At 40.5% G+C, this 70,543-nt stretch overlaps 6 protein-coding genes and 1 pseudogene across 7 annotated transcripts in view; 4 read left to right on the forward strand and 3 right to left on the reverse strand.

The window, feature by feature from the left end:
* LOC125015685 (metaxin-1-like) overlaps positions 1–10,590 on the reverse strand; it is a 15,163-nt gene extending 4,573 nt beyond the window's left edge. Inside the window, exons 1-5 of the mRNA XM_047597590.1 lie at positions 10,471–10,590; positions 6,898–6,967; positions 6,361–6,440; positions 1,027–1,119; positions 12–194 (exon numbers count right to left, since the gene is read on the reverse strand). Of these exons, the coding sequence (XP_047453546.1) occupies positions 12–194; positions 1,027–1,119; positions 6,361–6,440; positions 6,898–6,967; positions 10,471–10,551 (507 nt within the window). The 5' untranslated portion in view covers positions 10,552–10,590. The remainder of the gene's footprint in view (positions 1–11; positions 195–1,026; positions 1,120–6,360; positions 6,441–6,897; positions 6,968–10,470) is intronic.
* Positions 10,591–12,954: 2,364 nt separating this feature from the next.
* On the reverse strand, positions 12,955–21,549 carry LOC125015864. Its single transcript, XM_047597883.1, has 9 exons — positions 21,423–21,549; positions 18,092–18,487; positions 17,736–18,020; positions 17,151–17,235; positions 15,968–16,022; positions 14,894–15,009; positions 13,937–13,967; positions 13,705–13,811; positions 12,955–13,569 (listed from the first exon to the last, which is right to left on the reverse strand). The coding sequence occupies exons 1-9, from the start codon at positions 21,472–21,474 to the stop codon at positions 13,521–13,523; spliced, it is 1,176 nt and encodes a 391-aa protein (XP_047453839.1). The 5' UTR covers positions 21,475–21,549; the 3' UTR covers positions 12,955–13,520.
* A 3,362-nt stretch (positions 21,550–24,911) lies between these two features.
* Positions 24,912–28,908, forward strand: LOC125016559 (annotated as a pseudogene).
* A 600-nt stretch (positions 28,909–29,508) lies between these two features.
* Positions 29,509–31,983, reverse strand: LOC125016560 (methyltransferase-like protein 27). Its single transcript, XM_047599109.1, has 5 exons — positions 31,868–31,983; positions 31,138–31,266; positions 30,342–30,477; positions 30,154–30,246; positions 29,509–30,077 (listed from the first exon to the last, which is right to left on the reverse strand). The coding sequence occupies exons 1-5, from the start codon at positions 31,952–31,954 to the stop codon at positions 29,860–29,862; spliced, it is 663 nt and encodes a 220-aa protein (XP_047455065.1). The 5' UTR covers positions 31,955–31,983; the 3' UTR covers positions 29,509–29,859.
* Positions 31,984–36,912: 4,929 nt separating this feature from the next.
* On the forward strand, positions 36,913–41,202 carry LOC125016543 (methyltransferase-like protein 27). Of its 2 annotated transcripts, none has more exons than XM_047599082.1 (6): positions 36,913–37,062; positions 37,762–37,910; positions 38,059–38,187; positions 38,720–38,855; positions 38,936–39,028; positions 40,896–41,202. In XM_047599082.1, exons 2-6 carry the CDS (start codon positions 37,791–37,793, stop codon positions 41,126–41,128), a joined length of 711 nt encoding a protein of 236 aa, XP_047455038.1. In that variant the 5' UTR covers positions 36,913–37,062; positions 37,762–37,790; the 3' UTR covers positions 41,129–41,202. The 2 variants fall into 2 exon arrangements, with proteins under 2 accessions (XP_047455038.1, XP_047455039.1); XM_047599083.1 differs by lacking the exon at positions 36,913–37,062 and adding an exon at positions 37,585–37,718.
* Positions 41,203–42,927: 1,725 nt separating this feature from the next.
* LOC125015736 (synaptotagmin-11-like) lies at positions 42,928–52,188 on the forward strand. The gene is made up of 4 exons (XM_047597665.1): positions 42,928–43,215; positions 46,378–47,312; positions 48,092–48,212; positions 49,216–52,188. The coding sequence occupies exons 1-4, from the start codon at positions 43,182–43,184 to the stop codon at positions 49,524–49,526; spliced, it is 1,401 nt and encodes a 466-aa protein (XP_047453621.1). The 5' UTR covers positions 42,928–43,181; the 3' UTR covers positions 49,527–52,188.
* Positions 52,189–55,507: 3,319 nt separating this feature from the next.
* Positions 55,508–70,105, forward strand: plin6 (perilipin 6). Its single transcript, XM_047597664.1, has 8 exons — positions 55,508–55,826; positions 57,069–57,108; positions 58,817–59,015; positions 59,090–59,172; positions 60,184–60,421; positions 61,884–62,065; positions 66,952–67,218; positions 67,809–70,105. Exons 1-8 carry the CDS (start codon positions 55,822–55,824, stop codon positions 68,196–68,198), a joined length of 1,404 nt encoding a protein of 467 aa, XP_047453620.1. The 5' UTR covers positions 55,508–55,821; the 3' UTR covers positions 68,199–70,105.
* The last annotated feature ends 438 nt before the right edge of the window (positions 70,106–70,543 follow it).

Here is a 70,543-nt window from a genome sequence, read left to right on the forward strand (position 1 = left end):
CGAGTCCTCACCTCCTTCTCCAGCTCCTCTCCGGCCTCCAGACTCTCGTCTCCTCGCAGCAGTCGCAGCTTTTCCAGCTGGCGTCCTTGCATCCGTCCGGGCATGAAGAAGTTCAGAGGGAACGGCATGTGCTCGGCGTACCAGCGCCGGGTCACGTCCACATAGTTCTTAGGCTCGATCCAGAACGTGTAGATCTGCAGGGGTCAGAGGTCAGGACAGGGATTCAGAGACAGATTCAGGAACAGGTTTGGTAAAAGAAACAGAAACTGATATTGATTCAGGAACAGAATCGAATTCAGATTTAGATTTAGGAACAGAAACACAAACAGATTCAGAAGCAGGACAAGAAGAGATTCAAGAACAGATTTAAGAACCGATTCAGGGAAAGATACAGGAACAGATTTAGATTCAGATTAAGAAACAGAACCAGATTCAGATTTAGATTCAGGAACAAAAACTAACTCAGGAACAGGTTCTGGAACAGAATCAGAAACAGGAGCAGAAATTAATTCTGATTCCGATTTAGATTCTGGAACAGAAACACAAACAGGTACAGAAGCAGAAACAAATTCGAGAAACAAATTCAGATGTTGATTCAGATTTAGATTTTTAAACAGAATCAGAATCAAAAACAGATTCGGATGTTGATTTTTCAGATTTAGATTTTGAAACAGAAACAGAATAAGAATCAGAAACAGATTCGGGAAGAAAAACTGATTCAGGAACAGATTCAGGAAATGAAGCAGGAACAGATTAAGATTCAGTTTCAGATTCAGATTTAGATTCACGAACAGAAACAGATTCAGAAGCAGAGACAGATACGGGGACAGATTTAGATTGAGATTCAGATGTAAATTTAGAAACAGAATCAGAAACAGATTAAGGAACAAAAACTGATTAAGAAACAAATTCAGGAACAGATTCAGGAAAAGAAACGGGAACAGATTTAGATTCATGAACAGAAACGGATCAAAGAACAGATCCAGGAACATTTCTAGAGAAAGTGGAGTCAGAATAAAGTCTCACCAGAGCCGGCATGAGTTTCTCCTCCATCAGAGAGATGAAGGCCAGACTGTCGGCTCCTTCCTTAGCAGAGAGGTCGTAGTCTGCATTGAATTTCTGGAAAAGTAAGACAATAAGATAAGTCTTGTTGAGACGTGATCGACTTCAGTGAAGACCTGCTGTAGTTTTTGTTGTATAAGTCCTTCTGCTGCCGTTTCTAAATGTTTCATGTCGTACGGAAACAAAGTGAAGCTGGAGGTGTGTGTTTGTGTGTTGGTGTGTGTTGAGGGTTTATGGCCTGTTTACATGTTCCTGACAGCAGCTGTACAGAGAACTGAGGAACCTACTGAAGGAACACGGCGTGGAAGGAAAATATAAGAGGCCTCTGGCTCAGAATGAACAGAGCAGAGAGAAAATTACATCAATGAGGAAAAAGGCGTCAAGAAAGACACTCAGAATGTCTGGAAATAAGCCTAAAATATTTAGAAAAATACTGAAAATGTCCACAAGAAGACTAATACAGACCACAAAGGGACGTAAAAGACACTTAAGTGTCCACAAAAAAACAATAATCTCCACTAAGAGACTCACAATGTCTATAAAGACACCAATAATGTCCACAAAGAGACTCAAAATGCCCACAAATAGACCAATAATGTCCACAAAGAGACATAACCGACCACAAATGTCCAGAAATAGACATAATAAACTCAAAATGTCCACAAGACTCAAGTGATGCAACAACAACAACAGAGGCTTTTAAACCAAGGATGAAAAAGAGGAAGTGAAATTTTCAAAGAGACACAAAACAACCACAAATAAACAACGAGGAGACAAATTACAGAACAAAACTCACAGTGGACATGAAATGGATGCAGGACAGTTGTGAGTCAAAGAGACAAAGAGACTCACAATGACTGTGGAGGAGACAGGAAGTGATTATACAACATGAAGACGACGTTGGCGGGAGTTTGACTGAAGGAGCTGAATGTGAATGAAGGTGAAGCGTGAAGCAGTTTCTCTTCAGAGCTTCTTCAGCAGCTCTCCTGTCCAACCTACCGCAGAGACTAATGTCTTCCAGCTGCTCAGTGACGTCACTGGAGAAGAAGAATATGGGTCAGGAGAGACTAAACCATCTAGTGTCCACACACTGAGTCCTACCAACCAAAACGGGACAGAAAGACTCGAAATGACTTCACACAGAGGTTCACAAGACCTGCACAGAGACACAAAATGTCCACAAATAGATCAAAGCAAACAATAAGAAACTTAAGACTCAACATGTCCTGAAAGACTTGAAATGAGCAGAAACTCAAAATAAATCTCAGAGGATCCCAATGCCTGCAAAACAAACTCAAAATGTCCAGAAAGGGACTCAAAAAGAACAATAAGGAACCTGGAGACCGAGGGACTGAGGGAAACTCAAAATGTCCACAAATGAACAAATGAGACACTAAATGTCAAAAAAGAGACTCAAAATGTCCACAAATGGACATAAAAGAGACTGAACATGTCCACACAGACTCAAAATGAGCTCAGAGACTCACAATAACTGCAAAGAGACTCAAAGTGAACAACAAGGGACTGACAGACCGAGAGATGTCCCGCGGGAACCTTGAAATGTCCAAAAATCGACATAAAAGAGACTCAAAATGTCCAGCTACAGCATAGGTACAGATGTAGTAAGATGGACAGTTTCTACGAACAGAAACAATCACATTTTAGCCTGAAAACCGTTTTAAATCTTTATTTAATATTTTCTTCTTCTTCTTTCAGAGTCAGAAACATTTGTAAAAACTCTGGACGATGTTCAGTATATATTCAGTATATTTGTTTTCTGGAGTCTGACTGAACAGATTAGAGGTTTCTAGTCTTGAGTCTAGAAGCTTCACATTTAAATTCTTCCTCAGATGGTCTGAAGAAAAAGCCGGATCCTGGATCCAGATCCTGAGATCGGTATCAGACAATAGAGCTTCCTGCAAAAATACTGATGGAAGCACATGTGTTCTTTACATTCGTGTGATTGCTCCTTTTGTTTGTAGATTATCATCAAGAAACTATTTTTGTATTAAAGTGTTGAGTTTGTTTACATCGTCTACAGGAACATGTGGATTTGTGTTGAATAGAATGACGTGTCACTGCGTTTCCTGAAAAGCTAAATAGTTTCATCCTGCAGGGAGATGAAACTGCTCGTATAGACCAATAAAACTAAACCAGGGAGGTTACCATGAACGTTCTGCTCCAACTGGCTGTTAGCAACCTTTAGCAACCTTTAGCAGAGGTTAGCATCACAGCATAAAGGTTCAATGGACTCAAAATGTCCACAAAGGGACTGGAACCAAGACACTCATAATAAAACTCACCAAATCCCAAAAAAAGAAGACACAGTAGTTGGATTTGGCCACGATGCTAATGGAGATGCTAACACCTATGCTAATGACTAGAAATAAGGACAGAGACTCAAAATAGGGACCAGAAACGACAGCAGAGACTAAATCTGACAAAAATAAAACAAAGTAGTTTGATGCTACAATCTGGCCATGATGCTAATGGAGATGCTAACACCTATGCTAATGACTAGAAATAACCACAAAGACACAAAAAATGTCCCAAAAGGGACATAAAGAAGACTCAATGACCACAATGACACGCATGGTGGTAAATAAAGTTGAATTGGACAAAGAGACTGAGAATAAAAACTGACTAAATCCCAAAAGAAGACAACAAAGTAGTGGGATGCTTCCTACAACGCGCAGTGCTAATGGGTATTGCCAGGTAGACTTCCAAGTGGGTGTTAGCAACCTTTAGCAGGGGTTAGCATCACAGCATGAAGGTTCAAAGAGACTCAAAATGTCCATAAAGGGACTAGAAAAGACAGCAAAGAGGCTCATTATAAAAACTGATTAAATCTAAAAAGAAGAACAATAAGAAGTTGGACACTTCCTAAAATTTGCCCACAATGCTAATGGTAATGCTAATGGTAATGCTAATGGTAGTGCCATGGTTGTTGGTTCTAAACTGCTGGGTTCTTTCTACGTTGAGTTTCCTGCTGTGTTTCCTCTCACACAGACACAACTGTTAGCTTTGTGTTAGCATAACTCTAGACTCTCTACAGGACGACACACACGACTTTACCATCACAATTAAATCAGACTCCTGATGCTAATTAAAATAGAAACATCTTTACTTCACACACTGAGTAAATCTGAACTCATGTCACCTTCAGATACGAGAGACACTTATTTATTTATCCCTCGTATGGTAAATGTCCTTAGCGCTGCATGAGACAATAATATGTACAAAAAAAACGCAAATAACAAATGTGAAAGAACTAACAAAATTATACAGAGGAAAATAGAAATACAAAGACATTCTGTATATGCATTGTGGAGTGGAAGCTAAAACTGCTAAAAATGGCAAATATAATATAACTGCTAAGATTATAAAATCTAGACAGTGAGTTAGTAGTTTGTGCAGGATAAGGCAAAAAAAAACAAATCAAAACAAATACTGTAAAAAACAAAACAAAGCCAAGTTATCATTGACTCGGGCTGATTTCAGTCCATTTGTCCAGAGGCTCTAAATCAGCAGTTATTTGTGAAGATGTAAATCCGGTCTCTCTGTCTCTCACCCAGTTTTCTTTCTGCTGCTGGGTTTTATGAGAATTATCAGCTCCGGTGGAATGTGTCTGCAGCTTCCTGTTGTTTAATGAGTTTTTCCAGTCGGCTGGAGCCTTGAACACAGGTCCAGTACCACGCTGTTCTGACACACGGCTCAGAGAAACTCTTTTCCTCCAGGCTCGGTCGGATCAGAGTCCAACGCTACTACTGAACGTTTGAGTTCATTTACTCTGCACAGTGTTTTTGGTGCATGGACAGAAAACGGGAAGTTCGCACCGGCTTCCAGACTAATCTACTTATTCCACTTTGATTTTTATTCACCAGGTGACAGGATGTGACTTCTTCCACGAAGCGAACATGTTTAGTCACGTGATTTCACTTCTTGGATCTTCAGCAGCTTTTAAACCAACCGCCATTAAAATAGAAGGAGGTGACGTTCTGATGCTACAGGGACGTGGTTTTGTTTTTTAGCAGACTTACAACACGTGAATAATAGGTCTTTATGTGTTTGTTTTTATTTAAATCAATCTTGATTTGAAGGATCGTCTGCAAAGTCCTGCATCCTATCAACAGAAATCTCAGGAGACTGCGCAACGACAGAAGTTAAAGAGCTAACGCTAGTGATTAATGTTAGCTTAGCTTAACTTCTTTTAAAAACTATGACGACAGACAAGAGCTGGACTAAAGACTAAAGATGGAGGAAATCTCTGAAAACAAAGTCTCTTTCAAAACCAAGAAAAACTAATTCAAAACCTGAATGAATTAGTATTGAATCGAATCAGGAAATATAAATATGGACTAAACACGTCTCCTCCATAGACCGTATATAAATATGGACTAAACACGTCTCCATAGACTGTATATAAATATGGACTAAACACGTCTCCTCCATAGACTGTATATAAATATGGACTAAACACGTCTCCTCCATAGACTGTATATAAATATGGACTAAACACGTCTCCATAGACTGTATATAAATATGGACTAAACACGTTCCTCAATAGACCGTATATAAATATGGACTAAACACGTCTCCTCCATAGACCGTATATAAATATGGACTAAACACGTCTCCTCCATAGACTGTATATAAATATGGACTAAACACGTCTCCTCCATAGACTGTATATAAATATGGACTAAACACGTCTCCTCCATAGACTGTATATAAATATGGACTAAACACGTCTCCTCCATAGACTGTATATAAATATGGACGCCACGTCTCCACATAAATCATATATAGAATCGTAAATATGGACGTCTGATCAGTACAACGTCACGTCTCCCTTCCTCTCATTGACCAAACTGACGCTATTTACGCAGCAATACGGTCGGCACCATCTCTTGGAGCGAAATTGGAGTTTGATCAATACATCCGAGGGCGGAGCAGCGATATCGATGCCCCGCCCACACCTCCTCCAGACTCACTGACGTTTTTGTTTAATAACGAATTTTTTTCACAACTATGTATTTAAGTGTTTTTGTTTGACCCAAGTCCCGCCCACTTACATGGAGAGGGTGGAGCTTGTGACTTATACTGCACCCGGCCACCAGGGGGAGCTCTACTAACGTCGCCTTCACTTTAGTTGAGCTGTGCCTTCGTGTTTACACCATTTACGGTCTGAACCAAACGTGAGTTTCATCCTTGAAACCAAAAACTGGTTTTTAATCATTTCTTTGTCATTTGTAGCTCAGTCGCCCAGAACCTGCTGTGGAAGGGGGCGGAGCTTACCTGTTTTCTTAGGTGGATGATGATGTCAGAGGGCCGGGACAGAGTCTCCTTCTGATTGGTCTTCAGAGAGGGAAGAGAACCTATGAAGGGAGAAGATATTAGATTAGATTACATTCAACTTTATTGTCATTGCAAATGTGCAGGTACAGAGCAACTACAGGGAGTTTAGCATCTAACCAGAAGTGATGTGGTATAAATAGTGTGGGATGTAAGAGGTACGGGACAGGCTGGTTTTAGAGCATACGGACAATATTAACAGATGGAAACCCATGTACAGGTGAGACCATATATACAGGTGAGTGACATATACACAGTGAATGACTGAGCTACTAGGAACATATTATACAGATGGATTTAGACTATAAACAGGAACTATATCATCGTTTATACTAGAGGAAACAGGCAGATGATAACGTGAGCATTAAACGGAGCTAAGCTACTGTCACTAAGCTAGAGCAATATTTGGTTCATACAGATTATTTAAAGTGTGAAGAACAGTCGAGTTGTGCGGCGGTGATGGTGTCTGAGGTGTCTCACCGCTGGGACTCCTCCAGGGGTTTGAGATCTTCCTGAGTTTGAGAGGAGCTCCCGCGAACTGAGCGTAGGCCTGAAGAGTGAAACAAAACAGGTTATAGATGAATAGATGAAACACAGACGGACTCTTTAAAAGACGTCACGTTAACGGCAGATAAGACGTCTCAGGTTATGAAACACGGAATCAGTGTTTCAGGCTGGACGCTCTTACAGTAAAAGTTGGAGATGACTCAGTTCTTCTGGAAATAATAAAAAAAATAAAAATAAAAGCAGAGGGCCTCGTTCAACTTTTACAACCAGAAAAAATGAGGAGGAATTTCCTCATAAATGTGCAGCCGTGAAGTCAGAGTTTAAAGAAACGTGAAGACGTTTGTTCCACTCGGAGAAAACCGACTCACAGCTGGATCAGTTTGACCAGAGTCTGACGACCTCATCGCAGTTTAGCTGCTAAACCGCTAACGTCCAGATAGAGGGTGAACACAAACAAAATAAAATGACAACGCGTAAACCAAGTGGGACCAAGTGTTAGTGAAAAACAGCTGAAAAAGTCAGAGGTTAGCTGGGAGGCTAAGAAGAGCTACTATTAGCTGGGAGGCTAGGAAGAGTTATTATTAGCTAGGAGGCTAGGAGGAGCTACTATTAGCTGGGAGGCTAAGAAGAGCTACTATTAGCTGGGAGGCTAGGAAGAGCTACTATTAGCTGAGAGGCTAGGAAAAGCTACTATTAGCTGGGAGGCTAGGAAGAGCTACTATTAGCTGGGAGGCTAGGAAGAGTTGATATTAGCTGAGAGGCTAGGAAAAGCTACTATTAGCTGGGAGGCTAGGAAGAGCTACTATTAGCTGAGAGGCTAGGAAAAGCTACTATTAGCTGGGAGGCTAGGAAAAGCTACTATTAGCTGGGAGGCTAGGAAAACTTATTATTAGCTAGGAGGCTAGGAAGAGCTACTATTAGCTGGGAGGCTAAGAAGAGCTACTATTAGCTGGGAGGCTAGGAGGAGCTACTATTAGCTGGGAGGCTAGGAAGAGCTACTATTAGCTTTGAGGCTATGAATGCTACTATTAGCTGGGAGGCTAGGAAGTCCTATAAAATTTAATAATACTACTACTTCTGCTACTTCAATGAAAGTTTGACCCTCAGGAACTCTGGGTCAGCAGTGGCACCACATCTTCTCCGTGACAACAGCAGCCAGGACTCATGGGTATTGTAGTATTCACACCCGTCTGCCAAACGCCAAAAACATGATCTCTCAGAAACAAGGAAACTGAGCTCTAAAGATTCCTGAGGCCCAAGAAAAACACGAAACGGATTCATAATCACAGAACTGATCATGAATAAACACTGACGCCGTCCTTTAAGAATTAATCTGGCTCTTTGGGGAAAAATGGTTCACGGTCCGCAGACACAAACCTGCTGTAAAACGCTTCTTTAAAACAGAAAGCTGCTGTTACGTAACGTTTACAGGCGGTCGGTCATTACAGCGTCCGTCCAGCTGTGAGCTCCTCAGTAAAAACCTCCTATAATGACCGAGAGACACGTCCCCATTAAAAGAGAAGCACCAGTTATAACAAGGTCACTTTCACTTCACCTGTCTGCACACCTGAAGCCCCGCCCCCTGTTCTGTCCCCTATAATCTCACCTCTACAGCTGATATTTATATTTCGGTTTAACTCGTGTTCCTTCAGAGGCTTTTGGAAAACCAGCAGCAGCAGCAGCGACACGTTTCTTGTTTTTCCAACCACTGCTCTGCTGTCTGATCTCAGTCCAACACAAACACGTTTAAGTCAGGTTTAATCGCTCAGAGGTCTCAGAGGCAGGATCCACGGCGTCACCAGACACTCCAGGAGTCATGGAAACCGGTCTGTGTGCAGCCACAAAGCATTCTGGGTGGTCCCCTGGTTTAAAAATCACTGCGTGTCCATTGGATAAAGAAGCGCCTCCTCAAACATCAGACATTTACACCATCAATTAACCTGTTCATTTATTGCTACTGTTAGCGGTAAGGCTAGGAGGAGCTGCTAATATCTGAGAAGAGCTACTATTAGCTGGAAGGCTAAGTAAACTACTATCAGATGAGAGGCTAGGAGGAACTACTGTTATCTGAGAAGACCTACTATTAGCGAAGACACTAGGATGAGCTACTATTAGCTGAGAAGCTAGGAGGAGCTACAGTTAGCCAAGATGAGCTGGTATTAGCTGGGAGGCTACATCATACATTAACCTGTTTATTTGTTTCCCAATTAGTTTTTCATTTTCTTTTGTTGAATAATCTTCTAATCACAGCTCAGAGGAGTTTAAAGCGACTCTGCTTCCATCTGGTGGTGGGATGAAGAATTACTCACCATTCATTAATTTAACCAGAAAAATACTCAACTATTATTTTTTCTCTTGTTTTCTGCTTCACTAATAAATAAAAGCAGAACATAAAACAATAGTGGCGAAAGAAAATGTTTTAATTTACTTCAACTGCCAAAACATTAGGTCCATACTGAATGTATTCTCATCTAAATCCTCCTGTGACTATTCTTATGTTGAGTTTATGTAGAAACATCATCAGAAATGTTTTAATTTAACTTGTTGATCATTGAGGAGGACGTAGTTTGAGTTAAAATGTTAAACTAGATTGAGTTTTCAGGAGATGAAACATGTTTTGGAACAAGTGTCTCTCACTGAACACGCAAGTGTTTAATTAATTAATTCAGTTCACAGTTAATTATTTTCATTAACATGTGCCTGGTTTATAACCTGGCCCACAGACTGTGAGTTAAATAGGACTAATAACGAATACACGTACACATACATGCTTAATGAACAGCTCTCTCAGAAAAACTCCTTAGAAACTAACACAGCAGTGTTCCTAATGAAGTGGCCAGCATGAATTAATGTAATGCACAGGAAGCTGTTCAACAGATGTTTGTGGTGAAGTGAGAACAGGTCAGAAACAGTGATTTCATTTCAAATCACAACTCAAACCACATCTGTTTACTTCTATTGTTCATTATTTGATCATTTATTTCTAATTTGTTTAAATGTTTAATGATTCTTTATACTGTGTCCTTCAGTTCCGAGAAAAGTGAACATTCGTAAAATATATTTATGGGGCAAGAAACCATATGGTCACTTTGGCACTATTAAAAAATAAATAAATAAATAAATCACAAAAGTAAAACATATTTCTAGTACTCCTACGAAATTTTAAATTTCCAAGTATTTTAATGAGTGCCCATGGGTTAAAATAATTAATTCAGAATTAATGTAAATACAACTTAAATTCAAGCAGCAATTAATCGACTAAATAATTACTGAAGGTTGTTTATTTACTCCTGTTTTTCTGTGAAGTTACAATGACATGTTCAGTGATTATTACTTTAAATACACATATATATAATCTTTATTTGTAATTTATTTAATAGTTTCTCTGTCTTCAGTCCAACTGTCAAACCGTCGTCCATTGAGCTGTTAGCATGCTAATGCTAAGAGCAGCTCCCCTCGGACCCTTTTACCCGCATCTCCGCGTCTGAGAGGCCGCCTGAGGGCAGCCGGTGGGCCGGTCCGGTATCGGCGTGAACGGACACTCACCAGAACCACCAGACTGTCGGTGTCGATGGACGGTAAGCCCCAGTCTCCTTCCCAGCAAAACAACTCGTTGGGCGCCGCCATCTTTAGCCAGGAACGGTGACCTCTGACACAGGAAGTGGAAACCCCATTGTTCCGGAAATACTGGCGCCGCCATTTTGTGAGTTTACAACCGAGATATCGATAAACCGTAACTCCAGACTCGCGTTTTCGTTTAATTGATACTACGCCCAGTACTTTACCTCCAGTAGCTACAAAGAAATGTTGCATTATATATTGAATTTATTTATAAAAAATAGTTTTTATAACTCTCAAGGTCCCACGAGACCGCTTTATGAAGCGGTTGGCATGGCAACTGGTGGTTGCCGTTACGTCACATCGTGTTTGCACATGGTGTTTACATAGCACCAAATAACGAACTAAAACGAAACTTATCCATAAAACTGACACTTGAATATTCAGCAACATTATATTAACAACTCAAAGTGACAGAAACCATCCTTGAAAGCACACATGTACACACGTTATTATTCATTATGTGCAACAAATCCTTCGTGGATCCTTAAAGTCTGTCTAGAATTAGACACTAAAGTGCTTCTGTTATTGAGGCCACTGACCAAGATGTCATAATAACAATCTACAGCTGTTAATTAATAATGATGTTGAAAACCAGAACCATCATAAGGACAAGATGTACTGCAGAGATATTAGAATGATTTCACCACAACTGTACCTAATAAAGTGGCCAGTGAATGTACGCTTCACTGCTTCCAAGTCTCAAACAGACACATGTTAAAATAAGCTCCTACTTCCCTCTTTTCGACCTCAACTCATTTCAAGTCACTTCTACAGTCTGAGCTCACTTCCTCAAACTCCTTCTATACATATGACTTTTAAATAAACTATTAAAATTCAAATTTCTGTCCGTCAGTGGTTATTTTCTGAGTTTGGTTTCGTTGACTGGAAACATTCACATAAATTCATTTGAATGGTCATTTCATTTGGTAAATTATGTTTAGAAATGTTATTTTTTACAGATTTACAAATCGCTTCACTCATTTTCCACACTCACTTTTCAGTCCATATTCAGCACCACCTTAAATAATGTAGTACTGATAATGGAGATGTCGTTGTCTAGTTTTTGTTCCTTTTTGTCTAATTGTGTGTTTGTTATATGTAAGTGAGAACATTTGTGTGTATGAAGAACGGCCGATACTGTTGCTAATGATAAAAGATAAAAACATCAGTGTGTTCACATCAGTCATTAGGCAACTGTCCGTAGAAAAACGAGACACACTTTACGACAAGATCAGAAATAAGACGACAGGTGAGAAAACGCGATGGCAAAAGGAAACAAAAAGACGACAGATGAGACAAAAAACAAATCAAATAAACGACAAATGAGACAAAAAGACGAGATAAACCTTACAACAAGGCGACAAATGAGACAAACTTTACAACAAGATCAGAAATGAGATAAAAAAAGACGACAAATAAGACAAAGACATGACAAATCAGACAAAAAGCCAAAACAAAACAACAAAAAAGACAAGATGAGACAACAAGACTTTAAATGAGACAAAAAACAAATGAGACAAGACAATGAAAAACGAGACAAACTTTACAACAAAAGGACAAATGAGAAAAGACGACGATAACGGGGGACAAAAAGACGACAAATGAGACAAAAAGAGGACAGGTGAGACAAACCAACAACCTCCAGGGCCGAACAATGAAGCCAAAAAGCTGCAGTTCCTCCGACGTCCACAGGAGGCTCCACGTTTGAGTTTGATTGACAGGTTGCTAGCTTGTTGAACTAGCTGGGCGTCAGGTGGAGTCGGGCCAAGATGGCCGCCACACCGGGCTCCTCAAGAAACAAACGAGGCTTCATCCATCTTTAGATCCAGGCTGAAGAGATGAATCTATAAACGTCTTGTTTTGTCTGAACTTCAGTCAAAAACTGAAAAATACCAAAGGTTTGGTTTTAATACATGTCAGATGTGGAGAGACGGACGGTTTGACCCTGAGGACCAGAAAACATTTCATCCACAGACGACGTCCTGCATGCAAATAATATGTATGAGCAAATAAACTAAAATGAAAATAGAAAAATAAATAAATAAATAAAGTAGATTTCTAACTTCACTTTCACTTCCCAGAAGCTGAGGCTGTTAAACTCTGGTGGAGCTGTGTGATTGCGCAACAACTTGCACATTTATTTCCCTGAAAATTCAATCCATGCTGCTTGTTGCTGTTTTACTTTTATGTAAATATATTTTTTAGCTTATTTATCTTGTTTAGACACTGTTTTACTTGTCTCTATATATTAGTTACTCAGTATCTATATATTATAGTTACTGTAGGACCTGAAGGCATCATTTCGTTCCATCTCACACTTCTGTTTGGCTGCGAGTGACAAATAAAAATCCTTGAATCTGTCAGGATGTAGGTTTAAAGAAGGACCCAAAGGCAGGACAAAAAAGGAGATGAGGCGAGACTCCGGTATTTAATAAAGAAAAGAAAAACAGCGGGCGCTGCAGAGGGCAGGTACATCCAAAACACAAAAGATTCAAAAACACGGCAAAAGGCCAAAAATCACAGGAACATGGGGACGAATGAAAGTAACACAACCACGCAACAGGGAACAAAGGGAAGGCAGCGCAATAAATACACAGGAGGGCACAGGTGAGACAGATCCAACCAATCACACGAGGAGAAACCAATAAACAGGAAATCAAGACATGTAGCAAAATAAAACAGGAAACTCAAAACACGTTGATTAAATAAAAGAGACACAGAAACATGACAGAATCCTTGAACACGTCTGAAAAGGATGCAACTTATATACTAACACCCCTTCTCCACAAATATCACAAATATTAAGAACTGTTTATCTCCATCTGCCTTTTACATCAGTAAAAGGATATATATATGTATATATATTCAAACATACTAGTATACTTAAAATGTCTGAATGGAAATAAATCGGTTTATCGTGTTTATTGTGTTTCAGTTCATCGGCTTGTGAACTTTAACATTCGGAGAATTCAGCCTCAAGTCACGACTCCAGCGTAGACGACGGCATCTCCCTCCTCCTCCCGTCTGACAAAAGCAAAACGAAACGACGTGAGTCAGTGGACGAGTCATCAGAGAACTACACTTTACTCTACTATACTTTTGCTCCAAATCTTTTTTCTTTTTTCTTTTTTTTTTTAGTTCTTCTAAACTTCTTCCTACCTTCCCCTTTTCTTCTTGTTTTTGAACTCAACCGATGCATAGCTGACGTCACTGCTTTCCTTTTGCTCATTTCCTGTTTGGACACTACTGTAGATGTAATCAGGACACTGAAAACAGACAGAGACGAAATGAGGAACTTCACAAACTTCAAATATCAAACATGTGATGATTAAAATCTATTAGAAAAAGAAATGAAGCAGCAGAAGAATTCCCTGAGTTCCTTCTGACTCACTTGTCTTTGATCCACAGCTGACCCCCCCTTCCTGCAACAACACACAATAACAAAAAGAGGAAACAGATTTTTTTTAAAAAAGCCATAAATAAAGAGATCAGACAAGAATGAGGAAAGAGAAGTGGACTAAGGAACTTTAGAGCTACTCTCTCCTTTAGCAACTTTCAACACTTTCTAAATTTCTCCATCAAAATCACTCAAAGTGACACAGTCAAACACGTGGATCAGAAATATCGTACTTATGTGTATGTTTGTTCACGAATAATCCTCATTTGTTCATTTATTTATTTCCCGGTTTACGGTAAACTGCTGACCAGTGTCTACAGCAGCTCGGAGGAATCTGAGATGTTGGTGGTTTCCTCTCATCAGCTGATGCTCCAACATTTCTACTGGATGAAGTTCAGGACTTTGACTTGTTCCTAAACATTCATCTGGTTCTTCTGGAGAACCACTGGTGTTCTTGGGCTCCTTGTCTTCCTCCATGACCCAGTTTCTCTTCACATTCAGCTCATGGACTCATGTCCTGACATTTTCTTTCAGAGTTCACTGGTAGAATTCACAGTTCATTGGTCCATCAATGATGAGCAGATGCAGCAGAACAGGCCCAAACCAGGACATTAGCGCCCCCATGTGTCATGGAGGGATGAGGTTCTGATGCTGGAATGCAGTGTTGGTTCATCTCCAAACATTTAAACCAAACTATTCTACTCTGGTCTCATCTGTCCACTAAACACTGTCCCAATAATCTTCTGACTCGTCCACATGATGTTGATCAGAATCACTGATTTGTAATATTGACTCATTTTCATAGAGGTATGTTCAGGTGTTTGATTGTGTCATATACTTTTGAACCCACTGATGGTGTTTCTTGAGTCATTTTTATGCAGAGACATTTAAACTTGTCACAGATTATTAATGATGAGTTAATGAAGCTGAGCTTCATTCATTGTTTCATACCTGCCCTGTTCCCGGTATGTGAACTGGACAGAGGCGTAGTTGACGTCCTCCACAGCTCCACCGGTTTCATATTCATGATCTTCTGTTTGGACCCCGCTGACGATATTATCAGGAGCCTGAAGAAGAAGAAGAAGACAGTTTGAAGAACTGACCAGTTAATTATGGTTTGACACGTTTTCAGTCATATAAGTGATATTATTATTATTATATCAACATTATATTTTCTATTTAGCGCTGGTCCTAGAACCAAACTCCTGAAGATGAGCTGGACTCTCTCCTTTTTTTCCAGAGTTGCCCACAGTGAATGGATGGGCGGCTTCATGCAACGTGTTGTATAAAAGACTCTCAGTACGTTTACAGACACATGAAAAAAAAAAAAATTTATCGCCTTAATCCAACTTTAACTAGACAACACATGCTCCACAACCGATGCACTGGTGTATGACCTCGGAACAAAAACATCCAAGAAAGCCGGTCTCGTGAGAAGAAGAAGGTAAACAGAGACGTATTAGAACCACCTGAGGGATAGCGCCATCTATCTGCATCATAAGTAGCAGCACATTACGTACGAGACTAAAAAGAACTGAACTATTATCCATCTGGTTGTTGTTTGAAATGCTGATCTGTGACATAACAAGTCAACCAGAAAGGGGGCCGTATGACGGGGTGAAAAGACACATATCGCCCCCTAGTGTTGAGGAGGAGGACATGCTCCCGTCAGCTATTGGATTTTCTCTGTTGCACCAAACAAAGTGACCTTCTGTTTGGAGTCTTGGGGTGGAGGCTTGGAAGGGGGTCCGTCTGAGACTCCATCAACAGTGGAGAGATCGTGGGGGTGAGATTGGGGTGAATGATCTGACAACTGCGAGCAAAAAACGAATTAACCTGGAGCTGTCGTGTCCCAGGATCCCAGAATAGTCGGGACAAGCAAAATGTAAATGGTTTGACAGGATTCCCAAAGATCCCGTCTTTCAGGGACAGAGTCCAGCATTTTCCAAGCGTAACGTCTTGTTTCTTTAGCATTTTTTTTTTTTTTAACACTTGTTAGCCTTAGGGATAAGCTGAGTTACTCACCTTGTGCTTCATCTCTCCTCCTAAAGTTCTCTGACCTGCAGCCGCTGCCCATTTCCTGCAGTGAGACGTTAATTACAACAGGAACCAGATGCTCATTATATAATTCATTCAGTAGCAAAAGTTCAAGTCTTTTAGTATTTATTGAATTATTATTTAACATGTTTCATATAATTTTGGTCGGTGTATAACCTTTTTGGAATTAATGTGTGTATTTACAAATCCCTTCACTCATTCTCCACATTCACATTTCAGTCCATATTCAGCACCATCTTAAATAATGTAACGTTGTGTAGTTTTTGGTTTGTTACATCTAAGTGAGAACGTTTGTGTGCATGAGGAACAGATGATACTGTTGCTAATGATAAAAGATAAAAACATCAGTGTGTTAACGTCAGTTATTAGGCAACTGTCCTTGTATTACCACTGTGAAACTGTGACTTCTAGGAATAAAAGTGCAATAAGCAGATGTCAAAAGTTTGGTTACAGAGACGTTTGAACATAGCAAAGTCCATGTGGTTGGTTTTATATATCGTAGGACACCACAGCGCTGCCAAAGAGCTTAAAGTATTAACAGAAGTGGTCACAACTTCCCACTTTGGTGACGTTTTTTAAGCTGCTGATGTTTTAAGAAGTGTCATGTGTAAATGGGGTGTTGATAAAAAGTTATTTATGTGTCATTACTAACAGAGTTTTAACTTCATGAGGAGACGCAGCTACGTTACTGTTGGGATCAAACATAATGTGGAATAAAACTCTTTATGATTAAATTACAAGTTATTAACTTCCACATACAACATTTCTGAAAATGTTAAAAGAGTGTTCATAGTTTGCTGCGTTTTCTTAGAATATATAAAAAGTATGTTTGTCGAGTCCAGTCCATTAATGTTTGATGCTGAATACCAATAATATATAATATTATTAACTTAACTTTCACATACAACATTTCTAAAAACACACACCGACCACAGAGTCGCCACTTTTAGCTTTTTTTTTTTTTTTTGTGGAGTTGTGGTTAACCAGATCGAGTTTGTTCTGTACTTTCTTTCTGGGAGACTGAGCACCACATTACTTATTCTCTTCTCTGGAGTCCATCAGAGAATAGCTTTTAGTAAGTTTTTATTCCTCCTCTTGTTTTCCTTCTTGTTAACGTGTGAATTATTTGTAGTTTGTGAGATGAAGAAACCTTTTGACGATGAAGACGAAGAGGCCGACGGTGATGACGGTCAGCAGGACCCCGAACACCACGGCCAGTGTTTGGCCCCTAGAGCCTGAAAAACACAGTTTAGTGGTTTAATAAAAGGAAAAAAAGATGGATGTGAACTGTTGGAGGAAGGAAGGAAGTAAAAGCAAAGAGATACTCTGTCAAAGTCAGATAAGATAAAATAACACGTCGGCTGTAGAAGGAGAAGTGTGTCCTGATAAGATCCTTTAAAAATCTGAGCCTTTACTGAGCCTTTTAGCCTCTTTTAGGTTTAAGTTTTGTTTTCCACAGATTTCACATTTTTATTTACTTATATTTTCTTCCCTTCTGTATTTCTGTATCAATATGTTAATTAGGTGGGCGGGCCCAACACACAGTCTGGAGCCTGATTGGTCATTTGGACTAATCAACCAATCATGACACGAGCTAGCTATGCTAACCTTCTATTAGCTGCATACAGGTTTTGTTTAAACTTGAAACTCTTAGAAAAAGAAATAGAAATCTGTGAATAAGTCTCAGCAGAAAACTAAAAGAAGAAACATCTTAATGAACTAAGAGTGAACCAACCTTCCCCTGGTTCCTCTGGTTCCCCTGGTTCCACCTGCAGGCTGCGCTGCAGAGACTGTGTTTTCATATTCTTCTTCAGAGCACAGGTGTAGTTCCCAGAATCCTTTGCAGTCATGGAGGTGAGATGGAGGGTGGGGCCAGACTGTGAGAGGGCGTGTCCATCTTTGAACCAGGTGACCTCCAGCTGGTGGAAAGTGCAGCGTGTAGTACACTGCAGTGAGACTGATTCACCTCTAGTGAATGTGTTGTTGTTGCTGGAGCTCTGTATCATCATCTGAATCCCATCTAAAATAAAAGACTTCATTAGTTTCATTTAACATCCATTAATATTTGAGTCACAATCATGATGTTCTTACCAACAACAAAGACTCTCACTCCTGTTCTGTTAGTAAAATGTCCTGCTCCATTATCAGCTTCCATCCTGAATCTGAAGGTTGCGTCGTCTTCCTTCTGAATATCTCTGATCTGTAAAGTGCAGTTTCTCTTCTTGTCTCCCAGGTATTGATAGCGAGGGTCGTTGTTTGTTGAATTACTGTCGTACACAGACGGGGTTTCACGCTGACAGATCGGATGGTTCTGACACCAGAGGACTCTGACGATCTTCAGTTTCTCATCTTTTCTTTTTATCCTGACAGACGTTGCTGGTGTGAAGGTGCAGGGGAGGGTGACAGTCGATCCTTCTACAGCACAAGTACTTCTAAAAGGATAAACTATAGATGGTTCAGGACTCACAGGTGGTGGCATCTGAGCATCTGAAAGAACACATGAAGATCAGATGAGACACAAACAGATGAATCCAGTTTGTTTTCACGTCAGGAATTTTTTATTTTATTTCTTATTTCTATACATAGTCCAACTGTAAGTGCACTGTTTGTGTGATGATGAATGTTTCCGTTTCTCCAAAGTCTTATCTTATCTTATCTTATCTTATCTTATCTTATCTTATCTTATCTTATCTTGTCTTGTCTTATCTTAAACATGTCATTCATGTTAAAGCACATTAACTTCTGTCTCTATTTCTTGTATATTTATGTAAATTTAATTTAATTTAATTTAATTTAATTTAATTTAATTTAATTTAATTTAATTTAATTTACTAACTAACATAAGTGAACTTAAGTTATTTTATTTTATTTCATTTTATTTTGCTAGATTTTAATTTAATTGAATTAATTTAACTTTAAAATTCAAAATTAAATTCTTTTTTTTTTCTTTCTTTTTTACATTGTCAATGAGCTACTGTGACCTAAAAATAGAGTGGCTCAAATCACACAAAATAAATAATAAAAAACACATCAAAGTGTTCGGTGAAGCTAAAATATATTAGAGCAACATGTTCAGCTAATGATCATTCTACACTTTTAACTTTGTTCGTTTTTAAAGGGTTTTTGTTGTTGGAGCCGCGTTATATTTTCAGCTTGTTGTTAATCCAGTGACCATTCTTCAGATTTGGTAATGTGATGGTAGCACTGGGTGCTCTGATGGTGGCGCTGTAGTTCGTACCAAAGACATTTATGTTTGTGCTTGTCAGTGATTCTAGGTGTAAAACATAGAGTTCATTGGATTTGGAACATTTTAAACATTTCTCTGAGTTTGGTTTTATTTTTACCTCTAACAACATCTTTTTTTTATGACTCTTTTGCCTTTTTGATAGAAAATAAAATCAGTTTCTAATATATCAGGGAACGACCGTGTCTCTATATTGTTAAATATATACTCACTGGCCACTTTATTAGGTACATCTGTTCAATTGCTTGTTCACATAAATATCTTATCAGCCAATCACATGGCTGCAGTTCAATGCATTTATTCATGTAGAGGTGATCAAGTTCAAACTGAGCATCAGAATGAAGAAGAAAGAGGATTTAAGGGACTTTGAACGTGGTCTGGTTGTTGGTCTGAACATGTCCATCCCTTTATGACCACAGTGGACCATCTTATGACGGCTACTTCCAGCAGGATAATGCACCATGTCACAAAGCTCATATCATCTCAAACTTGTTTCTGGAACATGATAATGAGTTCACTGTTCTCCAACGGCCTCCACAGTCACCAGATCTCAGTCCAATAGAGGAACCTTTGAGATGTGGTGGAACGGAAGATTCTCATCATAGATGTGATCAGATATCAACTGTGTGATGTTATTATGTCAATATGGACCAAAACCTCTGAGGAATGTTTCCAACACCTTGTTGAAAGTATGACACCAAGAATTAAGGCAGTTCTGAAGGAAAAGGTCCCAACCTTTTACTAGCAAGGTGTACCTAATAAAGTGGCCGGTGAGTGTATAATCCATTGGTTTTGATGGACATTTAATTTTGCTATTGTAAAAAATAAATAAATAAAATGAGGATGAGTTACAATTATAAATATCTAAAAATTCTACAAATGTGGAATAAATGAACACATGCATCATAAATAATCACTTTAGTTAAATAAAAAATAAATAAATAAGAAAATGTTTAAAATGGCCACATACAGATATATACATATCGGCAGTATCAATGTGAACCAAACATAAAGCTAAAGAAAAAGGAAGTTGTGCAAAGAAACCAATAAATTATGTCATTAACCTCTAACTCTAACCCACCAACACCAACACCAACACCAACACCAACACTAACTCTAACTCTAACACTAACCCACCAACACCAACACCAACAACAACACCAACACCAACTCTAACTCTAACACTAACACTAACTCTAACACCAACACTAACTCTAACACTAACTCTAACACCAACACTAACTCTAACATTAACACTAACACTAACACTAACACTAACACTAACTCTAACACTAACTCTAACACTAACACACCAACACCACAACAACACCAACACCAACTCTAACCCTAACTCTAACCCACCAACACCAACACCAACACCAACACTAAACTCAACCAACCCAACCTAACCTAACCTACTCTAACACTAACACTAACTCTAACACCACTAACCTAACACTAACTCTAACATAACCCAACCACACTAACATACACTAACACTACACTAACTACACTCATACCTAACCCCAACTTACATAACACTAACACCAACAACAACACCAACACCAACACTAACTCTAACACTTACTCTAACACCAACACTAACACTAACTCTAACATTAACACTAACACTAACACTAACACTAACACCAACAACAACACCAACACCAACACTAACTCTAACACTTACTCTAACACCAACTAACCTAACTCAACATTACAACACACACTAACTCTACATAACCTTACTAACTCTAACCGAGTAAGTTTGATCAACAGAAATATTTTTGACTTGTTCAGGTCGGTTACTGACTGTGAGTATTTCAGCGTTTGTTGTTTTGGAGTAGGAGCTTTACTAAAAAACCAAAGCGATGTATTTAAATGGAAGTTAAGAAGTCGGTTATGCAGAATTTTAAAACACAAAGAGAATTAAAAACAGGAAAGAGATCCGAGAGAAAAACGAAGTCATTAAAAAGAAGAAACAACAAAGCCTTTAAGATGCTACAACGTGTTTTCTGTCACTTGTTGGAGTCGAATGTTACAATCGGTCGTTTCGTCTTCTGCTCTCATTCAGTTTTTCTCTTTCATGTTCCAGCTCTTCTCTGATGCTACGGAGCTCTGATCTCAGATCATATTTTAAATGTTGAAGTTTGGATGCTCGTGTTGCTCTGGTTTTACCTGCCAGGAGGAACAAGAGGCTCCAGAAGACGGTTTTACCCCAAACTGCCATCCTGGGGTTTCTGCTGCGTCCCGTCTCCGTTTGAACTGAGCGAGAACTCAGACAAACTGAGAAGTGGTGTCCCGTGGTTACTTTCTGACTTCCTTCTTTATTGCTTCATTTTTTTTTGTGTGTGTGTGTCAAGAAAAGCAGCTTCTGTTCTTTTAAAGTAACATCAACCAGTCAGAGCCACGGCCACGACGATACAAGGACATCGCTCAGGATTCAGATTCAGGGCTTTGAGATTCCATAACAGAGGTTGTTGCTGTAGTGTTCAGAAACGTGCAAAGATGAAGGAAACGCAATTCAAAAAGCGAAAAAAAAGATGCAGAAAAACGTTGGGATAGTGAACAACCCATGTTCTTGTTTCTAGGCTCCAGGGGTCAGACTCAGGATTAACGGGTTAGGGGATATTTATAACTATTGATAACACCTGTGCTCATTGTCACCAACAGTTCAGTTGAATCTGAGAGTTTCCAACATATTACAGGTGTGCAGAACATCCAGTATTTTTATTTGTATTTGTGGAAGGAAAAAAGTATTTGTGTTCAAATAAAATTCAAAATCGGTGTAAAAATCCATTTTTGTAGCGGCACTTCTAATTTATGATATGTAAGTGTATAAATGAGTATTGTTCAATGATCATTGTAATGATTGTGGATGTATGTGCAGTATTGAGGGTCATAACCCACATTTATAACCACATTTATACTGATAATGTACATTAACTCATGTTCACTTTATTTTCATATACTTACTTATTGACTCTGGACTCACTATGTGCAATAATTTCCCACTGTGCAATACTCCAAATTTAATGTTATGATAGAGCAACAACTCGGAACACAGGTTCACTCATACTGCTTATATTTTTACATTGATGTGTGTATTCTCACTATAATTGTCTCCTTACTCTTATTTATTCTTATTGCCTACATTGGGATCAATAAAGTTATTCTGATTCTGATAATCTGAAAAATAAGTATCTGTAAAAAAAAAAAACACTGTTGTTATTATATGTTAATACACGTTAATAGAGCCTGATACATATTTCCAGTCTTTTTTTTTCAGTGTGTTGTGTTGATGTCTGTGTGTGTGTGAGAGTGTGTGTGTGTGTGTGTGTGTGTGTGTGTAAACTACAGGACACTCAAACTTTTTAAATTTCAAGTATTTTTCTATTCTATTCTATTCTATTCTATTCTATTCTATTCTATTCTATTCTATTCTATTCAATATAATAACACTCCCATACTTTTTGAAACGACGACTGAATTAATATTAAGACTCAGTAAATGTCAGTTTTTCTGCTTCACATGTTCTTGATTTATGAACGAGAGTCTGGTCGAGTCGAAATGAGAAAACGCAGAGACCCTGACATTGTGCCACGTTTTAATGTTTTGTGAGAAACTAGATGAACAGGAAGTGTTTGTGTTTTAGAAGAGACGACAAACAAGCCAATCAGCTTCCAGCAGCTCAACTCTTCCTCCCAAGCAGCCTCCCCATCATCCATCATTTCCTTCTCCACCTGGACTCCCTCACACAGGTATTTACAAACTGCTTCATTTCTCCCAGTTTTGTTACTTGAAAAAATAATTAGTTTCCTCTCCCAGCCAATGACAGAGCCAACCTTCCTCAGCACTTTATTCAGTGTGTTTCGGTTCCTCCAGCAGACCACGGCAGAGAAAAGGGTTCTGGCCACGACAGACTCCCTCAGCTTGTCCTGCAGTTGGTGCTGTACCCTCCTTACCTCCTCCCTGTCTCCAGACATGAAGGCGAGAGTCTTCATGGTCGCTGGTGATCCACGGCTTATTGTTGTGAAACTGCGCTGCATCCGCCTTAATTATTAAAAAGTATCAGTATCAGCATCAGTGATGATGACCCTGTTTATACTTCATACTGACCAATATGCCTTTAACTTTTCATTTTACACCAATTAAATATGAATGTGTGTTTATAAATAAAATATGTATTTCTTTTAGCCTCAGAGTTTTTTGGGTGTGTGTGAAAGAAAGAGAAAAAAGCGAAAAACAAAAGAGAGTAGACATAGAACTATGCACCTGACCCGAAGGCAAACCAATCCTAACCAGTTTATTTCAGTACTCTACTGAGCCAAGCCTTAACAGGAGGGCTGATAGCTATGATGAACAGAGTTTTTACTGCAGTTGGATTCTAAAACTACTCTAAGACGCCACGACAGTTGCTAAAGCATTAGTAAAAGAGATATTCCCAAGACATGGCATCCCTGAAAGAACCTACAGTGACAATGAGACTCATTTTGTTAACATCATAACATTTAATGTGCATATTACACCAGTATCATCAGGACTGACACCATTTCAAATGATGTATGGCAGACCGTACCAAATTCCTCAGATAAAATCATTGAAGAAATGAGAAAAGAAAGATAACATTATGTCAAGTTGGGGATGTCGAGGTGAGGACCCAGGTGTAGGACAATACGAATGAGGAGGCAAGGAATCCAGGGAAAAAGTTTTTTTTTAATAATTAGCAAAAAATCGCAGCGCAAATACAAGATACAAAAATCAAAAGAATCATGACATGGCATGAAAAAACAAGAAATGAGGACATGGAAACACGGCATGGAGACATTAACGACGCAACAAAGAACAAAGGGAAAGCGGGCGATAAAAACACAAGAGGGCTCAGGGCTGACAAGACAGAGTGAAACACACGATGACAATCAACACAGGTGAAACCAATGAACAATCAATTGTAAAAACCACAAGGAAACACGACAGAAAACTAAGAAACTTTGCAAAATAAAACAGGAAACACAAAACATGATAAAAACATCACAAACCATGACACATTAACTGAAAACATAGCACAGAGATTCCTTCAGTTGATTCCGTTCCAGATACCCTAAGGCCTGAGGATCCAGATGCTAAGCTAAGCCTGGAGACTGGATGCTGATCAAAAGTCATGAAGAGAACATCCATGCAGAACAGGTTCTACTGACCCTCCAGGTTTATTTAGCAGAAACCATCATTGTGTTAACATGAACCCCACCTGTGCAGCAGTTTCTTTATCTTTATCTTTATCAGACCAACTAGGAAAGACAAAGAGAAGGTTTAACTCCACAGAATGTATGAATGGTCTGAAACACTGTCTGGAGGTGGAGACCAAAGGTTGAAGAATGATGAGGATTCTCAGGTTCTTGGTTTAATCTGATGAAGCGTAAACAAAGACATAAACCATGAACATCCATTCAGAACAGGTTCTACTGACCCTCCTGGTTTATTTAGCTTAAACCAGTTGACCATATATAGGGATCATTGTGTTGTTAACATGAACCCCACCCGTGCAGCAGTTTCTGTCTGTTCTCCTCTTCCTCCCCCCTCTCCTTCTCTTATATCAATCATGACCTGTCCAAGTAGTTTCCATCAGCCAATCAGCTTCCAGCAGCTCAACTCTTCCTCCCAAGCAGCTTCCCTCACATTGGTCATTTCCTTCTCCACCTGGACTCCCTCACACAGGTATTTACGAACTGCTTCATTTCTCCCAGTTTAAAAGACGTTTGCACCGACATTGATTTGACTGAACATCTGGAAGGAGGAAGCTCCTAAAGCTCCTTGAACCAGATGTTGTGAAACTTTGCGTCCAGTAGTTTGTTGTTTGCTGGAGTATTTCCTCTCCGTTCATTAAATACCTGCAGCAGTTTCATGCACCAACAGGATCTGTGTGTAAAGACAGACACGTCCTGACTTCTACCACTGCTGCTTTAGTTTACTGCTCCTTAAATTCTCTAAAAGTGTGTTTCCATAAATACAGTCCATCAGGGACGTTAGCTCTATAATTTAAATAACTACGGCAACAATGACAGCAAATATATCTGGTAGATTATAACACAGTATTGATCTGGGGTTCAGCTGTCATGAATCCTAGGAATTGTTGGCAAAATGGTGAATGTGAATTTAGTTTATCATCAAAAACACAACCTGGAAACCAAGAGCAAGATTTCCCACAAAATGTTTGTGGTTTAAGCTTATGTGAAGTTTCACTATTGGGAACTGATCCGGATCCAGCAAAGGTTGTTTGGGGAGTGGCTGAATGTGATTAATGACAGAATGTCACCTGGAGCTGAAATAGTTTCCTGCTACATGTCTCTATGACTACACATGAAGTCCATGACTCTGATTCTGATCAGAACGGCGTCTAGCAAGAATAGAATGTCCTTTATTGTCATCATATAGTGTATAATCAGTTAGGAGAGCTTCTCCTTATCAGTGCAGACACAAAATTTATACAAGATAGTGCAAGAGGTTCAATTTACAGAGATGTCAGTTCAAGAGATTTCTGTCTTTATTTTGATGAGACGTCAAACAACAAACCAGCATCCACAGGTTTCTACCGTTATAACCTCGTCTATCGATATAACCGAGTCTATTAACAGCTGCTCTTGTTCTGTCTCCAGGTCTGAAGTCGTCTCTTCATCATGTCAGACTGCAGGAAAACCGTGGACGATATGAAGACCATACTTCAAACCTGCAGAGGCTTCGATATACAACAGAGGATGAACTTCTACAACAGCTGGGCTGAGACGTACGAACAGGTCAGTCAATACAATCCCAACTTATTCTCTAATATTTATGATTTCTTTTAAATATTTTAGTATTTCTTGAGTGTGAATGTGTTTCCAAAGACATGTCTGAAGTATTAGCGACACACAACAACACATCATCTGCATATAAGTATTTTTCTCCCTCTTGGACAAAATAAACCACAATTATTAGTGTTCAAAAATAATAACAAACTTATTTTGGAAGTTAATATGTTTCCACATAAATGCCTGTAAGCACAAGATGACTGGGCGGAGCGTTACCAACATATAAAAACACATCATCTGCATATGAGGATTTACCAAAGTTCAGCAGCAAGAAAAAAACAAATGTTGTGGAACCAGTTTTATAAAGTGTCATTATGCATGGACAGAACTGGCTTTAATAGTAGACACCGATTTAAACCTGCTGGATTCAAGATTTAATCATATTATTGTTTGTGTCCAATTTATCAAGTGAATTTACATGTGAAACATATAACAATGAATCATCTGCATATAAGGATTATTTTCCCCTTTTGTTTAATAATGAACACAAATGTTTAGTGTTCAATAACGATCATCAGGATCTGAAAGTGTTTTGTTGTTAACAGGATGTGGAAGTGTTGAGCTACAGAGCTCCACAACTGGCTGTAGATTTCCTGGATGCTAACTTCTGTGGGATTCGTGAGGAGGTTCAGGTTCTGGATGTCGCCTGTGGCTCAGGATTGGTTGCTAAACTGGTGAGCTGAGTGTTTCTGTTAAACAATCCTAGAAAACTCAGACTAGACCTGGACCAAGATATTCCAAAAACACCACAGAGCTCACATGTTCTCCAAAGGTTCTAGTGAAACAGAACCAGGTCCAGTCTCCATCTGGACATTAGGATCAAACCAAAGAACCCAAAGTTCCTCCATGTTGGGTTCTATCTCTTAAAGTGAATCTGGCTCCAAAATGCTACTGATTCACTACAGGAGGCAACGTACACACAATTCAAGCTTTGGACATTTTATTTCTCCTGGACGTCATCACATTCTACCATTGAGCTCATTCTACGATCCAGAAGAAGATGGAGATTTACACATGGAACTCCCCAGGACCCCAGCCACCAAGGCTACATGCTACATAGCAATGCTAAGCTACCAGCCACCAAGGCTACATGCTACATAGCAATGTTAAGGTACGAGCCACCAAGGCTGCATGCTACATAGCAATGCTAAGCTAACAGCCACCAAGGCTACATGCTACATAGCAATGCTAAGCTAACAGCCACCAGAAGAGTTATTTCATATATACCAGCTGATCACTGGCCGTAGTCTTTGTGGTGTATTCCAGTGCAAAGTTTTGGTTCAGACTTTAGAGACGTGAGGCCCCAGAGTCCACGACCAGTCGAGACCTGTAAACCTCGTCTTATTACAGATGTCTGAACTGGGATTCAAACACTTTGTGGGAGTGGACGGCAGTAAAGGCATGCTGGACCAAACTGAAAAGACCGGCCTCTATCGGGACCTCAAACTGGCTCTACTGGGACCAGAACCACTGCCTGCACAGAGCGGTACGCTACGCAAACTTTTATTATATCCCAAATGATTTTGGTTTTTCATTGACAAGGTGGTGAATTAAATATGAGCGTTGGACCAGTGCAATCTTTAACATCTCCTCCTCTGTTTTAGGTGCCTTTGATGTGGTGATAATTGTTGGAGCTTTGCGTCACGGCTTTGTGCCTGTCAGCGTCATCAGGGAGCTCTGCAACGCTGCCAAACCAGGTAACCAACACATGAGAACCAGGAAGGAAACTAAACCAACTACCCTGAAATTCAATCACAAGGGATTTCTGTGCTCATGTAACATTTGTGTTACTGCTTTTTTTTTTTTTTCTCTGTAATCTGTAATTCTCACTAAACCATGTTTTAACAGTCACATAATTCAGAATGAGTGCCCTTCAAATCATCATTTGAGGCTTCAATCCTCAGGTGGAGGTCGGGGTGGATGGAGGACCCGCAAAGCGTACACCCAGACTCCCCTTTGTGGTTTAGACAGCACAAGATGAGACACAAGTGGTGGTTTGGTTCATTGTTATCAAACACTATGTGCCTTATTTTTTGTGTGTTAGTTATATTTATAAATCAACTTTATTTTTTTTTAGTCTTGAGATATTTCATCAGATCCAAAAATGAGATATAGTCGGATATAAAATGGTATTTTTGAGTCTATCCACATGATTCTCCATGAACCATCCTGATAGAATCTGATCCCTGTGTCTCAGTTTGTTTCCATCTAGATAGCGCTAATATGTAATATGTCATGAAGACAATATTACATAATATTCTGTTCAGTATTCTCATAGATTCTCTAATGTGCACATTGGTAGAATTTGATCATGTAGAGGCTAAATAAAATGGGCAAAATGTGTTGTTTTTGTTTTTTTAGGTGAGTTTAATCTTCCAGAACCCCAAATCTCTCAAACACCACAGATAATCTTAAGAGACTAAAAAAGAGTAAAACTGATTCATGTCTCCCTGTTTCCTGCAGGAGGATACGTCTGCATGTCCAGAGTGGACCTGAAGTCTGAGTCCGGAGAAAAATAGCAAGTGTCTATGGAGCGAGAGCTGCAGCTGATGGAGGAGGAGGGTCTGTGGACTCAGGTGGACACTAGAGACATGAATAAATACATTTTAGACGTTTACAAGAACTATATTAAAGAGGAGGAGGAGCAGCAGTACCTGCATGGAACCGTCTACCTGTACAAGAAGTCGCTTCAGTAGAAGCTTTGAAAGAGGTTTCAGGGAGAAAGAGATTTGAACGGAAAGTGTAACCAGTCATTTGTAATAAACACAGAGTAGAAATCACTTTGTGTGTGCGTAGTTTCTTATGCTTTTCTGCTGCTGCTGCATCTCTTTTTGCGTGATGTTTTGAGTTAATTTTGCATTAGTTTTGCATTAATTTTGTGTCTCTTTGAGATATTCATTAATACACAAGCTACATATGGTGCAGTCAAAGGCTTAGGAAAGCATTGGCTACTGCCACAATGAGGTTTTAACCCACTGTAGCCCCAGTGGGGACTATTCCCTCCTGTCAGCTGTTTTTCCATGCTGTCACTAAGTCTTTCCCTAGTCACCAGCTGCACTGTTCACAGCAGTCACTAGCCTAAGCTAGCTTTTATATTCATTAATACACAAACCTCTCTCTCATTGGCTGATGTTAAGGTTGATGAATCCACTCAACAACCACCAACATCTCACAACTGAAGCAATGGGATCATATTCCTCCAGGCTGCTGTAGACACTGATCAGCAGTTTACCGTAAACCGAGAAGGATTTAATTACTTTTGCATAGAACGTAGGATGAATTTTCTGGGATACATAAATACACCATGTAATATTTCTATTTGATCAGATTCTTGTTGTCCACTTTGAGGATATTTTGAGTTATTTTTATGAAAAAATGTAAAAACAAAATTCTGAAGGATGAAAACAAAAAAATTTAAGCAGCACTTTGTGTGATTTATTGATATTCTGACACACTGAAGAAGAAAAAAAAAAAACATTTTACATTTTACACCTTCCATCTGGAGGCTCTGTTTTCTGTTTAAACCTCTGTATTTAGAATGTAATTACCCCCAAATCAGGGACTTTGTCTTTTACAGGATGGGATCTATTTTATTATCATATTTACAATTTGCTTGCAATGCACTGCAGAAACAAAGAGTAGAGCAAAAAAATTATTTTAACATTTGAACACATTTATACAAAAATCACATAGAAAACCATATGGTCTTTAACAGTGTAAGATTTTCCTTAACTTTCTGTTGCATGCTGCAATACTTTCAGAAATGGGAGTTATTCAGCGGATTTCTTGTAGAGATAAACATTCCCACCGACGTACTTCTCCTCAGAGTGTGCGGTCACATCCATCATGTATCTTTCCTCCTGTTTGATTCCTACTGGACTCCACAGTCCTTCCTCCTCCATCAGCTGCAGTTCTCTCTCCAGATCCTGCTTGTATTCTTCTGACTTTTTTCCCACATGGTTTTTTCTTGACATGCAGATGAAACCTCCTGCACACAGCGAACAAGTTAAAACTTTACACAAAGACTTTATGTTCCTCCCGCAGCTCATAAATGCTTCAGTTACCTGGTTTGGAGGCGCTGCAGAGCTCCCTGACAACACTGACTGGAGCATAATCAACATCTAGAGCACCGACCAGGATCACCACATCAAACGCACCTGAAACCAGGAGAAGAAGAAGAAGACAAACAGTCGGCTTCAGTTTCCACAAAACATCCCGAATGGCTGCAAATGTGGCTTCGCATATAGAATACCCCTCTGTGCAGGCAGTGGTTCTGGTCCCAGTAGAGCCAGTTTGAGGTCCCGATAGAGGCCGTTCTTTTCAGCTTGGTCCAGCATGCCTTTACTGCCGTCCACTCCCACAAAGTGTTTGAATCCCAATTCAGACATCTGTAATAAGACGAGGTTTAAAGGTCTGGGCTCATTGAACTGACTCCATTTGTCAATAACCGTTGAATGTGACGTTGCCTCATGTCTGCTGAGTCTGGACCAAAACTTTGCCCTGGAATACACCACAAAGTCTACACTAGTGATCATCTGGTATAAATGAAATAACAGCAGGCAGCCTCCATATAATGGGCATATGGCAGGCATTTTTATACTCAAACAGAGCTTTACATTGATATGTAGCATGTAGCCTTAGTGGCTGTTAGCTTAGCATTGCTATGTAGCATGTAGCCTTGGTGGCTGGGGTCCTGGGGAGTTCCAGGTGTAAATCTCCATCTTCTTCTGGATCGTATAATGAGCTCAATGGTAGAATGTGATGACGTCCAGGAGAAATAAAATGTCCAAAGCTTGAATTGTGTGTACGTTGCCTCCTGTAGTGAATCAGTAGCATTTTGGAGCCAGATTCACTTTAAGAGGTAAAAACCCAACGTGGAGGAACTTTGGGTTCTTTGGTTTGATCCTAATGTCCAGATGGAGACTGGACCTGGTTCTGTTTCACTAGAACCTTTGGAGAACATGTGAGCTCTGTGGTGTTTTTGGAATATCTTGGTCCAGGTCTAGTCTGAATTTTCTAGGATTGTTTAACAGAAACACTCAGCTCACCAGTTTAGCAACCAATCCTGAGCCACAGGCAACATCCAGAACCTGAACCTCCTCACGAATCCCACAGAAGTTAGCATCCAGGAAATCTACGGCCAGTTGTGGAGCTCTGTAGCTCAACACTTCCACATCCTGTTAACAACAAAACACTTTCAGATCCTGATGATCGTTATTGAACACTAAACATTTGTGTTCATTATTAAACAAAAGGGGAAAATAAATCCTTATATGCAGATGATTCATTGTTATATGTTTCACATGTAAATTCACTTGATAAATTGGACACAAACAATAATATGATTAAATCTTGAATCCAGCAGGTTTAAATCGGTGTCTACTATTGAAGCCAGTTCTGTCCATGCATAATGACACTTTATAAAACTGGTTCCACAACATTTGTTTTTTTCTTGCTGCTGAACTTTGGTAAATCCTCATATGCAGATGATGTGTTTTTATATGTTGGTAACGCTCCGCCCAGTCATCTTGTGCTTACAGGCATTTATGTGGAAACATATTCACATCCAAAATAAGTTTGTTATTATTTTTGAACACTAATAATTGTGGTTTATTTTTGTCCAAGAGGGAGAAAAATACTTATATGCAGATGATGTGTTGTTGTATGTCGCTAATACTTCAGACATGTCTTTGGAAACACATTCACACTCAAGAAATACTAAAATATTTAAAAGAAATCATAAATACTAGAGAATAAATTGGGATTGTATTGACTGACCTGTTCGTACGTCTCGGCCCAGCTGTCGTAGAAGTTCATCCAGGCTTGTATATCGAAGCCTCTGCAGGTTTGAAGTATGGTCTTCATATCATCCACGGTTTTCCTGCAGTCTGACATGATGAAGAGACGACTTCAGACCTGGAGACAGAACAAGAGCAGCTGTTAATAGACTCGGTTATATTGATAGACGAGGTTATAACGGTAGAAACCTGTGGATGCTGGTGTGTTGTTTGACATCTCATCAAAATAAAGACAGAAATCTCTTGAACTGACATCTCTGTAAATTTAATCTTTTGCACTATCTTGTATAAACGTTGTGTCTGCACTGATAAGGAGAAGCTCTCCTAACTGATTATACACTATATGATGACAATAAAGGACATTCTATTCTTGCTAGACGCCGTTCTGATCAGAATCAGAGTCATGGACTTCATGTGTAGTCATAGAGACGTGTAGCAGGAAACTATTTCAGCTCCAGGTGACATTCTGTCATTAACCGCATTCAGCCACTCCCCAAACAACCTTTGCTGGATCCGGATCAGTTCCCAATAGTGAAACTTCACATAAGCTTAAACCACAAACATTTTGTGGGAAATCTTGGTCTTGGTTTCCAGGTTGTGTTTTTGATGATAAACTAAATTCACATTCACCATTTTGCCAACAATTCCTAGGATTCATGACAGCTGAACCCCAGATCAATACTGTGTTATAATCTACCAGATATATTTGCTGTCATTGTTGCCGTAGTTATTTAAATTATAGAGCTAACGTCCCTGATGGACTGTATTTATGGAAACACACTTTTAGAGAATTTAAGGAGCAGTAAACTAAAATCAGCAGTGGTAGAAGTCAGGACGTGTCTGTCTTTACACACAGATCCTGTTGGTGCATGAAACTGCTGCAGGTATTTAATGAACGGAGAGGAAATACTCCAGCAAACAACAAACTACTGGACGCAAAGCTTCACCACCAACATCTGGTTCAAGGAGCTTTAGGAGCTTCCTCCTTCCAGATGTTCAGTCAAATCAATGTCGGTGCGAACGTCTTTTAAACTGGGAGAAATGAAGCAGTTTGTAAATACCTGTGTGAGGGAGTCCAGGTGGAGAATGAAATGACTAATGTGAGGGAAGCTGCTTGGGAGGAAGAGTTGAGCTGCTGGAAGCTGATTGGCTGATGGAAACTACTTGAACAGGTCATGATTGATATAAGAGAAGGAGAGGGGGGAGGAAGAGGAGAACAGACAGAAACTGCTGCACGGGTGGGGTTCATGTTAACAACACAATGATCCCTATATATGGTCAACTGGTTTATGCTAAATAAACCAGGAGGGTCAGTAGAACCTGTTCTGAATGGATGTTTTGTGTCTTTGTGTCTTTGTTTACGCTTCATCAGATTAAACCAAGAACCTGAGAATCCTCATCATTCTTCAACCTTTGGTCTCCACCTCCAGACAGTGTTTCAGACCATTCATACATACATGGAGTTAAACTTTCTCTTTGTCTTTTCTAGTTGGTCTGATAAAGCTGCTGTCGGAGGAAGAGTGTAATGATGAGACTTCTCTTGATAATTGGGATTTTATTAAATATGCAGAAATCTAATTATTCATATACATCTCAAAAAATTTGAATATCGGGAAAAAGATCACTTCAGAAAGTAAAACTCATGTATTATGTAGATTCATTACACATAGAGTGAAATATTTCAAACCTTTATTTCTTGTAATTTTCATAGTTATGACTTAGAGATAATGAAACTCAGCATCTCAAAAAATTAGGATATTACATAAGTAATATCAATCAATAAAATATTTAAAATATCATTTTAAACACATATGTCAGGCTTCTGAAAAGTATGTTCATTTTTATGCATTCAGTACTTGGTTGTTTCTCCTTTTGCATGAATTGCTGCATCAGTGCAGGGTGGTGATCATCCTGAGGCTCTGCTGAGGTCTAATGGAAGTCCAGGTCTCTGCATCCTAGGGTCTGGTGTCTCTAAAGTTCCTCTTGACAGTAGCCCATAGATTCTCTACAGGGTTCAGGTCAGGCGAGTTTGCTGGCCAGCCAAGGATAGTAACACCAGGGTCCCCGAACCAGCTTCTGGTACCTTTGGAAATGTGGACCGGTTCTAAGTCTTGCTGGAAAATGAAATCAGCTTCTCCATGAAGACCGTGGACCAACACCAGCAGATGACACAGTGCCACAAATCATCACAGACTTTGGAAACTCTCCACTCCTCCTCCAGACTCTGGGACCTTGATTTCCAAATGACATGAATATTTACTTTCATCTGAGAAGAGGACGTTGGGCCACAGAGAAACAGTCCAGTTCTTCTTCTCCTCAGCAGGTAAGATGCTCCTGACGTTGTCTGGTTCAGGAGTGGTTGGACTTGAGGAATGTGACATTTGTAGCCCACAGGATTCATCTGAGCATCTCCAACAAACTCATGAATGGATTTTGCTTTACAATGCTCTGAAGGCTGTGGTTGTCCCTGTTTCTGACTTTTAGCAATGACTTTTTGTGACTTTCTGTCCTTATGGAGCATGTTAATGACCTTCTGGGCATCAGCCTCCACCATGATTGTGTAGCCGACTGACCCAGACTGAGAGAACATTTAAAGCCTCAGGAACCTTCCTGGTGTTTTGAGTTAATTCACTGACTGGATGTGATGTCAGGAGTTTCCAATATTGAACTTTTCTATAGTATTCAAATGTTTTGAGACACTGAGTTTTGGTTTTTTGTTATCTTCAAGTCATAAACATGAAAATTACAAGAAACAAAGGCTTGAAATATTTCAGTCTATGTGTGATGAATCTAGATAATACATGAGTTTAACTTTCTGAAGTTACTGACAAGAAATATTGAATTTTTTCCCGATATGCGCATTTTTTGAGCTGTACCTGTGCTAGTAACAGTTGTGGTAATTGTGAATGAAAAACTTCAGTATTATATTTTGACCTTGTCTTGTCTGTGTTCCTTCCATATATAAAACAAGGTGTACGAGTTTGAAGAGACTGGCCGCTGCCATAGATGGTGATAATTTCATGTCTTATATTCCTCCTGGTCAGAATGGTTCTGGCTGGACACAACAACTCATTAATAAAACGTGGTTGTTGGAAAATCCAAAGATGGTGGAACAAAACTGGATTGATTTCAATATTATCAAGTTTTTCACATGTCAGGTTTAATAATAGAATGAGTGCGATGTAATTTGACACTACAGAGAGTTCATGATGCATTCGAAGCCTCGGGACCTTTGATGTTTGAGTTAAATGTGTTATTTGTTGAGTGATTGAATGAATCATGGCTAATCATTAGTCCACATTAACAGCAGATACAAACTCACCAGAAGAACCAAAAACACAGAAGGAAGTGATTAGAGCACCTGTTGGTAACGTACCTGACTCAGCACCTACATCTAATGCAAATACTCCAGAATCTAAAGATTTTCTAGAACTTTTTGCTCCACAACCACGGGCAGGAGAAACCGGACGTGCCAGAGGGTGGTTTTATGTGCATCCTTTTACAGACTTGATGACCGTGTGGACAAAAGATAAAATGCCTTGTCTGGTTCTTTTGAAGCTGAAAAAACTGTTTTTCTTCTTTTCTTGTTTTACAGGCGGAGCTGAACCTGAATACGACGTCGGAAAGGCACTAATAACAGTTTGGTTTATTGTATCTTTTACAAATACTTATTTCTAACAAACAGTTTTCAAATGATTTGTATTGGAGAGGAAGACGAACATCCGATCAGAAAGCTGCCTTTCCTCATGTGACCTCAGTGAATATCTGAGTGACGTTCAGGAGTCAGGACATGACTTAAATGGTAAGTTCAGTTCATTTCAGTTTTATTTATATAGAGCCAATAACAATAAAATATGTCTCAAGATGCTTCACAGAAACCAGCCTGAAACCTTCAGATCAGCCTGAGTGAAAAAACGCCTTTTAACAGGAAGAAACCTGGAGCAGAACCAGCTTCAAACAGAGAAGAAGAACAGGAGGAACAAGATAAACTAACGTCTGTCACAGATACAAACATCAGGCCGAAGGCAGAGACGGTCCGTATAACAATAAAAAAGAAAGGCAAAAATCACAATAATAATAAACAAAACAGAAATAAAAAGGCATCCAGTATGTCGGCTAAAACGCCAGCACTTCCAGAGCCTTGAGGTGAGCCTGACCGTACTCATGGACAAAGTACAGCAGGACATGTGGACACAGCAACACTGGCACCGTCCCTCTTGGCACATGAAGCAGCTTCCTCAGTCCATCATTATGTGCCACCTTGAGTCTCTGAATACTGCTGCTTTTATGGTGGCGCCACAAGAGGGCAGTATACAACGAGCACATACAGAATTTCGTTTCAACATGTTGGCCTGTGCGTACTTCATACAGCATTGTCTTTGAATGTCCCTAGCATCAGGCAGGTCATCAGTCAAATGATGTCCTAAGTATTTGACCTCATCAGCAAATCATAATATTGCTCTTTTTACCACTGTATTAAACACCAAAGTCAGAGTCGCACTGTGAACATACTGTGAGTAAAAGCTGGAGATCAGCACTATATGGACACAGGATAACCAGATCATCCGCACACGTCAGATGGTTTACAGGGATGTCACCAACCGTACATCCTGTTCTGCAGATGTTTAGCTGGTTGCAGAGCTCGTCCATGTAAATATTAAGAAGGCCTAACTCTACTGCACACTTTAAAAGGAGCAGATGTGAAATCATCCCATTTCACGTACATTTACTGATGTAAATAGCTTCGGAGAGTCTGACGGTGTTTTCAGCTGCAGCACGACATGATTTGCTTTTTGCTTTTTGCTTTTTTTCTCATCTTTGTTGATGTGTTAAAGTCTGTGTGGTCATTTTTGTGTCTTGAGCCAGTTTGACAGTATTTTATAGCACTTTGTTTCTTCTTTGTGTGCTTTGTTTGAACGGAACAACCAAGAGGTCTTTAAAAATGCTACGTTGTGGTGACAGTAACAGGTGAGTCCAGGATGCCTGCAGGGTGTCAAACCCTTTGTTCTATGTTTGGAATTCCTTGAATTTACACATGTCCAAACAACTTCTGTCATTAACGTCGTCTGCTCAAACCAGCTTAAAAATCCACATGCAGTGATGGAACCACCTCCTTCAACTTAAAAGCCTGCCTCCTCTCCACTCACTGCTGTTTCCAGATCACAACGCTCTCAGGTGAGTTCGCTCTCTTTATTTGTCTCCTGTTATTGCTGCTGCTGCTGCAATTAACATCTAACGTAGCAATTAATGAGCCAGATGATCAGCTTGTTTATCGAACTTTAAGCCAAGTAAAATCAAGCGGTATTTCTAGAGGTAATAACGTGTTTATTTCATTATGTGGTAAGAAGTCTCCTTACTTGTCTAAACCGGCCAAACTGGTCTCTCCCTCATTTGTTCGTTCATCCGATCATCATCCTAATCTGACGGACTGGCATCGGCTCTCGTTGCCACCTATTCTCACACATATTTGAACTGAGCTGCAGGAAACCAGTGTTTGACTTGTTAATAGGTTCTTTGAACATATTAACACATGTTAAATCTACTGTTACTAACATATTCCAGCACCTGAAGGACGGATCTAAGGCAGATATTTGAAAAAAAAAAAAAAAAAAAGTTCGGGCCAGGCGGAAATGACCAGAAATAAACTTCTCAAATCCTTGATTTTACCAACTTTTTAAAATTTGACTTTACCAGATGTGTGAAATCAGACATAGTTCCCAGTACATTTCCCCTTTAAAAGGGGTCACACAGAAAACTCACTGTTCTGCTGCATCTGCTGTGAATTCTACCAGTGAACTCAAAAAGAAAATTATCGTAAACCTGATGTCCAGGTAAAAGTTGTCCTTAATTGTCTTGTTCTGACTTTATTTTCAGGATTGGTTCCTTCTTTTAAAGTCACCACGATGTCTTCGAACTCCGTCAGAACTCCAGAAGATGCCAGGGCCACGTTTCAGACATGTAAAAGCACTGATCCAAAAGAACGTGTCCAGTTCTACGACACCTGGGCAGAAACCTACGAGAAGGTGCGTTTAAAGACACACAGGCAGTTTTTTTTTTTTTTTTTGATGAAACCTGTATCAGCTTCAGAGTTCAATTTCTGAACATCAACAATAAGACACGTTTATGAGTCCGCTGACTTTTTGACTCTTTGGTTCGTTTGACGTCCGACAGGATCACACCATGATGAACTACAGAGCTCCGAACCTGGCCGTGAAATTCCTGTCTGACCACTTCCTGGGGAATCCTGAGGAAGCTCAGGTTCTGGATGTAGCCTGTGGGTCCGGATGGGTCGCCAAACTGGTAAATCTACTCAAAGAATCTACATCATAGTAAACATTTACATGTTCTCATTCTACGGATAGAAGCATCACATACCTGGAGCTAACCAGCTAGCCTCAGCTAACAGACAAAACACACAGTCATCATGTCAGAGTTACTTCCTGTGTCTCAATGTTTCTTCAGATATAAAAACAACTTGTTCTGATTATCTTCCGTGGTCCTTTAGAATTAGAATTAGAAAACATTTAGTTGTCCCACAATGAGGAGAAAGAAGTTTAGAGACTATCACATGATTCTACATCAACTATGAACCACATGGTGACTGGACCGATACAATCTGAACCTTGTTCCTCGCTGTTATACATTGGTGCAGCCATATTGCATTTAAGGTTTTCTAATAAAGCATGAAGCTTTTGTGTGAACAACATGGAGGAAATGGACGTTATGTTACTGATGTTATGTCACTGACTCTGGGAATCTGTTCCCTGAAGTCTGAACATTCAGATTGAATTCAGAATTTCACCAGTTAAAAAATCGTCTCGTCTTGTTACAGATGTCTGAACTGGGCTTCAAACACTTTGTGGGAGTGGACGGCAGTAAAGGCATGCTGGACCAAGCTGAAAAGAATGGCCTCTATCGGGACCTCAAACTGGCTGTTCTGGGACCAGAACCACTGCCTGCACAGAGCGGTACGCTACGCAAATAAACCTATTAAACCTATTATTATATTGGACCAGTGTGATCTTTAACATCTCCTCCTCTGCTTTAGGTTCATTTGACGTGGTGATAATTGTTGGAGCTTTGCGTCACGGCTTTGTGCCCGTCAGCGTCATCAGGGAGCTCTGCAACGCTGCCAAACCAGGTAACCAACACATGAGAACCAGGAAGGAAACTGAATCAGCCGCCCTGAAATTCAATCACTTTCATTCCCCTGTAATTATCATTAAGCTCCTGAGACCTGAGTTTTGTTTGCGATGCATTTTTAATTCCTCCAAGATATTTGGGACTAGTAGAAAACAAGAAGAATAAAAAGTAACCGTCACCTTTGAACAGGAAGTAGTTTTTGATATAAATGTGATGTCTTACAGTAACCCTCTAATACCTGGATAGCAAACAATGAAATCCCAACGCCCTCAAACGAGTACTTGCTAATTAGTGACATTGTAGCTCGTTACTGTTGATGGAATTAGATAAATGTCAAATCTGATGAGGTTATTTCTCCCTCGTCCATTTATGTCCCAGCTTTAGAATGAAAAACTTAATGTCCCCATATGAGGACGTCTTCAAATCGTTGTTTGAGGCCTCAGTACCGATGGAGTCACTATTAGTGGCCTCTGAGCTGCAAGACGAAGTGTCTGGTTAAAGTATTATGTTGTCAGTCTACAGTTCATGCAAAGAATTTATTTTGAAACATGCCTGAACAAATCAAGACAGGGACATGAAAGGGGGCGGAGACACACAGGACGTAACACGAGACAACAAACGCCACCACTCAGAAGACACCGGACTCATACTCTGTTAACGAGTTTGAGTTTGGCTCCATTCAGCATCAGTGTGTTTTTAGAATCACAGAAATCGTCAATTTTACTTTCCCTTCAAAATTATTTTAGTTGCTGTAATTTAATTGTAGAAGAAGTATTTTATTTCTTATGTATTCGTATATATTTATATGCAGACGATTCACTTTTATACTGTGATGGTAACTCTCTAGATTCAAATTGAAACTGCAGGTGTGAGGAATATTTATAAATCAACATCAAATACTTACATTTATTTTTATGGATTTTATAAAGCACAATGTCACGATATTTCCTCACATTCAAAAACAATCGATATAAAACGATTCTCCATCAACTATCCACCACATGTTGACTTTCCTGATAGAATCTCATCCCTGTGTCTCATACATGGTCACATGTTTCCATCTAGAAAGCACTAATATGTAATGAAGCATGAAGACTTGTTTCTCTAGGGAGTTACATGGGTGCACAGCAATATTCAATATACTCAATATTCTCATAGATTCTATAATGTGCACAATGGTCCGATTTCATAATGTAGAGGCTAAATAAAATCTAATTTTTCTAATGTCTAAATTCATTCATCAAGTCTTAACACTTCTTTTTATCACCCTTTTGTTTTATTTTTGATACTTAGATTTTATTGTTCTTTTTTTTCCAATTTCAAACAGAGAAATTAACATAAAAAAGGAAAACAAACAAAAAAAAAGCACAGTGCATGAACATCGTCACCAGTCCAATAAACAGTTGCTATGGAGACCACATACAAAAACATACAGAATACACAGCGAAGAAAAGAAATAAACTGTACCAATCCCGGTAATGCAGAAAGCTCCTGTGCATGTCACTCTGTTCCCCAACAAACAACCTTGTTGGTCATTTAACTGGTCACAGTTGACTTGTCTGACAGAATCTAATCCCAACGCTTCAATCGCCTCCATCTAGTGGTCATGTGGTGGAAATACAGATAATAAACGATGACCTTTGTAAGAATATGCCTCTGAGAGTTACATGCACGAACAACAGACAAATGGAGGAAATCTCAATATTCTTATAGATTCTATAATGTGCACAGTGGTTTGATGATGTAGAGTCTGAATAAAATCCTGATTTATTTTTGTCTTGTTACGTAGGGCTTCGTCCCAGAACCCTAAATCTTAAGAGACTAAAGAAGAGTGAAACTGATTCATGTCTCCCTGTTTCCTGCAGGAGGATACGTCTGCATGTCCAGAGTGGACCCGAAGTCAGAGTCCGGAGAAAAATACAAAGCGTCTATGGAGCGAGAGCTGCAGCTGATGGAGGAGGAGGGTCTGTGGACTCAGGTGGACACAAGAGACATGAATAAATACATTTTAGACGTTTACAATAACTATAGTAAAGAGGAGGAGGAGCAGCAGTACCTGCATGGAACCGTCTACCTGTACAAGAAGTCGCTTCAGTAGAAGCTTTGAAAGAGGTTTCAGGTTCGAAGGGAACGTGTAACCAGTCGTATGAAATAAACACAGAGTAGAAATCACTTTGGTCTGTGGATGATTTGTTTTCTCATGACTTTTTCTGCTGGAAAATACTTTAAAAATGACTTTATGTCCTGAACATGTGTTTAACTACCAATGAAACCAATGAAGCTCTGTCTTTGAGGACATTTTGAATGTTATTTATTTATTTTTAAACATCTTGTGTCTTTCTGTCACATATTGTGTCTCTTTTAAGACATTATGTTTCCTTCATGATATCGTGAATATCTTTGAGACATTTTAGTCTCTTTTAAGATGTCAACTGTCTCCTTGTGAATGTTTTGACGTCTCTCTGAGGACACGTGAGCCTCTTTTAGGACTTCTCTTCTCTCTTTGTGGACTTTTTGAGGACATTATGACTATTTTTCTGATATTTGAGTCTTTCCAAAGACATTCTGAGTGTCTTTTATGATGTCCCGTGTCTCTCTGAGGACATTTTCAGTCTCCTTTAAGACGTCTCCTTTCTCTTTGTTGGACGTTTATGTCTCTTGGAGGACATTATGACTACATGTATTTTTGAGACATGTGAATCTCTTCACAGACATTTTGAGTCTCTTTAAAGTTGTCAAGTGTCTCGGGGGTGTTTGCCGTCCCTCTGAGGACACCCTGAGCTTCTCTTAAGACGTCTCCTTTCAGTTTGTGGACGTTTTGTGTCATTATTCAGATTTAAATTCAGACTCAATGTTAAAAACAATATAAGGTGAATAAAATGTGGTGCAGCTGAATATAACTGGGTCAGAACTCAGAGGAGCAGATAACCTGTGCGTGTGTGATGTCTAAAGCCTGTTCCTGGACATATAAGTCCACTTCCTGTTTATTACCTAATGCTGCTGTGGTGACGGAGTCGAGGGGCGGAGCCTCCAGTCCTGAAAGGACCAGACCAGTGAGAAGGATGATGCAGAGATGTCTCACTCCGTTCATGTTTCTGCGAACCACAAACGTCAAACAGCCAGAAATGAGTCATGTTCTGGTTGAGTTTTAATGATGTTAGAGTTTCTCCTTCATCTGATCATTTAACACCTTTTAACTTTAACTGGTGCATCTTTACTGGAATCAATCTGCATCTGCAGGTGTTTAAATTTACAAACTACGCATATATTTGCAGATTTCTAGATCGATGTCACATCAGCGAAACATTTGAAAAACTACTGGTACTTTTTATTGAAAGCAGCAGGAAACACTGGCTTCATGACGAGCTGAGCTCTGTGGACGTTTTCATTTTCTTTGTGAATGTTGTTTAGTATCTGTGGACTTTTTCTCTGTCTTTATGGAAATGTTGTGTCTCTGAGTTTGTTTGTGGATGTTTTAGTGTCTATTTGGACGCTTTATGTGTATCTGCACCTGCATTTTAAATGAGTTTATGGATGTTTGAGTGGATGTTGACATGTCTTGAGTCTGTTTCAGTTTGTTTTTGGATGTTGTGAGAGTATTCTGGGATGTTTTCAGTCTGTTTGCGTTTTCTGTCTTTTTGGAGGTTTGTGGTTTTGTTTCTCTTTGTATTTTTTATTCATTGTGAGAGACTTTTTTTTGTCTGTCTGTGGAGATGTTGTCTTGTAAATCAGAAATACATATTCAAATTCAGACTTAGTTTTAAAAGTTAACGAGTCAGATGAATATTGTGTTTCCGGCTCCAGAGAAAAGCCGATAACCTGCTCAGTCACTTTCAGCCGCTAAACGCAGCAGAGGATCGAGGAGGGAGTGACTCATCATCCCGCACAGAACATCTCGGTGCAGCCTCCCTGCATCCGAGCGCGAGCATCTTTACGCACCGACAGAGACACCGACGCACCGAGCGGACGACGGCTCCATCAGCGGACACATGAAGCTCCTTCCCCGGGATTAACGGACGCTTTTCGGTGGTTCCTCCTCCTCTATGGATGTGAAGTAAAGCGGTGGTCGCTCAGTCGGTGTCCCGCTCCATCTCCATCTCTGCGCTCTTCTTCCAGCCCGGTCAGGACCGCATCCTGCCCCGAACCACAAAATGGCGGACATCATCGAGCTGGGACCGACCTACGGTGAGAGAAAGGCCTTTTTCTGCTTCACCTCACGGCTCCTCAGCGGCGAGTCAGTCGGTGTAAAACCTCCCAGGCCGCTGGCTTCAGCCTTTTTATGAGTCCGTCCTCAGTGTTAGATGAAAACTGATGTGAAATACCCGCTGACATCTTGATCAGGTGCCTACACCCAGTTATCAGGCCGTCACACGTTATCTCACATTTTAAACCTCATTTCTAAGCGTTTATTCACCAGGTACAACATTTATCTCTGTTGTTCTGTTCTATTTTTGCTAATTTAACTCAGTCTGTTCATATTTAACTCCAGACAGACACGAATCCAATAAAAAAAATCAGATATCCGTTCATATCTTTATTTATTCACAGATAAATAGAAAATGTGTAAAATATATTCTGATATAATCTGGTGTTTTTATTTTAAAGCTGTGATAAATGTGAACAAATTATTTAAAATACACAATAACACGGGAGCAGCATCGCGACAGACGCGCTAAAACAGGGCGTTCACGCTCCCGCGCACGGTCGGTCGGTCTTGCGCGCTCCCGTGGGTGCGTACGCGCGCGCGTGCCCGCTGGGGTGGGTTTCAGGTGACGTCATGTCTGTACCGGGCGAATATTTTTATTTTTAAGAATACGTTTTATTTGTTTATTCATTTTAAATGAGTAAAAGAAAAAAGGAAAAAAATATCTCAACAAATATTTATTTTATTAATTATTATTGTTATTATTATGTGAATGTTCCCATTTGTTTGATATCACATGAACACATAATAATAATAATAAAGATAATAATAATTTATATGTTACTCTTCCAGCTTAATGTTTTAAAGTTTAAAGATAATGTTTTTTTATATATAAACCCTCACATTTAGTATTTGTTTATTTGCTGTATTGGCTCATAAACGACTGTAAACGATATATTTCGGGAGGTTTTGTGATGTTTAATCGACCAGACGACGTCAGTCCTGGAAATAATCAGCAGGTTAATGGATGAGACCTTGATGAAATATTGATGCAGCAGCGGCGTCTCAGCCAGAATCCTTTTTGTTCTGCTTCCGTCTCCACATGACTCCAGCTGCTTTTCAGATTGTTTAGGAAGAAACATAAATATGAAACATAATTCACACCTTTTCCTGAGTCTCTCCAGGAGATTCTGTCTCTAATCCTCGTTAAATTAAAAATGAAAATCTTAGATTTGGATCAAATATGTGTGCAGACTACGTTACTGTTTCTATTCACTGAATGTCGTTGGATCAGTTGGTAATTAATTAATTAAATAATTAATAATCAGTTCAGTTCAGTGTGTGTGTGGTTGCTAGGCAGCGAGCTGCTTCCAAAACATGACATCATCTTAACGAGACAAGAGGATGGAGGAAACAAGAACATTCAGTCCATCTATCCATCTATCTATCTATCTATCTATCCATCCATCCATCCATCCATCCATCCATCCATCCATCTATCTATCTATCTATCTATCTATCTATCTATCTATCTGTCTGTCTGTCTGTCTGTCTGTCTGTCTGTCTGTCTGTCTGTCTGTCTGTCTGTCTGTCTGTCTGTCTGTCTGTCTGTCTGTCTGTCTGTCTGTCTGTCTGTCTGTCTGTCCGTCTGTCCGTCCGTCCGTCTATCTATCTATCTATCTATCTATCTATCTTTTTCTATATCAGTGTAAAACACGTTTAAACTCTTTAACGTTGGTTGAAATGATTTTTATTGTACTTTATTGTTCAGTTAAATGAATTAGAGACGTTTGATTTGAAAGACGTGTTTAAGTTGAACTGAAGTTGGTATCGTGAAGTATTTTCCTGGAGTCTCTCCGTTGGGAACTGGTTCTGCTCCAGTAAAGATCTGCAGAGTCGACTTCTGGGACGACATTATGTCAGCGTGTCCTCATGGGACACGTCAACAACAATGGTTTCTCTGTGGACGGTAAACAAAGGCCTCCACAAACTCCTCCTCCTCCTCCTCCTCCTCCTCCTGCTCTGTGTCTCCAGGCATTTTTCTTTTTTTATTTGTTTAAGGCCTGTAAACCTAAACTAAACATTGAAGCTTCCTAGCCTCGAGCTAACACTAGCTCCTCCTAATCAAACAGAAATACACATCATCATTTTTGTAACACATCTTTTTTTTTTTTTTAACCAAAGCGTTTCTCTTTAATAAAGTGAAAAAGCGTCAAATAAATCATATAAAGTAGGAATCACCCAGATTAATCATCATCTGATGAATGTGATTAATGAAGCATCTGCAGCAGAACGACTGTGAACGTGTCTCAGTTTGTCCAAGTAGCGTTAGCGTTAGCACCAGCTGATCCGGTAGTGACAGGCAGCAGAACCAACCCATAAAGATGGAAGACGCTAAACAGCACGTTGGTCCTCTCCATGGGACATTTGAGGACAAAGACACCAAGAGGGACCAGTGGAGACACATAAAGTATCATCACACTCTGCAGGAAGGAGTTTTCTTTCCAGCTTCAAACAGCACATGAACCAAGCCAAGCATACGTTAGCCGGGGATTCTGCTAGCACTTGGGCTAACGCGGCTAACAGCTGGAGACAAACCAGGACAAACCAAGACAAAGACAAGCTGCCAATGCTGCTGCTAATATGTGTCCACTCCTGCAGCCACTGTTCACTGGGAGACACTGTTCTCAATAAGAAGCGTCTCCTCTGGTTGGACAATGTCCACAAGTTAGTTTGTCTCCGTAGCAACAGGGACACATTCATGTGGACACGTGGTGGACAAAGAAAGACACAAAACGAACACGTTCAGTGCAGATATATTCTCTTCTTCCTGGAGTCTGTTCATGAACAATGAAACGAATCAATAGAGATTAAACATGAAGGAGATCGAGATTAATTGAAATTAATTCTCTACATTCCACCAGTGACTATAGATAAATATATATATATTTTTATTCCATCCCCTTTTTATTTTTTTTCTATATATATATTTCATCCTCCTTTTTAAATCTCAACGTTTGCACATTTTATGTGTATATGTTTAGTATAGTTGCTGTCACATGTCAGAATTGTTAATAAAGTTGACTTTGACTTAATCCACAGCAGTTAATTGTATGACACCACTAATCTAAATCTAAATCTGGATCTGAATGTGAATGTGGTCTGTTGTGTCTGACTGCGTCTCTTCCTGCCTGTGTCTCCAGCCATGTCTCCGGTGCTGGCCGGCTTCCTGGGCGCTGGAGTTCTGGTTCTGGTGGTGGTGGTCCTGGTTCTGCTCTGGTCTTTCTGCCAGCGCCGCTACCTCCGCGTCACCGGCCGCTACAAGCTGCACGGAGACCGCTACTGCGACGCCGAGGACCCGCCCTACAAGTTCATCCACATGCTGAAGGGCATCAGCATTTACCCAGAATCCCTCAGTGGCAGTAAGCGGATCGTGCGCGGCGTCCGTCGCGCCGAGCGCGACGCCGATCGAGGCTGCGGTGGCGCCGCCGCCGTCGGGGGCAGAGGGATGGTCCTCGTGGACGCCGAGAACAACATCCTGGACGTCCCAGGTCAGTTACAGATGAGTCACCTGGTCCCGCCCGCGGGCCCCGGCGCCGCCCACGGTCAGGCCCGGCTGGAGCGGGCCCTGCCGGTCCGGGCCGACTACTGCTGCCTGGACAGCAGCTCAGCCAGCAGCAGCCAGACCAGCAGCAAGACGGCGTCCCCCTTCACGCCGGCGTCCTCGGACCCGGAGCCGGAGCCCAGTCTGGGGTCCATCAGCCTCACCGTCGACTACAACTTCCCTAAGAAGGCGCTGGTGGTGACCATCGTCGGGGCCCGGGGCCTCCCCGCCATGGACGAGCAGGCGGGAAGTTCAGACCCCTACGTGAAGATGACCATCCTCCCGGAGAAGAAGCACAGAGTCAAGACCCGGGTTCTGAGGAAGACCCTGGACCCGCTGTTCGACGAGACCTTCACCTTCTACGGCGTGGCCTACAGCTCGCTGCCCGAGCTCACGCTCCACTTCCTGGTGCTCAGCTTCGACCGCTTCGCCCGCGACGACGTCATCGGGGAGGCGGTGGTGCCCCTGAAGGGCGTCGACCCCAGCACGGGCCGGGTCCACCTGAGCCAGCAGATCACCAAGAGGAACATGCAGGTGAGGGAGCTCAAGACGCTTCGCACCAAGTCTCTGTTTTCACTCCAGTAGAAACTTCGGACTATAGATCAGTTTTTACTATTATTCAGTCTGTGGAGACAGGAGACAGTTCAGAGATTAAGTTCTAGAAATGTTTGGTTCAACATGTTTGTGGTTTTCTAACTTGTTCCTCCTGGATCTGATGGTTCTAATCTGGTTTTAGCTCCAACGTGTTCACACAAAGAATGAAACCAAACCAGGAACCAGGTGAAACAGAGTCAGACTTAAATGTTTCATTCAGATTGAGAGCTGCTCTTTTTAATGTCTTTAAATCTCGTAATTATACATTTTTGCTTCGTCTCAGTTCAGTTTGGGAAACGTAACTTTGCAGATTATGTGACGGTGAAATAAATGTTTTAGTTAAAGTGTTTCTCTGGGTTTTAATCAGATTTTAAAGCTGAGTCAGAATGAGACGAGGATGTTTTTTACATTCCTCCGAGAATCCAGAGTTAACTCGATAAGAGACGACACACAAGTGAGACTCTGTCCAGGACAAAGATGTCCAATTGTAAGAAGTGGACTCTGGTTACCATGGAAACGCAAACAGAAGCCAAGAGCAGCATCAGGACGACGAGTCAGCTTCTTCCTTCCTCCCTTCCTTCCTTCCTTCCTTCCTTCCTTCCTTCCTTCTGACTGATATATAGTTTGAAGTTTGTGTTTAACTAAAACGTCGTGACTTTGTTTAAATCAGCTGAGAAACAAGTTTAATTTCTCAGGACCCTCTTTGTGTTTGTCTCCAGTGTGAGAGTCGTGGGGAGCTGCTGGCGTCTCTGTCCTACCAGCCGGTGTCTCATCGTCTCAGCGTGGTCGTCCTCAAGGCTCGACACCTTCCAAAGATGGACATCACGGGCCTGTCAGCCAGTGAGTCCGGACACAGGGAACCAGAGGAAACAAAAGCCAGTTTAATTCAGGTTTTACAAGATTTAATGAGACAGAATCAGGGTTTGAACAAACTTTATCTAATGACAGGATTCAAATAAAGTTAACGTTCATTCAGAGCAATTAGTAAAGATGTTTATTTCTAATTAGCATCTACATAGTTGAGTTTCTTTATTCCTTCATGTCTTTACATCCTTACATACGTCTCTACCTCTGAGTTTATTTCCTTCGTAGCAGCGGCTCAGGTCTCAGGAACCTTTAGAAATTCCTCCAGATTAAATTAACCAAACATTTGACATTTTAAAGGACTCCAGCTGTTTGACCTCCCTTCCTCCAGGGGGCGACACAGTCACACCCCCAGACTGTAAATAAACATGGCTGGAGGGGAAATGGGAAAGAGAACTAGATGTGAATATTATATATATGAAGACGACCGGCTGCAACACAACAAACAACTACATCATCACCAACGTGGAGATTAAATTGTTGGAAGAAATCAATGAGATTCTTTATCACACATATGTGTTTTGGCTCAGCTCAAGATCATGAGGTTTGTGGAGGATGTTCTTCTAATTATTGTCAGAACTCTGGATCATGGTGTGACCAGGTTATGTTGGTTATGTTGGTTTATCTGGGCAGAGTGACAGGAAGTGTGATATTTACTAAATATTGTGTTAGTGACCTGTAAGAATACGACAGACACAGACTCATTAGAAGGAGCCAAGAGGAACAATGTTGGGAAAAGTGGAGGAAATGGATTGTTTGTGACAGGACCAGGTCTTTCACACTGATCGCAACATAGAACAAACTGTAGAGACGCAGCGATCCAGCTTTTTATTCGCCTGCTGTTAGTATTTTCATTCTGCACGGCAATAAAAAGCCAGGAAAACAGGAGACGTGGCGTCCATATTTATAGACGGTCTACGTTTCATTCCTTGATGATAAAACCCACCCAACATAACCTTCTTTCTTCTTCCGTCCTCAGACCCCTACGTGAAGGTGAACGTCTTCTACGGCCGCAAGCGCATCGCCAAGAAGAAGACCCACGTGAAGAAGTGCACGCTGAACCCGGTCTTCAACGAGTCCTTCATCTACGACATCCCCCCCGAGCTGCTGCCCGAGATCTCCGTGGAGTTCCTGGTGGTCGACTTCGACCGGACCACCAAGAACGAGGTGCTGGGCCGCCTCCTGCTCGGCCTGCACAGCCCCGCCCCCTCCGGCGCCTCCCACTGGAGGGAGGTCTGCGAAAACCCCCGCCGGCAGATCTCCAAATGGCACAACCTGAGCGAGTACTGAAGCTGCACCCGACCCACTGATCGGCTGGGACTCCCACCAGTGAAACCCCACTGGGAAATATAGACTCAGTGTACAGCACACACACACACACACACACACACACAGACACACAACCAACACACACACACTATTGTGATCATAGCTAAACTCTCTCTGTCTTTATTCTCTCTCTCTTCCACCACATTCGCAAAGTGTAAGAAAAGAAGTTGGTGCAGCTCAGAAAGTCGAGTTGTCCTTCAGATCCACCACGTCCATCGCGTCTCCTCTGGCTAAACGTGTCTAGACGAGGTGGGGAGGGGAGGGAGGGAGGGGGGGAAGGAATGCCTCAAATATGATTTAAAAAAAAAAAGGACAGAGAGATTTAAAAAAAGAAACAGATCCCCTCTTTGCTGTTGTTGTCATGCAGTTCATCGCATGTCTGTCTGAAAAGAAACAAACAAAAAAAACGTTGAGAGCTGCTGACGAGGACCCTTCAGCTCCCACAGAAGAAGAAGAAGAACAAGTCCAAAAATCGTTTCTCATTAACATATAACTCGATGCTGAATATATCCAAGTATAATTACTCCTCAGTAGGACCAAATAAGAAACTGCTGCAAACCTCCTCCCTCCTGCTTTCGATGCTCCAGCGCCCAGCGAAAGGTTTGACGTTCTGTTTGTAGTCGGCAGCATGTTCCCTGCAGCCACTCCTCCTCCTCCTGCTCCTCCTCCTCCTGCTCCTCCTCCTCCTCCTCCTCCTCCTCCTCATCGCTGCCGCCGCCCGTCGCTCCTGCAGCCGAAAACAGAGGAAGTCGACTTGGCGACGCAGCTACGCCCTCGGTCCGATGTGGATTATAAAAAAAAAAACAAACTGTGTGAACGCCTCCTGACTTGAAACCTAGATGATAATAAATCCGCCTCCTGCTCACAGAGACTAAAAGACGCTGTAAAAAAATGAAAACACTTGTTTGTAACATGAGTGCATTCTTCTAAGTTGCTTCTAAGACTCTTCACGGTGGAGCAGAGCTGAGCTGTGGAGCCCGACTCTTCCTTCAGTCAGTTATCTGGGCTAAAAATGAAAAGAACGTGCAAAAACAAACCTGTCGACAGCAGGGGGCGCTGCAGGGCGAGTTCTGTCTGCCCTAACTCCATTCGTTGTTGAGTTTTTAATCCTCTTATGAAAACGTGAGCGAATAAATAGGCTTGATTCATTGAAATGCATGTTATTGTAGAATGTTCCCCAGAAAAAGACCAACGCTCCATTTCTGACAGTTTCTTTCTGTTTTCCTTCCTCGACGCTACAGCTGATTTCACAAACTACGGCTCATGGGGTCAAATATTAATGGACTCTGACAGCCCTCATTACACTAATGTTAGCGTCAGTCTACATGTCTGAACATCCCAGAGGTGTTCGGTTTTATCGAAGGAAAGAGGCTTTTTCCTCCGATAAAACGTCTTTTTGTCCAAGAAAATAAAAGAACACCAACAGTAGACTTTATAAACCTCGTAGGTTTTAGTTCTGGGGATTTTAAGCTGTAAAGATGTTTGAGAGAAGTCGAGCTCCAGATGTCAAATATTCTGCACTTAAAAGATTAGAAGTTTCCTTTGAAAAGACCAAAGATAACTGGTCTAAGAAGACGTCAGCATCCACAGCTCTCCTCTCCTCCGCCTCCTTCCCGACTCATTTTGTACATTTCCATCCTCTGGACTCTCCAACATGTCTCCCTGCGGGGCGCTATAGTCGGCCAGCCGGTGGCGCTGTTTTATATTAGATTTCTTTTCTAAAGCCGTATGTGGTTAATAATCATTTGAGTGGTGATACACTGTGAGTTTGAAGCACATCGTAGACCTGGTTTGGAACTTACTCCACCTTAAATCCGACTTGGAATCGTAGAGAAGAAAATATCACCTGATCTCCAGCGTAACCCTCGGATCCAGTTAGTGGACTAAAGCTGTGACCTGCAAAGACCGGACCACCACTAGAACCCTAGACCGGACTAGAACCTCAGACTAGACCACCACTAGAACCTTAGACACTAGTATTTTAGACCGACCACTAGAACCTAAAACCAACAACCAATAGAACTTTAGACCTATTGACCAATAGAACCTTAGACCACTGCAGACTGACCAACCAATAGAACCTTAAACTGACCAACCAGTGGAACATTATACAGACTGACCAATAGAACCATAGACTACCGTAAACCGACCGACCAATAGAACCTTAAACCAACCAACCAGTGGAACATTATACAGACTGACCAATAGAACCTTAAACCAACCACCCAATAGACCTTTAGACCTATTGACCAGTAGAACCTTAGACCACTGCAGACTGACCAACCCATAGAACCTTACACTGACTGACCAATAGAACCCTAAACCAACCAACCACTAGAACCGTAGACCGGTCAACTAATGGAACGTTAAACAGACCGACCAGTAGAACCTGAGACCACCGTAGACCCACCAACCAACAGACCCTGAAACAGACGGACCACTAGAACCACCAGAACGACTGTAGATTTGTACAGATGTGAAGATGTTTGCCGGTTTCTTCCCGTCCGATGTCGTCGGAGCTTTCATGTGTTTGAGCGCCCCCTGCTGTAGAACCTGGATGCTAACCTCTGTGTTGGGTTTGTTAACACTTCATTGGACGTGCAAATAAAAACATGTTACCCATGGACGGCTCCGTCTCAACATATTTTTATGATACTTCAGGTTTGTCTCTTTGTTTTCACACTCACAACATACAACTGTAAGAATGATGTCATTGAACACTGCACTGATCTGCTATAACATTATGACCACTGACGGGAGAAGAATCACAATAATAACACAACTTCCATGAAAAAACACTCTTGTACACGTTCTCTGTCTGTAACTGAGCTCATAGTCCAGCGCCTCCTGGTGGATCATTAGTTTGTTATCTTCAGCAAGTTATTTATGAGCAGCTTCTCGTTTCCTCCACATCCTGTGGTGGTGGAGAAGATGTTAGTCTGGTGGAGGAGATGTTAGTCTGATGGAGGAGATGTTAGTCTGGTGGAGGAGATGTTAGTCTGGTGGAGGAGATGTTAGTCTGGTGGTGGAGATGTTAGTCTGGTGGAGAAGATGTTAGTCTGGAGGAGGAGATGTTAGTCTGTGGAGAGATGTTAGTCTGGTGGAGGAGGAGATGTTAGTCTGGAGGAGGAGATGTTAGTCTGGTGGAGAGATGTTAGTCTGGGGAGAGATGTTAGTCGGGTGAGGAGGAGAGAGGAGAATGTTAGTCTGGTGGAGAAGATGTTAGTCTGTGAGGAGGAGATGTTAGTCTGGTGGAGAAGATGTTAGTCTGGAGGAGGAGATGTTAGTCTGGTGGAGAAGATGTTAGTCTGGTGGAGAAGGAATGTTAGTCTGGAGAGAGATGTTAGTCTGGTGGAGGAGATGTTAGTCTGGTGGAGAAGATGTTAGTCTGGTGGAGGAGGAGATGTTAGTCTGGTGGAGAAGGGTCAAGTCATTGGCTGCATCAAGCAGAGGAAACATCTAGAAAGTACTGAAACTGGCTTAAGAACTTTATTACAGACTGGAAGGACAGTGGAGAACTACTTCCTGGAACTTCTTCTACTTCTTTCTTTCCTGCTATTTCCTTTCTTTACTTCTCTACATCGTTCTCTTCCTCTCAACTTCTGTCTCTTCTTCCATCTTTGTTCTCAGTCCTCTCGACCCTTTTCCTACTTCTTCCTGTCATTCTCTACTTCCTTCTGCTTCCTTATTTTCTTTTGTACTTCTTTCCTTCACTTCTCTACTTACTTCCTTCTGATTCTACTTCCTATTCTTTCTCTAATTCTCCTTTCATTTCCATCTTCCTTCTTTCCTTCAATACTTCTTTTCCTCTCTATTTCTTCTTTTCTTCTCTACTCCCTTCGTCTCTCTCCGTTTCTTCTTTCATTCACATCTTTTTTCTTCTATACTTCCTTGTTTTCTTTTCTACTACTCTCTATGTCCTTGTCTCCTTCTCTACTTCCTTCTTTCCTGCTGTATTTCCATGTTCTTTTCTATTTCTTCTTCCATTTCAATCTTTACCTCGACACTTCCTCCTTTTCCTCTCTACTCCCTTCGTCTTTCTGTATTTCTTCTTCTATCATTTCTATCTTCCTCGTTGCATTCTCTCCTTCCTTCTATGTTTCCTAGGGGGCGGGAGCAGAATGAATCAAAGATGTGAGAATAAATCATATGTGAAGAGAACAGACTCTGTTCATCCTTCCAACAGAATGAGTCTCGGCTCGGTCACATGGGCGGTTCGGGATGAAGATCTGGGTCTGAGATCTGGGTCTGGGTCTGAGACCTGGTTCTGGGTCTGAGACCTGGTTCTGAGACCCGGGTCTGGAGACGAGGATCTCCGGCTGTTCCTGGGAGAAGCTCTGACCCCGTGGCCTCGTCGTAAGCGTCTCAGATCGGTTTCACAGTGAATGAAGGTCGAGGTTAAATCTCGTTACACAACAAACATGATGACACAGAGTCACAGACAGAGAATTAGAACCAGACCACGTTTTAGCTTCGTTTGATTCAAGAAAATAAAGAATGAGTCACAACAGATTCCTCCTCCTTTCCTCGACTTCATCTTGTCCTTCACTACTTCTTTTTTTCTACTTCTTCCTTTCATTCTCTACTTTTTTATCAGGCCCACGGGGCGACACACTGATGTTATACTGCCTGTTTCTTCTTTGTTCTTTTTTCTCTTCCTTCCTTTTTTCATCCTGAGTTGTAGGTCAAGTTATATCGGGATCGGTGGACTGTTACTAATTCAAATTTTTCTCGACATAAGTTGTGAAAACCTGCGAAAATGTTTGCATTGAAATGAAGAGATGGGTGGAAAAGAAGCGATAAAGAAAAATCAATGCAGGCAACTTTCACCTACAGACTTCATTTAAACTTCAAACTGTAGACACTTGTGTACTGGTGTGTTAATCCATGTTTTGTTTGGTCTTATAGCTTTTGATCAATAACTGTTCAATGACCATGATCTTTTTTGGAGAAATCCTGACTTTATAATGGGTGTGTAAACTTTTCTCTTTCCACGCTCGTCCGGGCCACAGTTTACACACTAGACACAAGATTTTTTCCACAGTTGTAGACGAACTTGTTGTGTCTCTCACAATGTGCTCAGCAAAGCAGTGAGATGTACAGAATTTAAACTGTGAGCCTCCGTTCGTGGTAAAGTACCTGCCTGCTCTCCATTCTCTCCAATGCAAAGATTTTCTGAGAAGGAGAAGGACCTTTGTCTTTAACTCGCGAGTGTGTCCAAAATATTTACTCTACAAGGACAAAAAACGTATCAAAGTCTTCAGGAAGGTCTCACGACGCCCACGGTCTGCTTGTTTTTCTGATACGAGCTACCGCTTTGTCACAGTGAGCCCAAATGTGAGACCAGCGAAAAGCTTTTCCGTGTCCCGGCTCCGCACGCTTCCGTCGTCATTGACGACTACCTCAAGTTGCCACGGCAACTCCTGACCCTCAGGCCTGAGCCACAGCTGAGACCAGTTCATTAATCAGGGACTCCTCTGATGTCTCTGCTGTTAATGCAGCTGATCCCTGTGTCCCACACATTTATGTTACAACAATACACACAAACACAGGTGAATTGTGTGATTTCAGCTCCTCAATATCAGTGATCAGTGAATATGATCATATGTCTGTGTGATTAGCTCTGGTCATGGGTTTGATTCCCATGTTGACGTAGATGGTTCGCCCGGCAGTAGCTCCCGTGTGCCTTTCAAAATTTCCCAAAGGGAATTTTCTAGTGCTTTCTGTATTTCTTCTTTGCTTTCCATCTTCCTTCCTTCTTTACTTCCTTCTTCTTTCTCATTTTTTCTTCTTTTCTTCTCTATCTCTTTCCTTCTGTACTTCCTTCCCTTTTTCCTTACCTCCTTTTATACATCCTTCTTTCCTTCTCTATTTTTCTTCTTTCCATGTTATTTTGGATTCTGTGAATTTAATGTGTAAACTGACACAAAGTCTTAAATTAACGCCGTGTCTCAGTAGCTGCTGATGCTAAAGATAAAGGTCTCAGTGTCTCTCAGTTTCCAGCATCTTCACCAAATCATCTCTTTCATGTGAAGTTAATGGATTCGCCAGAGAAACGGTTTCAGTCTTTAATGAACTCTTCTGTTCCTGCCATGACATCACACCTCGCTGCGGCCAATCAGGACACAGAGATCCACCTCAAAACTCAGAACCCTCTTCAGGGTCTGGTTATAAGACCAGAGCGTCTTCATCATCGCCATCATCTTCATCATCTCCATCATCATCGTCACTGCGTTGGGCTGCTCTGTCCTTTCTGATGGGGTAAGACTTTTATTTCTGAGTCCGTTATTCAGTAAGTTATATTTAATGGTTATATATGAACTAATCAGGTTCATTATTTTGTGTTTTTTATTTATTTTTTTTTTTTTTTTAGTGGGTAAACTCTTGAAAAAATCTTAATATTTTAAGAAATTGTACAAATCATTATTATTGGCTGTTTGTCAACAAATAATTTTTGACAAATAATTCAGGCTAGAAATTATATTCAAGAAAATGTAAACCGGGATTAATGGAGAACTAACTGAGATTAAACAGCTTGACAAAAAAAAGATCAGCCTAAATATCTATTTAAAACCGTCTTTAAGAGAAATTTAAATTTATTAATAAATTCACTGTGTGACACATTTTAGATTTGTTTTGGTTTTTTGTGGCGTTTTTCCCGCCATATTTTTGGGTGTGGCTTCACTTCTTTAGTTTCACAGCACTTTAACTTTTAAATACAATCATTTATCACAAATAACGTTCACGAAATAATCGTTTAAAATCTTTAAATTTGGTGTTTGAACGTTTTGATTCAGAAACAAAGACTTGATCTTTGACCTTTGACCTTTTGTTTTCATTATATCCAGTGTATACCTATAAATATATTAATTGTATATTTATATATATATATATATATAGATATATATATATATATCTCCACTGGATCAGACCAGGCAGAGCTCTGGTTTTCTTCTTCTTCTGGTTTTCTTACATTTTTTTCTTAAACAGTCTTTGATATTTTTACAGTGTATATTAGATGTGAACAGTCTCTTGATGATGATGAAGTCACACTTTTGTTTTAATTCCTATTTTAATTGTTCATTTAATAATACACGCTTGTCTCCAGGATTGTTTTACACTGTAAAAAAAAAACAAAATAGCAAAAATAATGTTGTTTTATCATCTGATAAAGCACCTTATATAAATAAAACCTGACCTGAAGTTTGGTTTGGATGTGACCAAACCTTTATCTGAACACAGACGCTGGAGAAAGTCAGACGCTGCTGATTTAAGAGTCATCAAACCAGATCATTTTCACGCTCTGAATTTAGAGCTAAAAACCACTAAAAACCCCGTGAGAAAGAGCAGCTTGTGCCACAGGTCTGAGCTGGTCTCTGGGGAAAGGCTGATTTTCATGCTGGTCGCGGCTGAACAGTCGCCAGCTTTGTGGAGGCTCAGCAGCTGACTGCCTCATGCTGAAGAGGCCGATCCGTTACCTCTGATCTGTGTCTCTGTCCTCAGATTGGGGGAAGGAGAAATGTCGTCTCGTAAAGATCATGAGGTGAGTTCAGACCCAAAGAGTCAAACACTTCCTGCCCAGACGCTACACTGTAAAAAAAAAAAAAAAAAAAAAAAATTCAAAATATTCACTGGTTCCAACTTAATTAAAAGTTCTTGGTGGAACTGAATGAGTGGATTTTTGGTTAAAATGCAGCTTTAATGTTGACGACCATTTTTAACTTAAGTTTTGAGACAGAAATGTTCATTAATCATCGTCATTTTTATCACTCATTGTCTTAGTCTACACAAAAGTCACAAAAGTCATTGTTATCAACTTTTAATTATTATATTTAGTCAAACTGACACTAACAACATTAACTATTTTAATTCTACAGCACATTTAAAACAACAGAAGTTCTTTCCAGATAAAAATAAATTCCTAGATTCACGTAAAACCCAATAATACACAACAACACAGTAAAACAATAACAATGAAACACCAATGAAAAGATAAAATAAATGTACAATAAGAGAGTGAGTAAAGTTTTTAACACTTAACAGTCATTTGAGGATATTTTTAAGAACTTGTTCCATCTTTGGGAAAATTGTTGGTGAAATGAGAGAAATTCTTCTCTTGTTTGTGTTAATGTAGGAAGTTAGCTTAGCTTAGCATGAGACCAGACGGAACCAATGGGACTGTTTTAAACAGCTTCTTATCTTGTACAGAAAAAAATATATATATATATATAATCACAACTTTTTGCATAATTAAACACACATTTAGATCCGTTTTTAGTTTTCATAATTTATTGAGGTTGTTTCTCGCTGCTTTGAGTCTTCGTGTTAGTAACTGTAACTTAATTTAACCATGAAATTACCACTAAAATCTAATTAACATTAAATTAAAAGTGCTGTCTTACCCCTGGTTGCTCCACTGTTTGAACCCACCTCCTTCCACCCAACCAGCTCGAATTTGAACCTTTGACTCTACACAAAAAAAGAGAACAATAAAAATCAGTTTAAAATGGACCAGATAGAACACGTCATAGAACAAACTCAGACCCAACTAAACTAAATCAGAAATAAATCTAAATAATCAGTGTTTCTCTCTTCAGACCGTTCTATTGAAGCTAGCTAGCTACAGACAGGAGCTAGCTAGCTAGCTGTGATCCTCTGTCGCTCATGAAGCTGCTCTATGGAACCACTGTTCTGAAATGTGGTTTGGCCACATGACTGATATGAACCACTTCTTCATTCATCACTGAAACTCTGCCTGTGGTTTGGTTCTCTGGACTCACTGAGACCCAGAACTAAACCGCAGACATGAGAACAAGGATAGAACTGTACAAACAGGAAACCATGACAGGTCGTTTATGAGAATGGATCAGACATTACAGATACAAGACGTAGAGCAGTTTATTCTAGAGGACAGGACTCATATTCAAGTACAAACGTAATAAAACCACATTTAGAAGCAAAGTAACATTTAAATCTTGAACTGCAGACACGTAGCTGGAAATGTTTATCATGTAAGTTACTTTACATTTGGAATCATATGTATCAATCGTATGTGTCAGTAAATGACTGGAAGGCAACAACTTCATGTAAATAGATGAGACTTACTCTGAAATATGTCCTAAATCTCACCACATATAATAACATCTTAGTCTTTTCTCGTTAACGTTTCATTGTAGTTTTTATCATCAGATTTTTGTCATTTTCGTCTTTTTCTTTTTTAGCTAAATTAAAAAGATCTGATCTGGTTTCAGTCCAGCGCTGTGCTGAGAGTTTCCCGTCTGCCTCTGGTCCGCTCGGCCTTACAGTCCGTGACCGTGGCGTACTCCGAGGTCAAAGGTCGCTACCCTCTGCTGGGTCTGATGGGGGGAGTGGCCGAGGTGGGCGTTCGCAGGGTCACCCATCAGGCCATGAGACGGGCCACGCCCCTGCTCCAGAGCCTGGAGCCCCAGAGTACGTAGACGCGACCAGAACCACGTTCATCTCGGCTGGTTCCGTCCTCGCTGACTCTCTCATCTTCTCCACAGTCGAAGTCGCCAACAGTTTCGCTCTGGTTGGTCTCAACCGTCTGGAGAGAAACTTCCCCATCCTGAACCAGTCGACGGACGAGGTTCGTTCTCAAGTTCTCCACTTTTGAAGATGAGGATATTTATACGTAGAGCAGTTCTTAAAATGACTCAGCATCTATGGATGTTCGCCCCGGTCCTCAAGGCAGATTACAAACCAAGTCATTGCTCCAGGAAATGAATCTGATCCACATCCGGTTCTGCTGCAGTGATTTCAGTAGCTGCAGTTCTTCTGAAATTACGATAAAGTCCAGCTGCTCTTTGTACGTGTTTCCACTGAAAGGCGTTTTGTGAATGAGCTGTAGACCTGAAATCCCATAATTCTCTTAAATTCTTGTCACTTTGAGGAAGATGGACCCAAAAAAAGTGTTTCTATTTCACTTTAGAGATAAACTTTTATATCGATACGTCTGAAAAAAACCTCCTCAAATGTCTTAGCTTTAGATATTTAGGAGGTTTTTTAGAAATGTTTCCATTACCAGGTTTTTATTGCGACACTTAGAGTTTGCACATGTCTGGAGGGAATGAAAATACAGCAAATGACTAATATTTATAATTCTAATATTTGTTGGCTCTAAGCCTCAGGTGTCAGTTGTGGTTGGTTGTTATTGTATTTTATCACTGGTTTGACCCACTTATGTTCAAACTGGCTGAACAGCTTGATTTTAATGTTCGGCCAGAAAAGCACATCAAATAAAATGCATGATTATTATTATTATTATTATTATTATTATTATTAGTAGTAGTAGTAGTAGTAGTAGTAGTAGAAGTAGTAGTAGTATTTATAGTCCTCAGAAGTTTTTCTATACAACATTTCTCCATAAAAATGAGCAAAAACATCAGAGAACCAAAGACATGAAACAGAAATATTTTATAAAATGTTCCAATTACATATCAGGAAACACTGACCGTAGAATCCATAACATACATTACGTTAAATTAGGAAAAGTCCTTAAATATGAAGCAAAGAGTGATAATATAATCACACGTAGAGACACTGACTGACGGTTTAAACGTGAGCAGCCGTTGACCAGGTGTTGTCCTCTGACCTCCAGGTGATCAGTCACCTGAGAGACGCCTTCTTCCTGACGCTGGACGACGTCCAGCTGTGGGTGGTGGACGGTCTGGACGGGGCTCTGGACCAGCTGGAGCGTTTGGCCGACGCCGCCCGTCTGGCCCTGAGGCAGCTGCAGGAGACCCAGGTGGGCCGAGCGGCCTCGTCGGGTCTGGACGACGTCCTGAGTCGACTGGAGGAGGCCACCGCCTACTACCTGCCTCTGCCCCCCACCCTGCGTAAGCACAGTCACCTTTACAGGTTTAACCTTCGGCCCTTAACAGCATCAACAACATTCAGTCCAGGTCTCAATAAATTATAAGTAACCACGACCACAGACTTGTTTTTCCATTTGTCAGAATCTGAATTATTTTATTAAACCAAAGAAATTTCGTGACAGCAGCTCCTGGTCAAAGCGTTCAGACCAGAGAGAAGAATATGTAGAATAAGTAGGAAATTATGATAAGAAAAATATGTACAAGTAGAAGTGGACCTGTGGTCTGAGTCGTTGCTCTATAATAACACTGAATATTAATTGAATTTAATACAGAACCCGTATAACAGAAATAGTTTTCATGAAATAATCGTTTACTCCTTTAAATCCTGGTGAATTTATTTTGTCTCAGTTTGTCCACAAAGTTTCTAATTGTTGGAGAATTTCAAATTGGCCCAAATCAAATTTTAGTTGTAATTTCTAATGTCAGCTCCCTCAAAACTCACTTTTTCCCCCCTGATCCACTGTATTTCATTTTATTTTCTGTTTATTCATGTGTCTGTTTTGTTAGAGTTATCTAGAATAAAATGCATTATTATTATTATTATTATTTGTACATATACTAGTCCTCAGAAGTCTTTGCCTACTACACTTTTTAAAAACCAGCCAGCAGAGGGAGCCGAGGTTTCATTCATCTCTTCAGACTCTTCAAACAGTAGAAATCTGACACTCAGAGGATGTTTGAGTCAAAGGATGAAACACAAAATAAAACCAACTACAAGTTAACACCCACTTCATCAGACTCACGATCAAAGTTTAAGAATCAACCAACAGACAGACGTTGACTTTAGAGGTTGTAGATCAAACATTAATTAAAATGAAAATTTCCTTCCTTTAAGTCTTGTTCATTTTAGTTTTTGCATGTTTCAGTTTATCAGCAAAGAATTGTTTAAATAATGATCAAAATATTAATAGAGTCGACAAAGAGAACAGACACATGGAACAAACATGAGACTAAAATGAGCCAATATCACGTATCAGAGAGGATTGAACCAGAGTCCATGTGTTCACAAGTGTTTCCATCAATGATGAGACTCAGGTCCTGGTTCAGTTTCTATAAATCAGGGATTTGTCTCATGTTTGTGTTGAAGTGTGTGATGACAACAGATCAAAGGAGCTTTGTGAGGAGCTCAGAAAAAGAGTTGTTGTTGCTCATCAGGCTGGAAAAGGTTCCACAACCATCTGTAAAGAGTCTGGAAGCCACAAATAATCCACAGAGAGTCAGACAGATTGAAGACGACTGTTCCCCTCCACAGGAGTGGTCCACCAACAAACATCACTCCATCATAGTGGGAGAGGAACCAGAGGAACCCAGGGGAACTTCTAAGCAGCTAACTACAGAGAAGAGAATGAATGAATGAATGAATGAATGAATGAATGAGTGGACAAACAAACGAGGACAGAATCTGACGCCTGTGTCCGTTTAGGTCGGGAGTGGGAGGCCAGGGTTCAGGAGTACGAGGACGAAGACGAGGACGACGAGCCCGGCCTCTGGACCCGGGTTCGCAGCCTCCTGTTGACCCTCAACCTGCAGCTGTACCACCGCATGGCGAAGGTCAGGGAGCAGCTGCAGAGATCCGTCCGGACGCTGGGAGACGCCGCTGACAAGGTGTGATCAAACAGAACCAGAGTCTTCTCTTCTGTCTCTAGGAGGGTTCAAGTCTGAAGGAGGTTTAGGTTAAACCCTCCATCCAGACTAAAACAGCTAAAACTGTCTGAGAAACCGCCCAGTGTCTAAAATGTTCCAAACTTTCCTCAAAACTGCAAAAAAAAAAAAAACTTCTCAGAAACTGTTAATAAAGTGTCTGAAAATCACCGTCACTCTGCTCTCGTGTTGGTTAAAACCTGCAGAAATACAGCAGTCACTGTGTTTTGGTGCAATTTATGTTATTTCATCTTATTCTATATTTTTTATGCAGCAAACACCTTGAATGAACAAATAAAGTCTTTTCTGATTCTGATTGCGATAAAAGCAGCAATAAACTGATTAACACAGTTTTCCAAACTTGCCCCAAAACTTCTGAATTAATGCAGAAAAGAAATGTCCAAAAACAAAATAAATGATCTAAAAGTATCAAAAATGCATCAGGAAAATGAATAAAGTCATAAACTTGACAGAAAGATTGAAGATGTTCATGGTGGGAACACTGAACAGAAACAGACCCGGGTTTAACAAAGCAGGTATTTAAAGATCAGATGTAGTTTCCTGTTTTATTTCCAGTAACGACTCTTTTGTGAGTCCGATCTGATCTGAAGCTGCAGCTGTTCCCTAAAATAAACTGAACCGTGTGATAAAAATCTGAAGCGAGTGCAGAGAAACACGTCGACGTCCAGCAGCTGCTCTCAGAGGAGTTTATTTTCTGTCCTCGTTAGGGCCAGTTTAGACTCTCTGACCGAGCTAGAATGAGGAGTTAAGTCCCTGTATTATTAACATTATTATAGTTTCAGTTTTTATGGAACATTTTAGATACTTGCTGGACATCAGACTCTTTTAGACGTCTTTGTTTGGAACCCAAAGCTCATTCACACCTGAACTTTACAAAATCTTAAAAAACAACTTTCAGGTCAACACAAACATCTCAAACACAGAAAAACATAAACTTAACATAAACAAGTCTTCATGACCGCATAAGAAACTCAGATACAGGGATCAGATTCTATCAGTGAATTCACCACGTGGTGAATAGTTGACAAGCTCAAAAAGGCCGTTTTATTTATATCATTTGTTTTTGGATGAATCTAGTAGCAAACAATCTTCATTATTTTGGGACCTGGAAATGTTTCAAATGAATTCTGGTCCTCACATGGAAACTGAAACATGTTTCGCTGCTAAGTGACCAAACACATGGATGTAAATTCATCAAAATCAGTTACAATGTTGTGCATTATAAAACCCATGAAAATAAATATCACTGTTTGATGTTGATATTTATAAATGTTGATAACACATCTGGTCTTTCCAAACAGTACAGTTTGAATTTGAATTTGAATCTACATAGATTTACCAACACAGTATAAAAGTCAATCATCTGCATATATTGACACTGTGTGCTCTGTATTGACACTGCATTGCCTCGAAATAGATTTATTTAAAAATTAAATTACAATACAAATGATCAGAATTGATGCTGAACGGAGCCAGACTCAACAAAAAATGAGTCTGGTACCAAATAATGTTCATTATGTTTGGGACCTGGAAATCCTTCAAATGAATTCTGGTCCCCACATGGAAGTATAAACATGTGTGTGTTCAAGAGTCGCTGCTACGTGACCAGACACATGGACGGAAATTCATCCCAAACAAACAAACCAGTTTGATCAAGTCTTTAAAAACTAAAGGAATCAGTCTGAGGTGTTTGTGTTTGGACTTTCACACGTTTTGAAGCAGATTTCTTTCAGATGCAGATGTTTGCATTTGCAGATGTAAAAACACAGAAGTGTAAATATGAGTTTTGTTGGTTTAATCCCGTCTTCTGAGGACAGACGGGTGGTTTCAAACAGACGAGTCGTCAGGAAAGGCAGCTCCGTTAAAGAGATAATCTGTTTCCTGTGCAGACGGCTGCAGTTTAGGCGAAGCTCTGCCTACGTGCTGCATGAAGCATCTGAGCTGATGGAGTGATAATGATCCAAGCATCAGGCCACACACATTACGAGATAACCACCGACTGGATGCACATTTAGCCCTGGATTATTCTCAGCTTTAATTAAACAGAGTCTCTGCACAGGCTTCAAACTGCGTATGAGTAGTTTCTGTGGATTATTGCGTCAGTTTCAGGCCTAAAATGTTCGAAACTTTCCACAAAACATCCCAGAAAATGTCCAGAAACTACTAAACAACCTTGGGAACCTGCACTTGTTTCTGGGAAGTTTATTTGTTTTGAGACATGAGTTTATCAGATGTTTTAGATGTTTTAGTTTGGACAGACAGGTTGTGGACAGTGTTGGACGCCTTAAATGTGAAAGTTTTATCATCTGAGACGTTTTGTTGCTCATAATGAAACATTTCATGATTTTTCGGGTTTGGTTTTGGTTTGGTTTAGATGTGGAGATGAGACGAATAAACCAAATCAGACGAGAGGTGAAAGATTTACAACCATTTCTAGACACAGCTGCTTATTTTCAAAGGTCATTGGATCAGTGAGTCAAAAATAAAATATTCTGAATATTCAGAATCCAGGAAGCAGAGAAGGAAAAGAGGAGGTAGAGTTGGGCAGGAGGAAGCAGACTTTATTGACCCCTTTGGGAAATTCTTTTCTCCATTCTCCAATCCACAAAGACCAACACAGTACAATGGACACATGGTAAAATAAAGACGGAAGTAGAGAAAGACAGGAGGAAGTAGGGAGAAATGAAGAAGTAGGGAAGAATAAGGAAGTAGGGAAAGTAGGAAAGAAGTAGGTAGAGATAGGAATAGAGAATGAATGAGAGAGAAGAAGAAAGTAGATAAATTATTAAAGAATGAAAGAAGGGAAGAGGAAGGAAAAGTGTAGAAAAGGACAAAAGTAAAGAAGAAAAAGAGAAATGAAACGTCTGGTGAATAAAATTCCTCTGCTCTGGAATCTCAGTCACGTTTCTTGTTTTGGCAGCAGATCAGTTTTTCTCTCTGACGTCTGTAAATATTTCTCAGATCTTTGGCTGCCGATCACGTTACAAAGTGAGTTCGTTTACTGGATGATTTCACTCGTTCAGACTAACGAGGCCTCGTCGCTGCAGGTGGGCAGACGGACATGTCGTCGTGTCAGGGCCAATCAGACGCCTCGTTAGTTTGTGGCGGGGAGGTCAAAGGTCACCTGCTGCCTCTGTTTGACCCAAATACCTGACGAGAGTTCGCACAGGTTCCCACGACTCAACCGACACGTGTTTCATTCTATACGTCGCTGCGCTCTGATTGGTCGACTGCAGAGGTTTGACCTCTCTGACAACCAATCAGCTTTGTCCTGGACAAGAAGAAACACAGTTCAGATCCACAGCATGAAAACAAGAAGGAAAGGAGGAAGTGAATAAGGGAAGGAAAGGAGGATGTAGCAAGTGTAAGAAGTAGGAAGAGCACAAGCAAATAAAAAGTGGTGAATAAAAGGAGGACGTAAAGAAGGAAAGAATGAAGGAGGATGTGAAGAAGGAAGTAGTGAAGGAAAGGAAAGGAAATAATTCAGGAAAGAGTAAGTGGTGAAGTAGGAAGTGGAGAAGGACAGAAGGATGTAGAGAAGAAAAGAAAGAAGGAAAGGAGGACGTGTAGAAGGGAAGAATGACGTAGCAAATGAGGAAATGAAGAAGGACATGAAGAAAGAAAGAAGGAAGCAGAGAAAAACAGAACGAAGTAGAGAATAAAAGGAGGAAGTGGGGAGGAAGTGGGTCAATCAGAGTAGAAAAGGAAAGAAGGAAAAATAAAAATAAATTAATGAGTTAAAACATTTCCTGCTTCATTTCTTTTTTTTTTCGATCTTTTACTTCCAGACCAACGTGACGATTAAAATAATTTTTCTGTAAAATTAAAAGAACCTTTAATCCTTTAAACCTTACGATTTCCCGTCTGAGAAACGTGATGAAACATGATGAAATGACCTCGTTCCCTCACGTGTTTGATTCTGCTGCCAGATTGGACTTGGTTCGGGTCCAGTTCCTCGTCTCTATTGTTTGCTGGGGAACGTCTGGGGAGGCTGCCAGCTGGACCGACAGGGTTTCAGATTGAGTTCAGATCCACAGGACAACGGGGAAACAAAAACATCTGAACAGTACAAAGAAAAGGAAATGGGTCAAACACGTCAAATCAGTGATAATAAATAATGGGAACAAGAGGATGATGTAGAATAATTTAAAGGATTTCTGAATGATGTCTGTGACATGTTGGAAGGAGGAAAGTAAAGAACGACTAAAGAAGTAGGGAAGGAAATGAAAGAAGAAGGGAAGAAGGACAGAAGGAAAGGAAGAAGGAAGTAGAGAAAGAAGATGGTAAGTGGATATGAAAGCAGGGAATGAAAGGAAGGAGGAAGTGGAGAAGGTCTGAAGGAAGTAGTGAAGATGATGAAGGGGAAGTAAAGAATGATAGAAGGAGAAGAGAAGGAAATTGAGAAGAAAGTGGGGGATCAAACAAAGGAGGAATTACAGGAGGGAAATAAAGCATAAAGAAGGACAGAAAGAAGTATAAAAGCAAGTAGGGAAGGAAAGAAGGAAGTAGAGACGTAAAGGAGGAAGTAAAGAAGGTCAGACTGAAGTAGCAAATGAAGTAAGGATGGTAAGGATGAAGGAAAGAAGGACAGAAGGAAGTAGAGAAGAAAATCTGGAGTGAAATGAAGGAGGAAGTGGACAAGCAAAGAAGGAAGTAGAGAAGGAAAGAAGGAAGTAGAGAAAAGGGAAGCAGAGAAGGACAAATTGAAGTAGAGAAGAAAGTGGGGTAGGAACTTCAATAAAGGAGGAAGTGGAGAATGAAAGGGGGTAACAGGTCTGTAGCCATGTTTCATTTCTGGTCTGGAGCTGTCGGTCGTCTCTTCCCTCCAGGCTGGGCTGAGTAAGGTCCTGGATCTGGCTGATGAGCTGCTGCACTTCCTGCAAAGCCTCCTGGTGGCGCTGGTGTACCGTGCAGAGAGTCTGAGGGAGGACACCCTGGGTGGGGTCAGAGATCGCGCTGCCACTTTGGTCGAGTTGACTCCACTTCGCCAGATCCGAGAGCTGCCGGTCCAGATCCAACAGATGCTCCGAGACCTGCAGGAACTCTCCAAGATCCTCCTGCAGCTGGTGGTCAACTCCACTCCCCTCTACAGCATGGTGAGTCCAGACCAGAGATCAAGAACCTTCCCGGTTTACGGTAAACTGCTGATCAGTGTCTACAGCAGCTTGGAGGAATCTGATCCCATTCCTCAGAACAGAACCGGTTGAGTTGTGAGATGTTGGTGGTTTCCTCTCATCAGCTGATGCTCCAACATTTCTACTGGATGAAGGTCAGGACTTTGACTTGTTCCTAAACATTCATCTGGTTCTTCTGGAGAACCACTGGTGTTCTTGGACTCCTTGTCTTCCTCCATGACCCAGTTTCTCTTCACATTCAGCTCATGGACTCATGTCCTGACATTTTCTTTCAGAGTTCACTGGTAGAATTCACAGTTCATTGGTCCATCAATGATGAGCAGATGCAGCAGAACAGGCCCAAACCAGGACATTAGCGCCCCCATGTTTCATGGAGGGATGAGGTTCTGATGCTGGAATCATTTACGTCTAATATTTCTGTTTCATGTGTGTGATTGGTTTCTCTTTGTCTACTGTCAGGATGGTTGTATTCATTTTTATGCGGAAATGCAGATCATGCTTTAAACCTGGAACATAATTCTTACTTCATTTAACCTTGTTGTGTGTTCCAGCTGCAGCAGTCGTCTCCTCAGGAGGTCGAGGACTTCCTGAACCAGGAGCACTTAGTGTCCGACAGCTCGTCTCGTCGTAACTCCGCTAACAGCCTCTTCCTGAAGGCGATGGACGGTCGTCCTCGCCGCCGGCGGAGTCTGCATGCCCGAGCCGGCCGAGGCTTTGGAAGCCCCCAGAGCCCCGACCCCCCCAATGGACGCCGCTCCAGCCTGGAGATGGAGGGCCTGTCTGTCCCTTCCGAAGGCGCCTTCCACCGACGGCCTTCCGCCACCGACCTCCTGCTGGCACCTCTCAAACAGTTCGTGTCCCAGAGCCAGAAGGCCTTCGAGTACCTGAGCCCCAACTCCTCCGACAACGCCGCCATCACCGCAGAGGAGGACGACTTCTGAACGCCACACTCAGGCTCAACCCTGCCCTCATGCCCCGCCAGTCAGGCGCCCTGACCCCGCCACCCCCTGACCAGTCACAGCCTCTAGACTCAGACCCCGACGACCAGACATCTTTGCCTCAGCTGCTGCTGGTTTGTGCGTTTACGCTCAGCTGCAGAGCCGTCAGCAAATTATCCCTCAGTCAGTGACTCTGGAATTCTGCTTCTGTGAAGATGCACATGAAAAGGATTTTATGTTTCCAGTCCCAGAACTTTGGGAGCATCTTTATAGAAAACTGGAGCGAGAGATTTAACCCTCATACCTGATTTCAAAATAGTTGTTACCACTAAGGGAGAAAAGTGTCTCTTTCTCAACGCACTAAAAATAGCATGTTTGTATTTTTTACTTTTTTGTTGCATACATTTTTAATCCACTTAAACACTAATCATTAATACCAAAATATTGATTAATTTCTGACTTTTAAATCTTAAAATGCCAGTGTTTCTGATTGCATCAAATTTTTAAAGTTTTTCTTTTTTCTTTTTTTAAATGCAATGTAGATTTTTCCTGGAGGGATAATTAGTCTTGGACATGTCAGTGATTAGTAACAACATTTTGATTTTGATGGATTTTTTTTTTCTTAATCAACATTTTGGAAAGAGCAGAAATAATATTAATGTGCTATTTTTAGGACGTTTTTGAAAAGAACCCTTTTGTCCTTTAATGGTAACACACCTTTGCCAAATATGATTTATTACTCTCTAATAAATCTAAATTAAATGAACTTATTGAAAAGGTTTGACCCAATCCAAACTCCCAGGTTCCTAATATCTGTTTAACTTGAGACATGATTCATTTAACTCCGCTATTATTCATCTATCTGCTTTAGTTGGAAGCTTAAAGGCAGGTTTTATTTTTAGTTCATGCATGTACATAGATCTTTGCATCATCTGCATATCGCTGTATCTGAACCTCATTACAACACAGATGAAAAAAAAAATAAATGTGCCAAGTACAAATTCTTGTGGGATTCCTGCCAGAGATCAGAAGAATCCTCGGATTGGTTTATCAAACTTTTACACTATAAAACCTGAAATGACTCGTCTATTATTAACTTGTGTTATTAACATGAATAGAAATGCTTTAAGTTAAAAATTTCCCTGTTTTAATAACAGAACTGACTGGAAAGTCTCAACTACTGCTACTGACTAAACTGTTCTGTTCACATCTGGGGGTTCTTAGAGGATAAAAAATATTTACTGGTTTAAAACCTCTCCTGTTCTATTTTCAGATAATTTTTGCTTATTTAAAGTGGTATATCGCTTATTTTAAAACCTTTTTCCTTGATCCTGTTTTTTTGTTTTGTTTTGTTTGTTTGTTTGTTTTTGTTTTTTTTTTGTTTTTAAGCAAAATTTTTGCAGCGTAGAAGACTCAAGACTGAAGATGTTATTTCAGGGGGTTCAAGGGTTTACTTCATTAAAAAGACAACAGGTGAGACTCTGCAGGTGAAAGGTGGCTGTCTTCAACAAGGCCTTTTATCCACATCTTCTCAGGTGTGTCTGATTCAGGTAATTAAGAACAAGCCCAGCCACTAGAAGGCCTGAGGAGCAGAGGGATGTACCCAATGTATGAAAAACATTTAATTCCAGCAACAAATCCCTAAATACATCCACAGGAATTAAACTACAGTATTTAAACCTGGCAGAATAATCAGATGAAAGAGAAATAGATGAGTTTTATTGTTGGTTTAAAGAATGTTAAAGGTTATAGATGAAAGTACAGCAGCTGAGTTTAAATGTCTGAGTAACTGTAGCTGAAGTAGGAAGTGAGTGTTCTTCTTGTGACTAATATATGAGATGACTCCGTATTTCTAAAAGCATCTGACTAAATGTTTAATGTCTATGTTTAAATAAAGTTTCTTAAAAGCCTCAGGTATCAAAATGACTCAGGTTCACTCTGTTTGTCAGTTTTTAGGAGGAAGTAGAGAAGGAAAAAGAGGAAGTAGAGAAGAAAATAGAGAATCAAAGGAAGGAGGAATTAGAGGAGGAAAAAGAAGCATAGAAGGGCAGAAAGAAATAAACTAGCAAGTAGGGAAGGAAAGAAGGAAGAAGTAAAGAAAGACATGGAGAACAACAGAAGGAAAAAGAAGGAAGTGGGGGAAGAAAAGGGAAGTAGAAAATGAAGTGGGAAGGAAAGTAGGAAGTAAGCAAAGAAAGGGGAAAGAAATAAAGTGGACGGAAGGAAGTAAAGAGGAAGGAACAAAATAAGTAGAGAAGGACAAAAAGAATGAAGTTGAGAATGAAAAGGAATTGGAGAAGGAAAGAATGAAGTGGATATGGACAGACTGAAGTAGGAATGAAAGGGGT

The sequence above is a fragment of the Mugil cephalus genome, chromosome 11, assembly GCF_022458985.1.
Source record: "Mugil cephalus isolate CIBA_MC_2020 chromosome 11, CIBA_Mcephalus_1.1, whole genome shotgun sequence".
NCBI lineage: Eukaryota > Metazoa > Chordata > Actinopteri > Mugiliformes > Mugilidae > Mugil > Mugil cephalus.

Excerpts from the sequence above, each read along its gene's own strand:
- LOC125015864 (XM_047597883.1), bottom strand. The coding sequence starts at position 21,474 with ATGGCAGTTTGGGGTAAAACCGTCTTCTGGAGCCTCTTGTTCCTCCTG. Across the intron at positions 17,236-17,735 it reads ACCAGAGGAACCAGGGGAAG|GCTCTAGGGGCCAAACACTG; the intron begins GTTGGTTCACTC and ends TGTGTTTTTCAG. Across the intron at positions 13,812-13,936 it reads CAGCTGTGGATCAAAGACAA|TGTCCTGATTACATCTACAG; the intron begins GTGAGTCAGAAG and ends GTCTGTTTTCAG.
- LOC125016560 (XM_047599109.1), bottom strand. The coding sequence starts at position 31,954 with ATGAAGACCATACTTCAAACCTGCAGAGGCTTCGATATACAAGCCTGG. Across the intron at positions 30,247-30,341 it reads ACCACTGCCTGCACAGAGGG|GTGCGTTTGATGTGGTGATC; the intron begins GTATTCTATATG and ends TCCTGGTTTCAG. Across the intron at positions 30,078-30,153 it reads CTGCAGCGCCTCCAAACCAG|GAGGTTTCATCTGCATGTCA; the intron begins GTAACTGAAGCA and ends CGCTGTGTGCAG.
- LOC125016543 (XM_047599082.1), top strand. The coding sequence starts at position 37,791 with ATGTCTTCGAACTCCGTCAGAACTCCAGAAGATGCCAGGGCCACGTTT. Across the intron at positions 37,911-38,058 it reads GGGCAGAAACCTACGAGAAG|GATCACACCATGATGAACTA; the intron begins GTGCGTTTAAAG and ends GACGTCCGACAG. Across the intron at positions 38,188-38,719 it reads CCGGATGGGTCGCCAAACTG|ATGTCTGAACTGGGCTTCAA; the intron begins GTAAATCTACTC and ends GTCTTGTTACAG.
- LOC125015736 (XM_047597665.1), top strand. The coding sequence starts at position 43,182 with ATGGCGGACATCATCGAGCTGGGACCGACCTACG. Across the intron at positions 47,313-48,091 it reads TCACCAAGAGGAACATGCAG|TGTGAGAGTCGTGGGGAGCT; the intron begins GTGAGGGAGCTC and ends GTTTGTCTCCAG. Across the intron at positions 48,213-49,215 it reads CATCACGGGCCTGTCAGCCA|ACCCCTACGTGAAGGTGAAC; the intron begins GTGAGTCCGGAC and ends TTCCGTCCTCAG.
- plin6 (XM_047597664.1), top strand. Across the intron at positions 60,422-61,883 it reads GCCTCTGCCCCCCACCCTGC|GTCGGGAGTGGGAGGCCAGG; the intron begins GTAAGCACAGTC and ends GTGTCCGTTTAG. Across the intron at positions 62,066-66,951 it reads TGGGAGACGCCGCTGACAAG|GCTGGGCTGAGTAAGGTCCT; the intron begins GTGTGATCAAAC and ends TCTTCCCTCCAG.